We start from the raw sequence: 52230 nt of genomic DNA, 5'->3' as shown, positions 1-52230 counted from the left end.
CTTTGTACCTCGGCTAAGTGTAGTATAGTAACACATCGCAACACGTGAAATAAATTCTGCATTTGACGGAACTCAATGAATTGAACATTTCCATGATGTGCACAAAACAGGCCCAACACTTTATAAACTAAATGCTCTGACGGCAAAAAGTTAAACTGCTCTACTGTGGGAAGATTTTTTTTTTAAATATATATATACATCCTTTCCCTCAGAAACCAAGGGCTCCATTTTCGTCACCGCTAAACCTCTTATCCCTAAACCTCTCTGCCATTTTTTTACTATTTTGCCAAACATTTTTGAATAGTTAAAATGGCCAGTCTACAAGCTCACAACGTGTCAAAGTAGATTGGCTAGTTGAACTATTCAAAAATGTTTTTCAAAATAGTAAAAAAAAAAAAAGGCAAAGAAGTTCAGGGATAAGGGGTTTAGCGGTGACGAAAATGGAGCCCTAAGCGTTTACATTAAAGGTGGTGTATAAGCAATCTTTTCCAAGAGTTTACATTTATAACAGTAATCATTGCTATGTTTCTAAAGTATCCCTTTTAAGTACAGAACCAATATTGCAACATGCACTCTAAATGAATCAGAGTGCACAATTTCAACCCAGCCTTTATTTCTATGACTTTTAACACAAAAAACACTTCCTATGAAAACAAACACAATGCCAGCCGTTGAAACGGGACACATTTATGGACAATATGGAACTTTTGCTAGGCCAGGTGGTCTTCAACAGGGGGTCCGGGACAGTGTTGTTTCCGTCGACTAAAACTATGGCGAAAAATGTTCGTCAACTACCTTTTTTTCCACTGACAAAAACGACCAAAAAACTAAGCCATGATGACTAAAACTAAGACTAAATATGCTGTCGATTTTGTCAACAAATAAAAACTAGACTAAAATGTTAGGCAGGTACTAGTGGACAAGAGATCCACTATAAGTCATTTTACTCTTGGTTGCATGCTGAAACTAGCCGATCTACAAGCTCACAACGTGTCGCTGTAGATCGGCTATTTTCAGAATGTGTAAAATCATTCAGTCATTACGACGGCATCGAGTCCCTCCAAAAAACATTTTAGTCGACTAAATCAACTGCAGATGTAGTCGACTAAAATCGTATATTTAGTCGAGTAAAACGACTAAAGTCACATTCCAGGTGACTAAAATGTGACTGAAACTAAAATGAAAACTATTCAAGAGACTATGACTAAAACAGAAATTTGCTGCCAAAAACAACACTTGTCTGGGACCCCCTAGGAGGTCCTCGGGAGATACTACAGGGCGGGGTTAAACAACCACTTATAAAACTTAGTAGAAATAGTAGCTACTAAAAATGAATGAATGAGTATTGTGAGATGTATGCTAAGTCCAGGTTTCGCCACCAGGTGGGGTACTTTCCTCACTGCATGGTACTTCCACTCTGAACACATACCGTTTTAGTAGGTTATGCTATTTTGGACACAAGCCCATGTTTAGCAAGTATGGACAGGTGGGATATTTGTGTCTGCAAAGACATATTAACACCGATCCAACATATTAACAGCAAAGATCACGTGTAAACAAACTAACAAATCAACAACATTAACTGACACAATTAACACTGATGCTAATTGAGTCAAACAAAGTCTATGAGATCTGAAATCTATGAAAAAAAGGTTTAAAACCCATTTTGGGCGGGAACCGCTTTTGGTGTTTTAACTAAGCATTATGTTATACTTTGGCTATTGAAAAATAGCAGACCTACAAGCTCATAGCAGGCGCTACGAGCTTGTAGGTCTGCTATTTTTGAAAAATCGTGAAAATGCGGCACAGATCTTTGAACATTATATTCTTTCAGAATATTTTTTATTTTATTTTTCGACGTCGGGCCTAAATGGGTTTTAATCTGCAAACACAGTTTTCATGTAGCGGGGGGCCCCCTGCTTCATCTCTCTCATCCTAGCTAAGGGGTCCTTCCCTTGGGACTGAAATAAAAACACAAAACGTCGAAGACCCGTCTGTTAATTCTAAAGCTAACTCTAGGGAAAGGAAAACATTTCAAACAACAAGACAATTCAAAGTGCTTTTGACCGCTCTACTCGACTGTACAGAAAAGCACAAAACATATCATTTAAGCATAATTTACCATTAAAATCCAACCATTAACCCTCTTATCTATGACAATAACGGCCATGTTAGCCTCGCCGTCCATCCACCACATCCATACGGTACATACATACATTATTTACATTCAATTGGAAACGTTTAAAATGCATACCGTCTCTCCGTATTAATCCGGTTATCCAAAAACTAACAAAACGTACACAATATTTCACATGCATTCTATGATAAGAGAGAGAGAGGAGAAGGCACTGTTTAGAAACATGTTGTCCTAACAGTCCCACAGGCGTGGCCGGTTGAGACACATGTGTGGCCGGTTTAGACCGATGTGTGGCCAGTTAAGACTGATGCGTGGCCGGTTAAGACACATGTGTGGCCCGTTAAGACTGATGTGTGGCCCGTTAAGACATGCGTGGCCGGTTAAGACACATGAGTGGCCGGTTAAGACACATATGTGGCCGGTTGAGACACATGCGTGGCCGGTTAAGACACATGCATGGCCGGTTAAGACATGTGTGGCCGGTTAAGACTGATGTGTGGCCGGTTAAGACTCATGTGTGTCCAGTTAAGACACACCCGTGGCTTCTGACATACGTGGCTGGTTAAGACACATACGTGGCCGGTTAAGATTCACCCCTGGTTTCCGCCATGCGTGGCTGGTTAAGACTCATATGAGGCCGGTTAAGATTCACCCCTGGTTTCCGACATGCATGGCTGGTTAAGACTCATACGTGGCCGGTTAAGATTCACCCCTGGTTTCCGCCATGCGTGGCTGGTTAAGACTCATACGTGGCTGGTTAAGACTCATACGTGGCTTCCGTGTGCGGTTAGGGCTATGTTTAGGATTTGTTTGGGGTTAGGGTGTTCGAATACCGCGTGTGGGGCCGTTAGTGCGTCGGACCGCGCTGGCATTATACCCGGGACAATATTCAAAGCATTTTCTTTTTTTCTTTTTGCTACTTTTGTGTGACACTGTATAGTATGAGTGAGGAGGGCATTAGCTTACGAGAGAAAAACAAAAAGTTAAAACATGGAGAATAATAGATTAGAAGGATTATAACAACAGGGGCAGAACCAGCAGAAATGGAGAGGTAATACATTCAGCAGTAACTGCATCTGCAGACGCTAGCATTTAGCTTAGCTAGCATAACCGGCACTTTACCCAGGGTGCTTTGAGAGAAAGAGAGAGAGATCCCTGAATCCACTCACAGTGTTTAAACTAGATCAGTTAAAAACAGTTAAGGTGCACACACATCTGTTTCCTACCAGAGTCCATCGCTATACATTAATCAAATCTATATATTTATTTCATAGACCAGTGGTGCTCAAAACTGTAGCCAGTATCATATGTTCTCCTATTATTCTGACCACAATCTTCTAAATCATATTCTATGACATTCCAGGCCAGCAGGGGGCAGCATTGCACAATGCACACGGTCAGATGTTTGTAGTTTTTTTTCACCAGTCCTCCATGTTTGTAGTCTCCCCCCCCCCCCCCCCCGCAATTCTTCTCCATAGACAGGAAGTAAACCATTTAGATGGTTATGTCTGCAAAGTCTGGTCTCGTGAAGCCTTTCTGTAAAAGACAAAAAAAAAGAAAGAAAGACTTAATATCAACCGTAAAGAGTTTCTACATTGTGTATCGATACTTTTTTAAGTACAACATGTGAGTATAAATGTTTCCACCCCTGACATGGAGGAGGTGTGTGGTCTGTCGGGACTTGTTCTCTGGGGGTGAAGAGATGTGAGCCGAGAGAGAGAGAGAGAGAGAGAGAGTGTGTGTGTGTGTGTGTGTGTGTGTGTGTTCGTGTGTGTGTGTGTGTGTGTGTGTGTGTGTGTGTGTGTGTACACGTGTGTGTGTGTGTGTGTGCCGAGAGGAGCCACGCCTTGACATGACTCTACCTGGCCGTGCCCACCCAGCCCATGGCCCCGCCCGATAGGTGGGCGAGGCAGAGAATCCACCAATGAGAACGCACCCGATTCGGCACGGACACACACACACACACACACACACACACACACACACACACACACACACACACAGTATGTGGAATGTAAACTGCCCTGCCTAGCACCTCCCATCTTGCTTTCTCCTAGGGCGTGTGCACACACACACACACACACACACATACACACAGCACACACACACACACACACACACACACACACACACACACACACACACACACACACACACACACAAAGGAGTGGCACAGAATTCACAGAGAAGAGAAAGTTTTAACACTTGGCTTTAAAAGTGCGTGTGTGTGTGTTTGTGTGTGTGCGCATGTTTTACGTGCGTGTGTGTGTGCTTGCATGTACTCAGTCAGTTGTTTTGTGTGCACTGTAGTGTAGTGCACGTCAGTTGTTCTGTGTGCACTGTAGTGTAGTGCACGTCAGTTGTTCTGTGTGCACTGTAGTGTAGTGCACGTCAGTTGTTATGTGTGCACTGTAGTGTAGTGCACGTCAGTTGTTCTGTGTGCACTGTAGTGTAGTGCACGTCAGTTGTTGCTGGATCCCTCTAGTCTCGCGTAGCCAGGCGACTAGTCCACATTCTCTGAATGCTATACAGAGTCTGGAACTAGAGTATTTCTTTTCACGAAAATATATATTTAACCCATTTAGACTTGAGAACGATTCTACTAATGCCTTCTAAATCCTGACAGTTTTCTGACGGTTTCTATGTCAGTGGTTCTCAAACATTTTCATGTCAAGGATCCCAAAAACGTAAATGTAATTGGCCGCCGACCCCCTATCCGAAAATATGTTGTTCCAGGGACCTCCTCCCCAGAAGCAAAGATTTGAGTTAAAAAGGCTCGTTCTGAAAGAATATATTCAAAGATTAGCGCCACAATTTTCACGATAAAAAAAAACAGATCTACAAGCTCATAGCGCGGCACAGAGTGCTGCGCTATGGGCTTGTAGAGCTGCTATTTTTCAATAGCTAAAGTACAACATAATGCTTAAAACACCAAAAGGGGTTCCCGCCCAGAATGAATATCATTACATTTTATTTACATTTCTGCTAAGCAACAAGCTATATATGCTTGACTGTATGACGGAAGCATTTATATTTTGCTCATGATCAGAGCTTCCGTCTCTCTAGACTGTATGATGAAGCATTCATATTTTGCTCATGATCAGAGCTTCCGTCTCTCCAGACTGTATGATGAAGCATTTATATTTTACTCATGATGAGAGTTTCCGTTGCTCCAGACTGTATGACGGAAGCATTTATATTTGACTCATGATCAGAGCTTCCGTCTCTCCAGACTGTATGATGAAGCATTTATATTTTACTCATGATCAGAGCTTCCGTCTCTCCAGACTGTATGATGAAGCATTTATATTTTACTCATGATCAGAGCTTCCGTCTCTCCAGACTGTATGATGAAGCATTTATATTTTGCTCATGATCAGAGCTTCCGTCGCTCCAGACTGTATGATGAAGCATTCATATTTTGCTCATGATCAGAGCTTCCGTTGCTCCAGACTGTATGATGAAGCATTCATATTTTGCCCCCCCCAGAAGCAAAGATTTGAGATAAAAACGTGGCACGTTCTGAAAGAATATATATTCAAAGATTTGCGCCACATTTTCACGATTTTTCAAAAATAGCAGATCTACAAGTTTTGTAGAGCTTGTAGATCAACGGCTAAAGTAAAACATGATGCTTAAAACACCAAGAGGGTTATGTGTGCAAATGGAACCAAATGGAAGGGGTTCTCACCTGTTTGTAGCTCTTGTGTAGTTTCTTGTACTGGAACATGTTGCAGAGCACTGTCGCGGCCGCTTTGGCTGCTTTCACCCTCCCAGCACTGATAGAAGAAATAGATAATAATAATATACAGTGTTAAACAAAGCACATGTACAGTTGTATGGCAAAGGTTCAAATGCCATTTCGGTAGCATGTTACTACGAAAAGACAACCTCCCGCCTACTGGCAGCTTAGCGAAAGGGCCTTTCTGAGTTTGCATGTTCTCCCCGTGTCCCCTAAGGTAGGTATACCCTCACATGTTCTCCCCGTGTCCCCTAGGGTAGGTACCCTCACATGTTCTCCCTGTGTCCCCTAGGGTAGGTACCCTCACATGTTCTCCCCGTGTCCCCTAGGGTAGGTATCCTCACATGTTCTCCCCGTGTCCCCTAGGGTAGGTACCCTCACAAAAAACATGCAGTAATCCTGGTCTCTAAAACTGCCTGGGAGTTCTATTTGTCCGTGCCCACTGTCCAGGCAGTGGCACTGAAAGGGGGGTCTATTCACTACTTCATAAACATTTGTTTTCTAATCTCATGGATTGGTTTTTGAGTACTTTTTCTGTTTTGTATGTGTCTATGGAGTTAACATTACTCTAATAGACCCCCAGGTGTTTTGTATGTGTCTATATGGAGTTAACATTACTCTAATAGACCCCCAGGTGTTTTGTATGTGTCTATGGAGTTAACATTACTCTAATAGACCCCCAGGTGTGGTTAGAATATTGAAATATGTCTTCCCTGTGTATTTCGATTTCTCAAAAGGCCCAATCGAAATAACAGTGATATAGTGACATCACAATATCACCCCCTCCCATAACCCCTCCCCCTTTACCATACAACAGCAGCTGTGGGTGCTGCTTCAGTTCAGGTGGATCACCACCCACCAGGGCAAATCACGCATACTTAATGACCTGGTGGGTGTGGCCACATTAAAACATAATTTTAACACTTTATGTACACTTTACTCAGATATGGGAGAAGACCTTAGGAGGCGGCATGTTCTGGGGGGGGGGGGGGCGGACAAAATCACGGCACTCCATCTTTAATAATGTGAATTATTAACAGCACACTGTGGAACCAGCGTCCACTCCTGACCCACCTGTTGTCGTGGGAGTTCTTGATGCCCACCAGCTTGGCCAGGCCGTCGAAGAAGGTGACGTCGCGGGCTGCCAGGGCGCTGGCGGTGACCAGGTTGTTGAGGATGCCGCAGATGTTGACCACGACGTCGCTGGACGGGTCCTTCTGCTGGCCGTCGCTGGGCAGCAGCGTGACCAGGTTGTTGACCACCTTGGTGGCTAGACAAACAAACAAACAAACAGCAGAGTCACCAGGTTGTTGACCACCTTGGTGGCTAAACCATAGACTGTAAACAATATGGACAAAGCGTTCTCCGGGTCTAACATGAACGTAAAATGAAGCCTGTCAGTCCTTGTATTGTAAGTCGCCATCTTTCTAGATCCGTTTTGGCCCAGCTGGCCATTGGCTGGCCCAGACAACGAGGCGGGACTTCCCCCCTTCTTCTCCGTTGGTTTTTATTTTGACTCGAGTGGGAGGGGAATCCCGATCATAGACTGTAACGGTAGCCACGCCCCTCAGAACATACGCGACTTCATGGTAATTCTTTTAATAAATGGGACCATAATTTTCCAAAAAGAATATTATGACATTAGAAATGAGACTTTAAACTAGTGACTGGAAGCAGAAAGTATTCATGACCATGTTTATTAAGGTAATACAGTCTAGGTGAAGTTGGGCCCAAATACATGGACTTCTATGGGGCTATGGATTTTGCTGGGTCCAATGACAGCGCGACAACAGGCCATTATATGAACTTTCAGGAAATCCCGATTTCCTTAGTGGCTTCACAAAATATCTGTCTGACTGCCCCCCTGGGCTAGACCAACAACAAAATGGATAATAGGTAAGACACTTCTTAACCCATATTTAGGCCTAACGTCGAAATGAAAAAAAATAAAGTCTTCTAAATCCTGACAGTTTTCTGAAATACCTCATGTTTCTAAATCAGTGGTGCTCAATATTTCATGTCGAGGACCCCAAAAATACATGTAATTGGCCGCCGACCCCCGTCTGAAAATATGTAGTTCCAGGGACCCATCGTGCTGCACTCGGTGCAGCACGATGGTAATACAACATGTATTACAACACATGGTAATACATCAAATACATAGAAATAGTCATCAAGAATCATACGGAAGCTAAGAACCTAACCTCTGTCTAACAGTATAATAGCTATGCCAGTAAAACGCAAGCGACAGAGGTCGCGTGCACGCATCTGCCTGGGTGACGGCAGAATGCTGGGCGAGGGCTGGCCATATATGGAGCGTGTCTTGAGCGTACAGGGTTTGATGAGGCCTAGCCATATATGGAGTCGTGTCTTGAGTGTACGGGGGTTTGATGAGGTCAGATCGACATGAATTCTGTATTGGCCATATATAGAGCATGTCACGAGGCGTGACTGTCAGACTGAGTGACAGGTGAGGCGTGACAGGTTTTGCAGGTCCCGAAACACGTACCCATGTTGTTCTATAGTTTAACCCATTTAGACCCGAGGACGATTCTACAAATGTCCTCTAAATCATGACGGTGTTCTGAAAAACCTCATGTTTCTATGTCAGTGGTGCTCAACCTTTTTCATGTCAAGGACCCCCAGAATTATCTGTATTTGGCCGAGGACCCCCCCCCCCCCCATCTGAAAATATGTTGTTCCAGGAACCCCCCAGAAGCAAAGATTTGAGTTGAAAACGTTCACTCTGAAAGATTATACATTCAAAGATTCGCGCCACAATTTTTTTCAAAAAATAGCAGACCTTACAAGCTCATAGCGCAGCAGTCGGTGCCGCGCTACGAGCTCGTAGCTATTGAAAAATGTAGCTATTTTTCAATAGCTAAATTATAAAGCAATGCTTAGAAAACACCAAAAAGGGGGCGGGTTAAAAAAACGGGTTAAAAAACAACCTACCCATGTCGTTCTTGTCGGCGGCGTGGCGGGACAGGTTGCGCAGGAAGCCGGTCAGCGAGCGCAGCTCCAGGTCGGAGGTCGTGCGCAGGTTGTCCAGCAACACGGGCAGCATGCGCTCCTGGTCCAGGGCCACGCGGCTCAGCACCGACGCCCACTACAGGGGGCACAGGGGAACTGCAGGTCAGTACAGGTCAACACTTTAACATGGAAGGGGACATTTTCATTTCATCGCTGGACGAAACTGCAATGTTAATAGTATTTGTAGTAGATAACAGTAGCACAGTTTGACATTTGCACCCTGTGGTCTGAAAAATAATGAAGTATGTGTGTTTGACTCTTAAGAGTATATATTAATAGAGACGGCACCGGGTTTCTCCTCCCATCCACTTGCATTAAGTTGCTCAAAAGCGCATGAGGCGATTTCACTCCTCCTTCCGGGTAGGAACAGAGTGCATTCTGGGATGGATTTCCCCAATAACATGAATGTGCTGTGCCGTTGACTATCATTGCGCCGTTTGCGCGTGTCATGGGCCCAATAACATGAACGTGGGCAATGATAGTCAACGGACCAGTGCTGGCTCGAGCTGCAATGACAAATTCGGCCACTATGTCCATTTCGCCTCCAAGGGTTTCCTCCGGGTGCCGTCTCTATTAATATATACTCTATGGTTTGACTGGATTGCTGAATTGACCATGATGCTTTGGTTCATGTGCCCCTCCTTGTGGAGAGGGGGGAGGCTGTGTGGATGTGCAGCTTGTAGATTGGCTGTGTACATCACAACACACAGCAATGTATGTATATGGTGGTCAATCTCTAATCATCTCACCCTCTTGCAATGGCCCATCTCTAATCATCTCACCCTCTTGCAGTGGCACATCTTTAATCATCTCACCCTCTTGCAGTGGCCCATCTCTAATCATCTCACCCTCTTGCAGTGGCCCATCTCTAATCATCTCACCCTCTTGCAGTGGCACATCTCTAATCATCTCACCCTCTTGCAGTGGCCCATCTCTAATCATCTCACCCTCTTGCAGTGGCCCATCTCTAATCATCTCACCCTCTTGCAGTGGCACATCTCTAATCATCTCACCCTCTTGCAGTGGCCCATCTCTAATCATCTCACCCTCTTGCAGTGGCCCATCTCTAATCATCTCACCCTCTTGCAGTGGCCCATCTCTAATCATCTCACCCTCTTGCAGTGGCACATCTCTAATCATCTCACCCTCTTGCAGTGGCCCATCTCTAATCATCTCACCCTCTTGCAGTGGCACATCTCTAATCATCTCACCCTCTTGCAGTGGCCCATCTCTAATCATCTCACCCTCTTGCAGTGGCCCATCTCTAATCATCTCAGCCTCTTGCAGTGGCCCATCTCTAATCATCTCACCCTCTTGCAGTGGCCCATCTCTAATCATCTCACCCTCTTGCAGTGGCCCATCTCTAATCATCTCACCCTCTTGCAGTGGCCCATCTCTAATCATCTCACCCTCTTGCAGTGGCCCATCTCTAATCATCTCACCCTCTTGCAGTGGCCCATCTCTAATCATCTCACCCTCTTGCAGTGGCCCATATCTAATGCTACTCACCCTCTTGCAGTGGCCCATCTCTAATCATCTCACCCTCTTGCAGTGGCACATCTCTAATCATCTCACCCTCTTGCAGTGGCCCATCTCTAATCATCTCACCCTCTTGCAGTGGCACATCTCTAATGCTACTCACCCTCTTGTCCCCGGCGGTGATGTTCTGCAGAGCTCCGGACGCCGCCTCTCTGGTGGTGGCGTTGATCTCGCACTGCTTCAGCACGCGGTTATACAGCCCCACCACCTGGGGGTGCCAGAGCCACTCCACGCCCTTGGGCACGCGGGCCACCTCCGTGAACGTGGACACGTCCTGGTTCTTCCTCTGAAAACGCAGCAAGGCCCAACAGCGTTCATTTCACCCACTAAATCTACAATTTCACTAAAACTACAATTTCACTAAAACCAGATTAGTTGGTTTTCTCGTCGACTACAATTTACAATTTAGGATTTAGCAGACGCTCTTAATCTAGGGCGAATTACATTTTCACTAAAACTACCAGATTAGTTGGTTTTCTCGTCGACTACAATTTACAATTTAGGATTTAGCAGACGCTCTTAATCCAGAGCGAATTACATTAAGTCAGAACAAAAAGCATGGCAATACATTACATATAAAGTAGTTATCAAGAAACATGCATAAGATAAGAATGTAACAGTGGAGTATCTATATAATGAAACTATATACATATGTACTATAAAGTGCTATGACTGCATAAAATGCAATTCTACGTAACATGCTGTAAGTCTGTATAAAATGCTATCCAAGTCTACATCAAGTGCTATCTAAGGGGCTAGGGGCCATGATGGAGCGTGAACAGGTGTGTTTTCAGACTACGGCGGAAGATTGGGAGTGAGGCTGCAGTTCTGATTGTAATGTGAAGTGCATTCCATAGTTTTGGAGCCAGAAGGGAGAATAGTTTGGGACGTGTGGAGCGTTGTCCCAGCGTTTTTAGCGATACGTATATGCTATGTCTACATAAAATGCTATCTACAGTAAATTGAGCATAATTATGCCTGTAAGGTCGTCGAGGCTATGGCTCTGGTACGGGGATCGGGCTAAGATGAAGTCTGAAGATTAAGCTAAATTAACTACTACAGTGACTAAAACTATGGCTAAAACATATTGACAATTTCGTCAACAAATACAAACTAGACGAGATCCAGTCGAACTAAAAGACAAGTCATGTTGTGTTCGGTTTTCCGCTCGGGTGGCGCTCTGAAAATAGCAGATCTGCAAGCTCACAACGTGTCACGCCACGACGTGTTGTGAGCTTGTAGATTGGCTATTTCCAGCATGCAACCAAGTGTAAAACCAGTCATTACGACGAAATCAAGGCACCGCCAAAATTAATGTTTGGTTGACACAACTAAAACTAGAGGAATTGATTCAAAAGACTGTGGTCGCAAATTTCTATTTTAGTTGTCTCTTGAAACGTTTTCATTTAGTTTTAGTCACATTTTAGTCACCTGGAATGTTTTAGTGTTTAGTCTAGTTTTAGTTGACTAAATATCGTAAGATTTTGGTCGACTAAATCTACAGTTGACTTAGTCGACTAGAATGTATACTGGATCTCTTGTCCACTAGTCCCTTCCTAACATTTTAGTCTAGTTTTTTTATTTGTTGACAAAATCGACAGTATATTTAGTCATAGTGTCACCCATAGCTTCGTTTTCATCTAGTTCCCATTTAGTTTTCATCAGTGAAAAAAGGTAGTCTACGAACACTCTGGATTCAATTCCTGCTAAATTCCTAAATTGTAAATTGTAGTTCCTTTCACCTCCATCAAGCGCTCCGGCTGGCCAGGGGGAGGTAGTATAGAGACAAGGATTAAATCCTACTATAAATGCGCCACATCTCTGTCTGTCTGCGTGTGTGTGTGTGTGTGTGTGTGTGTGTGTGTGTGTGTGTGTGTGTGTGTGTACGTGTGTGTGTGTGCGGTTGTAATGCACGTAACTCGAGAACCGTTCGCCCCACCGACTTCACATTCGACACACGCGTTCCCACACCCCCCCCACGGGGAGTGCAGTGCCCGGTTATCGAGTCGGTCGGACCCACGGTTCTCCAGAACCACCCCCGAAAGGCTCTGGTCAGGCTCTGCCAGTGGGCCTATAAATCAGCCTAAATCCCCTCACCTGTGCAATTCCCAGCCTCTGGGCCTCAGCCAATTGATTGCCATGGCAACCCCACACCTGCAAACTGATTTCTTAACCACTCCACGTTGTTTTCACAGTCAGTTTTGCACTCTTCACACACACAGGCAGACAGACAAATACAGAGATCTCCATGTGGGACACAGACAGACAGTTTTAAACGGGTGCTATGACAAGCTGACCATGGGTTCCCCATTAAGGTTCCCCCAAGTTGCATCGCTCTCATGTGGTGATAAAATGGGAGGTGTACACATACATTCTTGGCCTTGCGGCTCTTGGGGGTGAAGCATCCGATGGCGTCGGACTTGACTCCGGTGTCCTGGGCCCGGGTGGGACCCTCCAGGCGTAGGAGGGCCGAGGGGGGCATCTCGCTGTACAGCTGGTAGGACAGGTTCCTCAGCACACACACTGCATTCTCTACGCCCTGTGCACACACACGTGCACACACACACACACACACACACACACACACACACGTTTTTAACTTTAATTTGGTCGTTACATGATTCCAAGATTTTGCACGTTTCAGACTAAATATCAGTTAAAAACATCAGTACGCGTAACGGGACACTAAACTGTGTGACGGATCTGGATCTGGATCGTATATACCTTGTCCTCTGCCTTGTTGGCCTCCAGAGCTCCTTTGATGTAGGTGACCAGAGCATCCACCAGGCCGTGAGTCTCCCTCATCTGCTGCCGGGTCTTCTCATTCACCGAGCTCAGGTTCCTACAAGAACAGAACCACTCAATCACGCCAGTCGACTGGTTCGTCGACTAAAACTCCGGCTACCTTTTTCCACTGACGAAAACTACATGGAAACAAAATGAAAAAAACTGAGCTATGATGACTAAAACTAAGACTAAATATATTGACAATATCGTCAACAAATAAAAAACTAGACTAAAATGTTAGGAAAGGACTAGTGGACAAGAGATCCAGTATAAGTCATTTTACACTTGCGGTTGCATGCTGAAAATAGCAGATCTATAAGCTCACAAGGCGTCACGCTTATAGATCGTGTAAAATCAGTCATTGCGACGGCATCAAGGCCCGCCAAAATACATTGTATACTCGACTAAATCAACTGTAGATTTAGACGACTAAAATCGTATGACATTTCGTTGACGAAAACTAGACACACATTCCGTGTGACTAAAACAACACTGTCATTCACCGAGCTCGGGTTCCTAGAACAGTGGTTCCCAAAGTGGGGCCCGGGGACCCCCAGGGGTCCTTGAGGGAGTTCCAGGGGGTCTGGGTTTGGAACCAAATAGACCCTTATAATGGGTCCGTATAACTCTGAGAGTGTACAAATGTGTACACTCTCAGAGTTAAATTAACATAGATTTTACAATATAAATCGGAGGTATAGAAATGCCATTAAATGGGGGGGTCCCGTAGCCTAATTCAGGTCAAACTGAGAGTCCTTGAAATTAAAAAGGTATTAATAATCCATAATCCATCCGACAGATTCAACATGATGTCTCCTAAACCATGACGGTTCGTCTGAAAACCCCATGTCGTTCTCAAACATTTTCATGTCAAGGACCCCCAAACATATATGGAATTTCCCCCCCCCCCCCCTCCCCCATCTGAAAATATGTTGTTCCTGCAGGGAGAGTATTAGAGGTACTGTAACACTATGTGTCAGTACAGTAAAAGGTATCAAGCGGAGGCGTTTTGGGTATACCTCAGACATCCAGTGGTGTTGTAGAAGATGTCGGCCTCGGAGGCGCTGTGCTGAATGGGCTCGTCGTCCTCGCCCGCCAGAGGAACCAGGATCTTCTCCGTCAGCTCGGGCAGAGTTTCCCTCGCCAGCTTCTCCTTCAGGTTGTCTTTGGAGGACAGGTTCCACAGAATGCCTGCAACGCACGCACGCACGCACACACACACACACACGTACACACATCAGAGGAAGGTCAGGTATAAATCACTTAACCCCCGGCGCCTGCGCTCAAGTAGGATCAGTCATTAGGCTAGCGATCAGCTGAGTGAAGCTGAAACGAAAGAGAGAGTTTCCCCTCACGACGTCAACTAGGTTTTAATCATTATCATGCAACGGGTCGTTTCGAGGAAGCAATCCGATTGGTTGAAACAGCCTTCCAGCCGTGGTTCAAACGAGCACCACTCCGCACCTAATCAAAACAAATAATTCACCTGCTCTGTTTTCCCAGAGCGCTAGCAAACTCGGTGGCTAGGCTAGCTAGTTTCTTGGGACATTTGTGGTCGTATTGACTACATCTGTCTGTTTTTCAGTGATTTTCTTAGTTTTAAGGGCAACTGTTAATAATTGCAATATTACACTCGAGGGTGTGGTTTAACGTGATTATTGACACTTCAGTGATGCTTGCGGAACTCGACTACGTCTCGTTCCTGACCGCATCACTACATTGCTGTTGTAGAACTGTTTGTGCAGTAAACTAATCACAGTAAACTAGTGACAGTAAACTAGTGACAGTAAACTAGTGACAGTAAACTGATGCCAGAGGGACAGACGGGGTTGATCAACGCTCTCACTCTCTGACTCACTATTCTCCCACGTTTGGCTGAAGGGAGGAGTCGTTAGTTTTGGTATGAGATACCGTAACGGCTTAATGAGTCATTTATGACTCAGTGAGTCATGGCGCACGTGTGTGTCTGCGTTTTGTGTGTGCGCGCGTGTGTGTGTAAGTGTGTGCGTCGACTCAGCGCCTCACAGTTGCATGAAAACCGAGGCCGAGGATCGTCAATAAATAAAAAGGTCCAATAGTCTGGAGTGCAAATAATATGGCCGTCTGCTGGGACTATGCGGCCAATAGGAACGCACCGTATTTCAAAAAAGCCAGGCTGTGTATAAGCAACACAGCTGCACAGCCAATCGGAGGGTGTGTCAGCCAGTCAGTCAGCGAGAGCACACTAGAGGGTGTGTCAGTCAATTCAATTCAATGCAAAGGAGCTTTATTGGCAAGAGAAAACATACGTTTACGCTGCCAAAGCAAGTGTCACTGTTAGGCCTGTCGATATACTAACGGCTCCTAGCATCGATGACGTCTTGTATAGTATTGCATGTCTTTGTAAGTCTTGATTAATTTAATTGAATACTCAGGACCAGAAAGGATACCAGCCCTCAGTGCTGTTTGTGTGGCATCATTGTATAACTTTGCCTCTGTACCTTTTTGTAAGCCGTTAATAAAGTATTCAATTAAGCAATAAGCCACGAGGAGGTCTCAGGTTAACCTTCACACCTTCGAGCTTGTAGGTCTGCTATTTTTGAAAAATCGAAGAACGACTGACATAGAAACACAGCTTTGTCAGAAAACTCGTCAGGATGTAGAACAGACATCTTTAGAATCTGATCTCAGGTCAGAATGGGTCAGTAACATGACCTACCGGTGATGTTCTTGCGCAGCTCGTCGTCGTTCTCCCTCAGCGCCTCGACGAGCTGCGGGATCCCGCCCTCCTCGATCAGGGACACCTTGTTGTCCATGCTCTCGTAGATCAGGTTGCGCGTGGCGCCCGTGGCGTAGCGCTGCACTTCCTGGTTGTCGCAGTTGAACAGCTTCACCAGCTCCCCGATGCCCTTGTAGCGACGCACCTGGACCAATCAGGGAGGGGGGGGGGGGGGGGGGGGGGAAGAGTTTAGTTAACTTGTTGTAGCAACAGGTGTAATAGTAAGAGACTGGCGACACTATAGCGTTGCTATTCTATTGTAACAATGGAATCTCGATGGGATAGTTCCAATGTTTGGAAATATAGCCCCATGGCACCCTGCTTTGTCTCAATGGGATAGTTCCAATGTTTGGAACTATAGCCCATAGCACCCCCGCTTTGTCTCGATGGGATAGTTCCAATGTGTGGAACTATAGCCCATAGGCACCCTGCTTTGTCTCAATGGGATAGTTCCAATGTTTGGAACTATAGCCCATAGCACCCCCGCTTTGTCTCGATGGGATAGTTCCAATGTTTGGAACTATAGCCCCATGGCACCCTGCTTTGTCTCAGTGGGATAGTTCCAATGTTTGGAACTATAGCCCATAGCACCCCCGCTTTGTCTCAGTGGGATAGTTCCAATGTTTGGAACTATAGCCCATAGCACCCACCCTTTGTCTCGATGGGATAGTTCCAATGTTTGGCCACAGCCCACAGCACCCTCAATCACAATCACAGCACAGTTTAGAGACGCACCTCAACCAATCACAAGACCTTAGTCACCTTGCAGCGACGCATCTGAACCAATGACGGGCACCGAGTGCCGCGCTACGAGCTTGTAGGTTCTTTTTTAAATCGTGGAACTACATATTTTCAGATGGGGGTCGACGGCAAATTGCGTATATTTTTGGGGGTCCTTGACCTTTTTCCAGACCCACAGGAACGCCCCCAGGGTGCCGGCCCGATTCCGGCGAGCCGCCCCGCGTCCGAAACGGTTGAGAAATGACAGAGTTACAACCATGCTGTTTTCGTGCTCCCACATACCCAGCCAGGCAGGGACCCACACACATACTCACTTAAGGAAGTGGTTTGCACCACTTGAAAATGGGTTAACCTCCTACTCCACCAAACAAAAAAAAAGGCTTCCGATTCTCTCTCTCTCTCTCTCTCTCTCTCTCTCTCTCTCTCTCTCTCTCTCTCTCTCCCCCCATCACACAGAAGCATCAAAAGTATCAGATCTACAAGCTTGAAACGTGGCACGAAAGCGACCCGCTTTGAGCTTGTAGATCTGCCCTTTCTGATGCTTTTGAATTTGAATCCTGAAAAGTAGCACGTGCGGATTCGAGCCAACTAATCAAAAATAGCCAATCTACAAGCTCATTTTTGAGCTATTTTTGAACAGCTTAAGTATAGACTAGGGTTAAACTGGGTTTGATGCCAGAGAGTGAGTTATCTAATGCCTTTGTTAAACGAATTGGAACGCGGCCAACGCTGTGTCAAATGTTGATCGCAACACAAAAGGGACAGAAATCTTTAAAACATAACATTGTAGACTGTCGAATCTAGTAACGATTAACGGATGGAGCGACGCGAGAAAGAATGCCAACATAACTATTGAGCAACGTCTGTGACTGACAGCTACATGCGAGTCCCGAGGGGTTTGCTCTCAACTGGGATTATCTGACTTTCGATGTTTTTCCTGTGCATCATTCAGAAGACCTCTAATGGAGATCGACACGTTCACTAACCCCCGGACAATTCAACACAACGAAGGAATACTTTATTTAACCATTAACTCCCGTCTTTTTAACTAATCGACGTCGCACTGCAAACGAGGGAAACCCTCCGGGACCGCCGAGGCTTATAAGTTACATGCTTTGAGTTTGTCAAGAAACGCCACACACAAAGGAATGAACCCATTTAGACCTTCTAAATCCTGACAGGTTTCTGAAAAACCCCATGTTTTCTATGTCAGTGATGCTCAACTTCTTTTCATGTCAAGGACCCCCAGAACTATCTGTATATGGCCGCCGAACCCCTTATCTGAAAATATGTTGTTCCAGGGACGCGGCAAGAATCGTGAAAATGTGCCTCAAATCTTTGAATATATATTATTACATATATATATAAACACAAAGAAGGAGTTCCTGGCCAGACTGGGTTAATAATTAGTCATAGAGGCTTATTTATCGTCAAAGTCTATCCCGGTTCCAAAGACACACCTGGCAGTTGGATTTGGATAGGATTGCTGAGGTGGAGCGCCACACCTACTGTACCACCAGCTCCCAGTACTTAGTATACATCCACCTACTGTACCACCAGCTCCCAGTACTTAGTATACATCCACCTACTGTACCACCAGCTCCCAGTACTTAGTATACATCCACCTACTGTACCACCAGCTCCCAGTACTTAGTATACATCCACCTACTGTACCACCAGCTCCCAGTACTTAGTATACATCCACCTACTGTACCACCAGCTCCCAGTACTTAGTATACATCCTACTGTACCACCAGCTCCCAGTACTTAGTATACATGCAGCCACATCCAAGCCGTGCTACTCATACACTGAGCTGGTGCCCAGGGGTTCATCCGGCTTTAAGTGCCTTAAAAATATATGGTGAGGCAGCTTTCTGCTTCTAAGGGCCAACGGCCTGGAATAAACTACCATTCCAGCTCAGACACGCACCCTCTGTAGACATTCTTTTCAAATCAAGACTCACCTCTTCACTCTTGCTTTTAGTTGAGTTTTAATATCTGCGTTCCTACTCTGACTCCAGAGTGATTTGCTGCATGTTGTGTTTTATTTCCGTCTGTTTTCACACTGTTGTTTTGTTCTTTGCACCATTGTTCTATCATTTTAACTATGTGCTTGTCTTTTATTGCTATTTTGCCCTGTGAAGCACTTTGAGCTGCATTTATGTATGAAAGGTGCTATATAGATCCACTGAGTTGGCAGTGTCCACGGGTTCGAACTCACAACCAAGGTTGAGTCCGTTGACTAAACTATCACGAAATAATGTTTTTTTGTCACTGACAAAAATGAAATAAAACTAAGCTATGATGAGTTGACTATGACTAAATATATTGAAATTTTTTTGTACAAACAACAAATAAAAAACTAGACTAAAATGTTAGGGAGGGAGTCGAGGACTAATGGAGAAGAGATCCAATAGAACTAAAAGACAAGTCATTTTATGATTCGTTGCGTCACACTAGATCTAAAAGCTCGCAACGTGTCGCGCTGGGAGGCATTGTGAGCTTGGAGATCTGCTATCTTCGGGCATGCAGCCAAGTATACATCAGGCATTACAACTCCATCACGCCCAGCTAAGATACATTTCAGTCGACTAAATCAACTGTAGATTTAGCCGACTAAAATCTTATGATATCTAGTCAACTAAAACTACACTACACTACGACACTCCAAACATTCCAGACGCCTAAAAACATAAATCCAGCACAGCGATAGTTCACGGAGCCACGGAAGTCACTTCTAATGATCTCTCCCCGGACCCCCCAATCAATTCGTTGTTATGTTGTGTTATGTCCATGTAATGTCTTTATCTTATCCAATTCTGGACGGGAACCCCTTTTGGAGTTTTAAGCAGCATGTTATACTTTAGCTATTTAAAAATAGCGGACCTACAAGCGCTACGAGCTTGTAGATCTGCTATTTTTCTTGAAAAATCGCAAAATTCTTTCAATATATATTCAGCGCAAACGTTTTTTAACTCACGTCTTTGCTTCTGGGGGGGGGGGGGGGGGGGGTCCCTGGAACAACATATTTTCAGATGGGGGTCGGCGGCCAATTACATAATATTTTGGGGGTCCTTGACATGAAAATGTTTGAGGAATCGTCCTCAGGTCTAAATGGGTTTGTGATGTCAGATTGTGTGCGTGTTGCACTCTGTAACATCACATGAGCAGAGCCACCAACCTCCAAAGTAAACGCTAACAGCATTGCAATAAATGACACGTGCCGCATAATCCTGAGCTGAAGCGTCTCAATGGCCCAAAACGAAAAGTTATCCAGACTGTGACAAAAAACACTACATTTTTCGCTGTCAAAACCAACACGGTTCGGGAACGTCGCGGTCCAAAAGGTGCAGTGAATAAAGGAGCCGCCCCGATACGTATACAAAGGTTATCTCTTTCCGTCCCTAAACCCACAGGAAGTGCTTTGTGAGCGCGGAGGAGCTCTTTGAGACAATCATGCATCTCTGTTAAAACGCTTTCAGACCATACGACGACGGTGTGGAAACGTCATAAGCAACCCAATCGACGGGTTGCAATGGCGTGTGCACACGTCCTGGCACATCTTCAAAGATACCAGACGAGAGAAGAGAATATCCTGAATTTTATTTTTTTTAATTTTAATTCTTTAGTTGGACTCCAAGGCCACCATACGCTTCGCTCTTCGTTCATGCGCGGTCCCGTTCACTTCCCGTTTACCGCTGCAGAAAAAAATGCCTCGTCTCTCCTAATCTAGGGCGCTCTCTCTTTTTTTATGTTTTTTCGTGGCTTTCGCCTTTATTTTATATTTTTTTTATGGAGGGACAGACAGTAGGCCGACAGGAAATGGGGTATGTCACAACATACTTAACACGAGTGTGTCAAGTATGTCGTGAAAAGCGCTATACAAATACAGACGCATTCATTCATGTACACAGCTCGTAGATCGGCTATTTTCAGCATATGTATATAAAAATCAGTCATTATGACGGCATCAAGGCCCGCCAAAAACACATTTTGTTCGATCGTGTGTGGTACTGGTTTGTGTGTGATATCCGTTATTAGCATCGTTACCCACCCTCGAAATGTTCAAAAGCACACTCAAAACCCACCTTTTCAAACTGGCTTTCCCTACATAACCCCCCCCCCCCACACACACACACACACACACCCCCTTCTTGTTTGTCCCTCTTTTGATTTTGATTTCTAGTTTTTTAACCTTTTAAAGCTTTTTAAATAGTTTTCTAATAAATGTCTGTATACCTCTCTCTGTAAAGCGACTTTGTGGGTACCCAGAAAAGCAGCTATATATAAATCGTATATTATTATTATTATTATAATTACCTCCTGCTTGGCCTCGGCGTTGTTGTAGCACTCGTGCTGGATGTAAGCCGCGCCCAGGACCTGCAGCGCCGGGTCGGAGTCCTTCAGGTGCTCCACAGCCGACGACATGTCCAGACTGGCAATGCTGTTCACACACACACACACACACACACATAGAGAACACTGTTACTGTACTGTACTGTACTGAATGTGAATCTGTTCACACACACACACACACATACACACCGCTGTTACTGTACTGTACTGAATGTGAATCTGTTCACACACACACACACACACACACACACACACACCGCTGTTACTGTACTGTACTGAATGTGAATCTGTTCACACACACACACACAGAACACTGTTACTGTACTGTACTGTACTGAATGGGAATCTGTTCACACACACACAACACTGTTACTGTACTGTACTGTACTGAACGGGAATCTGTTCACACACACACACAACACTGTTACTGTACTGTACTGTACTGAATGGGAATCTGTTCACACACACACACACACACACACACACACACACCGCTGTTACTGTACTGTACTGAATGTGAATCTGTTCACACACACAACACTGTGTTACTGTACTGTACTGTACTGAATGTGAATCTGTTTGTACTGTACTGTAGCACACTGTTACTGTAACTGGATCATGGCCATGGCAGCAATGTGGCACAAAAACTGGTAAAAAGATATATAAAAATGATACAAAATGTTAATAATATTCGGGTGTTCGGTTTTCAGCCAACTGTTTCCTATATTCGGTATTGGCCGAGAATGTCCCATTCGGTGCATCCCTATACTCTGTTCCAACACAACACCAAACAACGGTATGTAAACTACCAGACTTCCCAAAACAAACCGCATGGTCAAAGGCTACTATACATTGGCCTTACCCCCTGGAACCCACCTCACCCCCGCTCATTGTGATTCAATCCTGTTCAACACAACACCAAGCCACACCACTAATGCGTCCACTGTGATAGGAGACACTCTGGCCCCTTTCCCACTGGTTGGTTCCCAGTGGGAACCGGTTCAGTTCTTTTTGGTTCTTAGTCCATGAGCCAGAGCTCCAACATTGGAACGTTGAGTGTGCAAAACCATACCTATATTAGATTGTTATCACCATTACACTTCCCCAATTGAGTACTTGCACGCAGACAACGATTTATTGTATTACAAATGTTACATTTTTAAATATGCAAATGAGGCATTATGTAGGGAAATATGCTAAATAATAAAAAATATGAAAAAGCTACTACTGTGGACGAGTTATGTATTAATTTGCTTGTATTGATCCTATAAACAATTTAATATAGGGTATAGTTTGCCCACCAATTTTGGAGCTCTGGCTCATGGACTAAAAACCAAAAAGAACCGGTTCCCACTGGGAACCAACCGGTGGAAAAGGGGTCATACAGTATGCATGGATCAAAGAGAACTATAGACAATCTAAATCTGACTGAAAATGTTGGTAAAAGAAAAGTAAGTCCTAAAGTAAGCCCTGCCTGCCTGCCTGCGTGCCTGCGTGCCTGCCTGCCTGCGTGCCTGCCTGCGTGCCTGCATGCCTGCCTGCCTGCCTGCCTGCGTGCCTGCCTGCGTGCCTGTCTGCCTGCCTGCCTGCGTGCCTGCCTGCCTGCCTGCGTGCCTGCCTGCCTGCCTGCCTATGGTGCCTGCCTGCCTGCCTGCCTGCGTGCCTGCGTGCCTGCCTGCCTGCGTGCCTGCCTGCCTGCGTGCCTGCCTGCCTGTCTGCCTGCCTGCTCTACTTTGACACGACACGGTTATCCACAAGTATGTTAGCTTGTTGACACGTTCAACAGTCCTTTCACAACACTGTTGCTTTCCGTACGTAGTAACAGCATGCTGGTAGGAGATGGAATGTGTTGTTGTGCCCTTTAACACACATTTAGACGCGAGGACGATTCTACAAATGCCTTCTAAATGCTGGCAGTTTTCTGAGAAAAAAAACCTCTTGTTTCTATGTCAGTGGTTCTCAAACATTTTCATGTCAAGGACTCCCAAAATCACATGTAATTGGCCCGCCGACCCTCCATCTGAAAAGCAACGATTTGAGTTAAAAACGTTCTGAAAGAATATATATTCAAAGATTTGCACCACATTTTCAAGATAGCAGACCTACAAGCTCGTAGCGCGGCACTCGGTGCATAATAACATAATAACATAATGCTTTAAAACACCAAAAGGGGTTCCCGTTCAGAATGGGTTAAACAGCTGGTGGATGGAAAATGAAGCTGCAACCTGCAGCGAGGGCAAAGCGTTTCTGGTGGTTCATGTCAAGGACCCGCAAATTGACACTAATTAGCCCCGTGGACCCTCCCATTTGGAAAGATATTCCAGGCACTTGTAGACTTGCGCTTGTAGATCTGCTATTTTCCGTTTTAATAACCTGGTAACTGGGTTTAAAACAACATTTAGGAAACTAGCTCAAATAAGCAAAACTATTACACTTTAGAAACGAGCCCAAATAATCAACTACACTAGAAACAATGCCAAATAATCAACTACACTAGAAACAATGCCAAATAAACAACTACACTTTAGAAACAAGCCCAAATAAACAACTACACTTTAGAAACAAGCCCAAATAATCAACTACACTTTAGAAACAAGCCCAAATAAACAACTACACTTTAGAAAAAAGCCCAAATAAGCAACCACACTTTTAGAAACAATACCAAATAAACAACTACACTTTAGAAACCAGCCCAAATAATCAACTACACTTTAGAAACAAGCCCAAATAATCAACTACACTTTAGAAACAAGCCCAAATAAACAACTACACTTTAGAGACAAGCCCAAATAAACAACTGCCGTACACTTCCGAAACAAGCCCAAATAAACAACTACACTTTAGAAACAAGCCCCCAAAACCTGTCAACATCGCAAAAAAACCACCAATGATATTTTACAAAAAGAAAAAAAAAGGGCTAAAAGAGTCGCTTGTAATCAGCACACATGGCAACCGCTGGGTGTTGGTTGGCGGTGGTGTGAAAAGAGCCACGCTGACACGCCCAAAACCAGTCCAACCAGAGTCACCCCCCAGTCCCTCCCGCCCCTCCCCCCCTATGACATCACCGCCTCAACGTGTTATTAAGTTTCTAAAACGACACAGTATCAATTGTCGCCGAGGATGGGATCTCCTGTGGTTTCCTCCGTCACTCAGTCCTCCTCGCATATAGCCTACAGTGACGCCTTTTTTTATTGTCTCATGATAGTTACCGACTTGGACGCATCGTCATACAAAAATCCACGTTTATGTTCTGTGACATAGTCGGTGTAGCACTTTAACCCAGGGTTATGCAACCTCAGGCACGGGTACACAAATCGCTGACACACTACTGGCATACATACGTGTGAGAGAGAGGCTTGGGAGAGAGAGTTTGGTTTAAAACCCATTTAGGCCCGACGTCGAAATCTTCTGGAAGAATTTATATTCAAAGATTTGTGCCGCATTTTCACGATTTTTGAAAAATAGCAGACCTACAAGCTTGTAGTGCGCCACTTGGTGGCGCGCTATGAGCTTGTAGATCTGCTATTTTTCAATAGCTAAAGTATTAAAAAAAGCTAAAAAATAGCAAAAAAAATCATATCACTAACCTCACCACCAAGTTAAGGCAGAAAATCGGTTTTCTTTACAGAAATAAAGCTAACTTCCCAATGATCTGTAGAAAAAGGGTTGTTGATGCTGTTTTTATGTCAGTTCTGGACTACGGTGATGTCATATATAGAAATGCTACCCTTACCACTCTTTTACCCCTAGATACAGTTTATCACTCAGCATTAAGGTTCATCACAGGTGAAAATTATAGCACTCACCATTGCACCCTTTATAATAAAGTAGGTTGGTCTTCCCTCTCTGAAAGGAGAAACATGCACTGGCAACAATTCATCTTTAAAGCCATTGATGAAAAGCTACCATCATACATCACACTACTATTAAAATGGAAAATAAATACTCGCCAGACCCGTTCAAGTGAATGGCTTAAACTAGAGGTTCCATCCATACAATCCGAACTAGGAAAGTCAGCCTTTTGCTTCGATGCCCCAACCACATGGAACACTTTACAGCAAACATTGAAAATTAATACCCCAATATCATATGGTCAATTTAACAACCTGCTTCTGAACCTCCCTACCTCAATATGTAACTGTTTCTAATTTATGTCTGTCTCATCATCTATATATATGTCTTTGCCTTACATGAAGATTTGTCTGTGTATATAAACTGCATGTCTTTAAATTGTTTTATATAATGTATGAAATGTAATCTCGTCAGCATTGAAAATGAGGGAGAACCTCAATTGCTCTTTCGAGAATAAATAAAGGTTTCAATCAATTACATAATGTTTGGGGTTCCCGCCCCTCTGTATCTCAGAGGAGGGCTGTGGACAGTTCAGAAACCTGTCAACTCACTCTGTGTCTCAGAGGAGGGCTGTGGACGGTTCAGAAACCTGTCTACTCACTCTGTGTCTCAGAGGAGGGCTGTGGACGGTTCAGAAATCTGTCAACTCACTCACTGTGTCTCAGAGGAGGGCTGTGGACGGTTCAGAAACCTGTCTACTCACTCTGTGTCTCAGAGGAGGGCTGTGGACGGTTCAGAAACCTGTCAACTCACTCACTGTGTCTCAGAGGAGGGCTGTGGACAGTTCAGAAACCGGTGACATCAATTTGCTATGTTTGAAACCATATCCCTGCTTTTTTTGTCTTTGCCTATGAATGACACATTCTTGCATAGCCAGGTGATCAGATACTGTGCCCATAGTAGTACGTCTGCTGATGTGATCTACATTAGAATGATTTGGGGCGGGAAGCACTTTGGGAGATGGCAAAAATAACAGCATTCCAGAAACATTTCAAAAGGTGTTGTTTTGTTAGGTCGGTTCTCCAACTGTCACCGGGAGCGGTTTTCAAAAGCAGTCGGAGCCGGATTCCTGAACAGGCCAAAGGTCTGGGGACCAACAGGGTATACAACTGCACAACTCTTGTACACTATCAGAGTTACAGACCCGTGCGGGGCCATTTGAAACACACTCAAGGACACTTTTGAGACCAATTTTTCCAATTTTCTAGGTATGCCCATAATGATGACCACAGATATGGTCTAAAAGTGTTTCTATGTCAGTGGTTCTCAAACATTTTCATGTCAAGGACCCCCAAAATATATATGTATTTGGCCGCCGACCCCCATCTGAAAACATGTTGTTCCAGGGACCCCCCCCCCCCCCCCAGAAGCAAAGATTCTAGTTAAAAAAACGTTCGCTCTGAAAGAATATCCTCAAACATTTGGGCCACATTTTCACGATTTTTCAAAAATAGCAGACCTACAAAGCTTGTAGATCTGCTATTTTCCAATAGCTAAAAAAGTACACCATAATGCTTAAAACCCCCAAAAGGGAGTTCCCCGCCCGCCAAAATGGCTTAACAAACACGACATGTCCAGTCAGTTTCCACCCCTTCTTCTTCTTCTCACCCGCTGAGGTTGCCCATGCTTCCCGCGCTGCCCACCATGCCTCCGTCGAAGATGTCGTGGCCCTTGCCCACGCTGTGGAAGCTCTTGACCGACATGGCGCGGGACAGCCTGCCCGGCTGCATCATGGCGAGGTTGCCCTGCGACCCCATGTTGTCCATGATGAACCCGCCGCCGCCGCCTGCGCTCTGGTGCATCTGGGAGGACTGCGTGGTCATCGCCGAGCTCATGCGCGTGTTGCGGTTGTTGATGCGGCTGATGGTGCGGTAGGCGGGCCCCTTGAACGAGTGAAACTGAGACGGGAGCACCTGGAAATAATTGCAATGCAGGCATTGAGTGAGACGCGCTTCGTGCAAAGTGACTTCACCGTATACGCAAGGTGAACGCATACATAGAGCGAATCACATAAAAACCTGCATATTTCATCGCAAAATCAAGGACTTTAGCTCAAGGATTTTAGCCTACGAGCTTTAGCCAACATAATCAAGGATTTTAGCCTACGTATTTTAGCCAACATAATCAAGGATTTTAGCCTACGTATTTTAGCCAACATAATCAAGGATTTTAGCCTACGTATTTTAGCCAACATAATCAAGGATTTTAGCCTACGTATTTTAGCCAACATAATCAAGGACCAAATGGGTCCTTTTGGTTCCATTTTGTACACTCTCAAGAGTTAAATTAACATTGATTATATATTGATTATATATTTATATAAATTGTGGTCCTGGGGGGGCTGTGAGGCGACGGCACTACCGACCGTGCCACCATGCCCCCCCCCCCCATAAATAAAGCTTTGAACTAAATAATAATCACTATTATGGGTCTAATTAAACATTTATTCAGCTCTTTTGAATGCATTAATTGTATTTACACTATTCGGCGATATATTTTTCTGCCTATTCGGGCCGAAAAAACCGAATGTGCCGAAAATGCATTTTCAGCCATTTTCTGCCGAATATTTTCTCGCTAGTTTGAACGAACGAACGAACGAACGAACGAACGAACATACGAACGGATGACCGACCTCCATGTCTCCTCCTCCTCCTCCTCCCCCTCCGTCCACCATCATCATGCCTCCTCTGGAGGACAACGTGCCGCTCAGACTGCGTCTCATGGGGAAGGCCGAGTTGACGCTCCGCTGCTGCTGCAGCCGGACCTGAGCGCCGCCGTAGCCGTTCATCCCCCCTCCTCCTCCTCCTCCGCCCTGGGCGCCGCCGTAGTCGCGGTCCGACACCATGCTGCCCGCGTCGCTGGGTTCTATACAGTTCTGCACACACGGAGGGGGTTTAAAGGTCAGAGGTTAATATCACTAGTACCCATTGCCACCCAGGGGGGGGGGGTTATTTAATCCATTAAAAACCCATTTTGGACTGAAAGAAAGGCTTCTGAATCCTAATAGTTTCCTGGAAAAAAAACATGTTTCTTTTTTTTTTGGAGTGGTGCAACCACTCCAAGGAACAACAATGTCCGTGTTCACCTATGCCTGTGTTCACCTGTGTGTGTCTGTGTTGGTTAATGAGCACCAGTATATTATGACTATGAGTACCAGTAGGGGCGCTGTTGTGCCAGAAACAGAGAGAGGGATAGTGCTGCACTGTTTCCTGCTAATGAGAGAGAGAGAGAGAGAGAGAGAGAGAGGTGGGGGGAGTTGCACCACTCATTTCACACGGGTGTGATTTCTTATAAATAAATTTCACCCCTGTGTCAATTATCTAATGTGATCCTGGGCTCAGTACACACCCTCCGCCAACCTAGTCCCCATGTATGGGGGACATGGGGAGAGCAACGGACTTGAACTCATGCTTCCTTCATGCCCGAGTGTCCAAGTTGATCCTTTACACCTGACAGGGGGGAGTTTCCCTGGTTGGACGTAGCGCGTGGAAGGAACACGTTATTCCAACCAGTTCCTTTCCCCTCCATCAGGCTGGCCAGGGGGAGGCAGTTTAGAGACCAGGATTACTGCACGTTTTTTGTGAGGGTACCTACCCTAGGGGACGCGGGGAAACAATGCAAACTCCACCCATGTTGTCAGTTGTGCTCAAGGACCCCCAGAATTATCTCTATTGACCCCCATCTGAAAATATGTTGTTCCAGGCAACCCCTCCAGAAGCAAATATTTTAGTTAAAATGTTTATACATATTCAATGATTTGCACACATTCACGACTTTTCAAAAATAGCAGACCTTCAAGCTCGTAGCGCACCACTCTGTGGCACGCTACGAGCTTGTAGATCGGGTTCATATCAACAAACTTCGTCTTTTGGATGAAACTTCGTCCTGATCGCTGGGTGTTGCTAATAGAAAGGACGGTGAACTTCGTCCTGGGCGATTGGGATGTTAACAGGTTGACTGTGCGGAGGCAGTGTAGATTCCAAAGAAAATCGGGCCGTAAACAAGGTACGCGCGACACGCAAACAGGTCGGGAGGGGCGCTGCCCAACAGCGGCCGTTTAAGACGTCCCAAAACACGTCCCAGACACCCCACGTCTCATTGAATGTGTGTGGACATCCTGGGCATCAGAAGTATTGTTTAGACGCGAGGACGATTCTTAACCCATTTAGACCCCGAGGTCGATTCTACAAAATGTCTTCTAAATCCTGACAGTTTTCGGAAGAACCCTATATGTTTCTATATCAGTGGTGTTCAACCTATTCCATGTCAAGGACCCCTAGAAGTATATAATGTATTTGGCCGCCGACCCCCGCATCTGAAAATATGCAGTTCCAGGGACGCTCCCCGAAAAGCAAAGATTTGAGTTTAAAAAAAGAATATATATTCAAAGATCTGCGCCCGACATTATCACGATTTTTCAAAAAAAACAGCAGACTTACAAACTGATCATTGACCTGGAACTGTGGCTGCTGTCTCATGGAGTGCAGGGACAGGGTGTCAGCGTTGAGACGGGTGGTGTAGCCTCCTCCACCTCCACCCTGCTGTCTGATGGAGGTGTGGTAGCCGCCACCTCCTCCTCCTCCCACAGTACTCATCCTCAGCTGGTTTAAGTCCACCGCCGAGCGAGACGTGTAGCCTCCGGACATACCCGAGGAGTACTGGGACATGGGCCGGGCCTGGGGGGGGGACGGGGGGGGGGACGGACAAGAGGACAATAATGAATTGCATTCTTATAGCGCTTAAAGTGCTCAAAGCGCTTTACGATGGGGCCATTCATTCATACATTGGGAGGTGAAGCGGCGAACAGCTGAATGAAGCTGTGGCTATACAACATGGACACAATGCTGACGACGGCATCTTCACATTTTAGGGCCAGTCACCGTTATTACATAATCGTCTAATCGCAAATTATTTGAGATAAATCACAAACGTTGCCACGTTGAAAAATGTTTGTACGTTAGGAAAAAAATCAGCGGATCTACAAGCTTACAACGTGCCACTTTGTGACACGCCGGTAAGCTTGTAGATCAGCTATTTTTACGCAATGTTTTATACTATGATGACTGAGATGAATGAATAGAGCGCCGAAGTCCCGACGTCACTCGCTCATCCCCCTGGTTCACGAAGTCATTTCTCTATGGAGAATAACATGGGGTGATCTTAGGGATGGGTCCGATTCATCGATTATCGTTAATAGGACCCGAAATCGATTATGAAAATTAATAATCGAAAAAAGAAAATCTCGTTTTTTTTTTTAATGAGTGTGAGTGACTGAGTGTGAGTGGAGATTGAATCCAATCAAGATACAGGTTTGGAGGATTTAGCAGGTGTTGGGAATTTACCTAATCAGGCTGGGGTTGCTATGGTGATCAATTGGCTCAACAGTGGTCCAGGGACCACCAGTAGTGGTCCTCATTTAAAAGATGGAGTCAGTAACCAAATGGACCCTTATTAACTCTCAAGAGTTAGAATTATTGTTAATCATCTACATCAGGGGTTCCCAAACTTTTTTGACTTGGGTACCCCTTGGGGGGGAAGAATTAATCGTTAATATTGAATTATACAAATCGATTTTCATTTTGGACACATTTACACATCCCTACTTGAAATCGTCTCATATAAGCATTGTGGCCCAAAAATAAACAAGCTGCCTCGGCGTTATTGTCAGGGAGGTGTGTCTCTGTATCGTTTACGACAGTCAGTCACTCATATATGATACAGTACAGTCTGTGTCTAGCGAAAATGTAACTAATCAGTAGCAGTAACAATAGTGTTTTCTCTCAGGCAGGTGATTCTTCATATCATATCCATGAAACGGCCTGGATGACATGTTTATTTTTCAAACACAGTTCTTATATGAGGCGATCTAAAACTCCCCTATGGGGATAATTACAATGCAAATAAAAAGTGCATGAACCCGTGGATTTGCGCCCTCTACCGATATTGACGTCAGACTTCGGTGCTCTATATGTCAGTCATTTATTGAACGTCAGTGATTTTTTTCATATCATGCCCTGTATCTGATTACGAGGCAAACAGACATTGTTTTATTCATATATTTCAATATTCAAAACACAATTACAATCATGGATCGCAATTATTAGTATGACAATTAAAGGACCACTTCAACCACTTTTCAACCTATCTCCATATAATTGGTCCTCACTAATAATCATGATAAAATGCCACATTTCCCACTCAGTCTGTGTCTCATAGGAGGGCTGCGGGGCGGTTCAGAAACCCGTCCACCAGTGACATCATCGATGGGTCTGTGACGTCTCATAGGAGGGCTGCGGGCGGTTCAGACACGCGTCCACCAGTGACATCATCGGGCTGTGGGCCGTTCAGAAACCCGTCCACCAGTGACATCATCGATGGGGAATCCAAGCTAATAGAAACTGCAGGCTTTTCCAGCCCTGAAAAGTCGCAATGCGCAGCCATGCTTTCACAGAAGACACACTGGCTTCTAATATGGAATCTAAATGAGAACTTCAATCCATGAGTAAAACAACATGTGTTTATAGGTCTGACTCTGTACTGAGCTGACAAAATGACACTGGAGAGAAGGAATCTGGAGCCTGGGCTGAGGTTGTCACAGCGTTGTACGACATATCACATCACGGATGCGCGCGCGCACGCACACACGCGCGCACGCACACACGCACACACACACACACACACACACCATGACGGGCCCGTGTCGGGAGGCTGGGTACATGTAGGAGAACTTGGAGGTGTGTGTGTGTGTGTGTGTGTGTGTGTGTGTGTGTGTGTGTGTGTGTGTGTGTGTGTGTACTGACCATGGCGGGGCGGGAGCCTGTGTACATGTAGGAGGACTTGGAGGTGAACCCTGGGTTGTAGGTCTGGAACTTTGTGGTAGAAGAACCTCCATATTCTGGAGGGGGGAGAGAGAGAGAGAGAGCGAGAGAGAGTTTTAGACATGGTGGAAGATATTTGTCCCAAAGCGACTGCAAAAAATAGCTTTATTGTTTATACCCTGTATAACATATATATATATATATATAAATATATAAACGACACAATGTGACATAGCTCGGTTTACAATTTTTTTATTGCATTTTCACACTCGCTTTGGCAATGTAAAGTAAACGTATGTTCTCTCATGCCAATGAAGCTCATTTGTTTTTACAGGTTAATACAGACCGGCAGTTCAGTTAAAACAGTCGTCGTCGTCGTCCCCTCCCCTCAATATTTCATGTCAAGGACGCCCAAAAATATATGTAATTAGCCGCCGACCCCCGTCTGAAAATATGTTGTTCCAGGAAACCCCCCCCTCCCCAGAAGCAAAGATTTAAAAAAACGCTGAAAGAATATTCAAAGATTTCTTTGCCACATTTTCACGATTTTTCAAAAATAGCTATTTTTCAATAGCTAAAGTATAACATAATGCTTAGAACACAAACAGGGGTTCCCGCACAGAATGGGTTAATACATCGTCAGGCCGAAACTTTGTTCCCCGGTCCCCTTTGTTCATCTTTTCTGGATTTCAACTCTGGATTAACGCTAATTCATCAAATCTCGGGATCTCGTCCCTGGCTACCTGTGCAAAGGTAAATTAATCTCGTTCATCTCGGGCACGGCTGCAGAGGAGTTAAGGTTTAATAAAAATAGCAACGTAGGACGCGAGTGTACATTGAATCACATCACACCAGAGCCGCTTGAAGCTGCAGTTGCTCTGCACGTGATACCTTACTTCCAAATGCTAAAACACCTCAGAGATTCCAGCAGACCAGTTGGGTCTAGTCTAGTCTCAGCACAGAGACACTCACAGGTCACTCAGCACTGAGGCGAAACGGAGACACTACACTGTCTCTCCGCATTCTGTGATCCTATAGTTTACTGAGACGCTACACTGTCTCTCTGCATTCTATGATCCTATAGTTTACTGAGACGCTACACTGTCTCTCTGCATTCTATGATCCTATAGTTTACTGAGACACTACACTGTCTCTCCGCATTCTGTGATCCTATAGTTTACTGAGACACTACACTGTCTCTCCGCATTCTGTGATCCTATAGTTTACTGAGACGCTACACTGTCTCTCCGCATTCTGTGATCCTATAGTTTACTGAGACGCTAAACTGTCTCTCTGCATTCTATGATCCTATAGTTTACTGAGACACTGCACTGTCTCTCTGCATTCTATGATCCTATAGTTTACTGAGACACTGCACTGTCTCTCTGCATTCTGTGATCCTATAGTTTACTGAGACACTGCACTGTCTCTCTGCATTCTATGATCCTATAGTTTACTGAGACACTACACTGTCTCTCTGCATGCTATGATCCTATAGTTTACTGAGACACTACACTGTCTCTCTGCATGCTATGATCCTATAGTTTACTGAGACACTGCACTGTCTCTCTGCATTCTATGATCCTATAGTTTACTGAGACGCTACACTGTCTCTCTGCATGCTATGATCCTATAGTTTACTGAGACGCTACACTGTCTCTCTGCATTCTATGATCCTATAGTTTACTGAGACGCTACACTGTCTCTCTGCATTCTATGATCCTATAGTTTACTGAGACACTGCACTGTCTCTCCGCATTCTATGATCCTATAGTTTACTGAGACGCTACACTGTCTCTCTGCATTCTAGTGATCCTATAGTTTACTGAGACACTACACTGTCTCTCTGCATTCTATGATCCTATAGTTTACTGAGACACTACACTGTCTCTCTGCATTCTATGTGATCCTATAGTTTACTGAGACACTACACTGTCTCTCTGCATTCTAGTGATCCTATAGTTTACTGAGACACTACACTGTCTCTCTGCATTCTATGATCCTATAGTTTACTGAGACACTACACTGTCTCTCTGCATTCTATGTGATCCTATAGTTTACTGAGACGCTACACTGTCTCTCTGCATTCTATGATCCTATAGTTTACTGAGACGCTACACTGTCTCTCTGCATTCTGTGATCCTATAGTTTACTGAGACGCTGCACTGTCTCTCTGCATTCTATGATCCTATAGTTTACTGAGACACTGCACTGTCTCTCTGCATACTATGATCCTATAGTTTACTGAGACACTGCACTGTCTCTCCGCATTCTATGATCCTATAGTTTACTGAGACGCTACACTGTCTCTCTGCATTCTGTGATCCTATAGTTTACTGAGACACTACACTGTCTCTCTGCATTCTATGATCCTATAGTTTACTGAGACGCTACACTGTCTCTCTGCATTCTAGTGATCCTATAGTTTACTGAGACACTACACTGTCTCTCTGCATTCTATGATCCTATAGTTTACTGAGACGCTACACTGTCTCTCTGCATTCTGTGATCCTATAGTTTACTGAGACGCTACACTGTCTCTCTGCATTCTATGTGATCCTATAGTTTACTGAGACACTACACTGTCTCTCTGCATTCTATGATCCTATAGTTTACTGAGACACTACACTGTCTCTCTGCATTCTGTGATCCTATAGTTTACTGAGACGCTACACTGTCTCTCCGCATTCTGTGATCCTATAGTTTACTGAGACACTGCACTGTCTCTCTGCATTCTATGATCCTATAGTTTACTGAGACACTACACTGTCTCTCTGCATTCTATGATCCTATAGTTTACTGAGACGCTACACTGTCTCTCTGCATTCTATGTGATCCTATAGTTTACTGAGACACTACACTGTCTCTCTGCATTCTATGATCCTATAGTTTACTGAGACGCTACACTGTCTCTCTGCATTCTATGATCCTATAGTTTACTGAGACGCTACACTGTCTCTCTGCATTCTATGATCCTATAGTTTACTGAGACACTACACTGTCTCTCTGCATTCTATGATCCTATAGTTTACTGAGACGCTACACTGTCTCTCTGCATTCTATGATCCTATAGTTTACTGAGACGCTACACTGTCTCTCTGCATTCTATGATCCTATAGTTTACTGAGACACTACACTGTCTCTCTGCATTCTATGATCCTATAGTTTACTGAGACACTACACTGTCTCTCTGCATTCTATGATCCTATAGTTTACTGAGACACTACTGTACACTGTCTCTCTGCATTATATGATCCTATTCCTATAGTTTATATAGCTATAGGATCATAGAATGCAGAGACAGTGTAGTGTCTCGGTAAACTTCATAATTTAAACCAAGAATCTAGCATCAATCTAAACCATTGTACTATTGAAATAACATGCTGTAAATTGAAACTACCGCTACCTACATTTTAAAAAACAACAAAAGCCCAAGGAAGAAAGACAAATGGCCAGGGAATGTCTGCATGTTTGTCAAAACTAGGTCAAGGTATGCATGTGCAGTAAATCTATGTCTATATGCGCGTGTGTACGTGTGCGTGTGTGTGTGTGTGTGTGTGTGTGTGTGTGTGTGTGTGTGTGTGTGTGTGTGTGTGTGTGTGACAGAGAGGCTCACATTCACAGCCTCAGCCTGATGACCTAAAAAAATATCTCCCCCGAGTCATAGAGAATTCCCTTTGGCTTAGTGGTTAAGAAGATGTTTGTTTATCCCACGCAGGAGACCCACGTTCGAATCCCGGGCATTGCGTGCGTGCGTGCCTGCGTGCGTGCGTGCGTGACCCATCCCATAATCTCCACCCCGATAGGCGTATCACAATGATTACAAAACCGTCACTTTGTGACACGCTGTAAGCTTGTAATTTGGCTGTAGATAAGCCATTTACAAAATATAAAATCAGACCCGTCTGAAGTGAACGTTCAACCACCAAGATCACATCACAGTTATCTTAGTGTAATGCCAATTAATTTGTCACCTTAAAATGTCGTAGTCATTCATGACAGCCCTTCATGACAGACACAGAGTGTGAGCGTTTATACTCTGTGACACACACACACACACACACACACACACACACACACACACACACACACACACACACACACACACACACACACACACACACAGATCTACGTGCCACGCTACGAGCTTGTACAGGTCTGCCATTTTTGAAAAATCTTGAAAATGTGGCGCAAATCTTTTAATATATTCTTTCAGACAGCGAACGTTTTCAACTCAACTCTTTTCTTCTGGGTATAGGTTCCCTGCCTGGAACTACAATATGTTCAGATGGGGGGTCGGAGGGGCCGGTCCTTGACATGAAATAGTTTGAGCACCACTGACATAGAAACATGTGTTTTTTTTCCCAGAAAACTCGATGATTTAGAAGACATTTTGTAGAATCGAGCTCAGGTCTAAATGGGTTAAAATGCCTCATTTTTTCAATTCATCAATGTGTACAGTATGGCTTCACATGGCTTATTATTTATTATTAACCCCTTTTGGGGCGGAAACCCCTTTTGGTGTTTTAAGCATCGTCATACTTTAGCCATTGAAAGCAGATCTACAAGCTCATAGTAGCACTCGGTGGTAGGTCTGCTATTTTTGAAAAATCGTGAAAATGTGGCGCAAATCTTTCAATATATATATGAAAGGTATCTTTTCAGAGACAAAGTTTTTAACTCAAATATTTGCTTCTGGGCGGGGGGGGGGGGGGGTCCCTGGAACATCATATTTTCAAATGGGGGTTGCAGGCGGCGAATTATAATTCTGGGGCTCCTTGACATGAAAATGTTTGAGAACCACTGACATAGAAACATGGGTTTTTTTCCAGAAAACTGGCAGGCATTTGTAGAATCGTTTTCAGGTCAAAATGGGTTAATAGTATCACTGCTGGCATCAATATGAAAATAACGTTGTGTACTACTAGTAGGGCTGTCAGTTCACCTCTATAATCCAATTCGAATTTCATTGCTTAATTATTTGTAATTTTCGAAAATATTCGAATATTTACATTGTTTATTTTAGCTCATATTTAGCCTATAATAATACACGTGGCTGGCATGTCTTGTGAGTTTTGGGAAGTGCATAGTTTTGACAGGTCTGCCTGCTGTGGACAGTGAAATCCTGACCATTAAACACGGGCAGAGGCAACGATAAAATCTATCATTCATTGTGAAGCCAGCAACATGTTGATGCAAACAGACGTGTACAGTAGCTGCTCGGCCTGCTCCAAATTATATTAGCATTCGTCTGTGTCTGCCCGTGTAAACGCAGCATCGAGTGTGTTATTAAGGAGGACTCCTTGGCTTCTAACGATATGGACCAGAGTTAAACTAATGTTAGCTCCCATGCTAACTAGTTGCTACCCTCGTCAGAAACAACACCACAGATCGGGTGGAAGATGCTGATATCACTTTGCTTGTGCCCGTGGATGGGAAATGAGATTTAAAAGGCTATAGAAGCGTGGATGAAAGGCAAGCACAGATGTGCAATAAAGTTGCGTCGTGAGACTGTATTATGATTTTCGTTCTACCGGCGATTTCTGTCTGCGTAGTATACTAGTATCTATGTATGTGTTACAAGGGTTTGTGTGTCTGTGATTAAATGTGCTACTGTTTACAACAGCCAGTAAGCCCGCCCACCCTGTAGACTGTCTCTGATTGGCTTACCCTGAAATCTGGCCCTACTTTAGCCAATCAATGACCTCTTCTGCGACGTGACCGGCGTGCACCTTTTCACATGCAGTGGAAGCGGCCGGGGAGATTTCACAGCGGTAGATGCGTTACTCAATACATTTAGTGAGCGGATAAAATAACATAAAACAAAATAAAAATATTAAATATAATTAATAAATTATAAAAGCTCCATTCGAATGGCAATTTTAGCTTTCGAATATATATATATTTTTTAATATTCGAATTTCTTTCATATTATGAAATTCGTTCTGACAGCCCTAACTACTAGTATGTGCAATATGTGTAATAATGCAATTGTAATTAGCGGTCGGGATTAGAATGTGCTGCTTGCTTCGGCCTGGTGGAGACAATATAGTAATTCAAGAAATAAATAATCAATAAAGAGACATTCAAGTCTCTCTAGAGCCATTCAACGAAACGTTTGCGTTCGTTTTCCGACGTTCTGGTTCGTGGGTTCAATCACTGTATTGTGTTGTTGTGGCTTATTTCCTGCCCATGTGGTTAGCTCGTAGCATTGGCGGCCTAGCTACTTGTTGTCGCTTCGAGCTGCCGTCTAGAGTGCGGCGACGTTGCCAGACTTACACAGTGCGGAGGGCAGGGCTTAAAGGACGCAGCCAATCTTGACTAGGTCACCACTACGTGATTGGGTATACACGAGTGGTGCAGACTCCCCCATTGGCTTAGGCGGCGTTTCAGCCCATACCATGGGCTTAGGGGGCAGCCAATCATGACTTAGCCTCGGAAACCCAGACGTTTTTATTTCCAGGGAGAAAAGAAAAAGTCTGGGACCGAGTCCACTTCAATGATCGTCTGCACCTTTGTTAAATTGACGCACACACGTACACACACACACACACACACACACACACACACAGACAGACAATCCTCTCTCTCCCTCTCTGTCGCTCAAAATAATTAGTCTCATGTTGCGCAGCTGCGTCTGTTTTAAAAGTGTGAGCTGGCCAAGAGATAGGCAAAATAAGGAACACGGCTCTGCCCAGTAACAACAAATACAAGACCATAACAGGACAGACATGTAGCATTCATAAACCCAGTACCCACTAAGGCCTCACCCACACCATTAAGACACACTTGTGTCCCGTGTCTTCTGTGTGTCATGGTCTTCTGGTTAATAAAGTTGTGTCGGACCCCTCCCATGTACTATACCCCGAGTATCGGCTACGGCCAATGCCATCAGGTACGAGGTACGAGGTCCATGCGTGCAAGTATAATAGGTACAAGCGTTCCTTTGTCCTTCTGTCAATCACACTCCTTAACAGAGTCCTTGCAGAGGGCAGACAGGGTAGGGGTTTTAAGGTTTTGAGGTGATGTTGTTCTCCTCTTTTGCACTATAGGTGTGTGGTATTTTAATGTTGTACGTGTCACTGTGTGCCTTTGTTGTCTTGTATTGTATCTGTATGCTGCAGGGCGGGTCCTTGGGGTCCAAGACAAATGTCTCCTTCGGGAGACAAAATAAGGAAACCTTGAACCGATGGCCGCCTCAATGCATTTCCAATGGGAGTCACATGGCTTCCTCGACACAACCATTCAAACTCAAACTTAAACTTGTTGCATGGCTGTCTTCATGGCTGTCTTCTGCCCTCACCCCCATGCAACAAGGTCTTCAAACCATACACGACTCCCATTGGAAATGCATTGAGGCGGCCATGACACATAGAGAAGACACCGGACTCGAGTGTGTCTTGCGTGTGTCTTGAGTGAGTGAGGCCTAAGTTCAGCTGGAACTAAGTCTTCAAACTGTTGGACAGTCTTTAGGTGTGAGTGAGGCCTTACTGGGAAGTTCGAAGCAAGAACAGGAAGGTCTAAATAATGTGACCAATAAAAGGCTAATATATAAAAAAACGAAGCAACAAAATGTTGCTAATATATACTAAAAAAAGCAAGAGAGCAAATGTCTGGGAAGTGGGTCTGCAAGGGAAGTGTGCCCATGGCAATTCCTTTAAAAAGTCACTAAATGATGTGCAGCTGTCATACAGAATATATTATGACACTGATTTACTGTGACACTGACTATAAGGCACATTATGAGTCCAACTACCGCTAGTGGTTCTGAAGTGTTTTATTTGCAAAGACCTCCTTAATTCATTCAGGACGGAAAACACCTTTTGGTGTTTTAAGGATTATGTTATACTTTGGCTATTGAAAAATTGCAGATCTGCAAGCTCGTAGTGCGGCACTCGGTGCTTGTAGATCTGCTTATTTTTTTATCGTTAAAATGTGAGCAAATCGTTGTGAGCAAATTCTTTCACAGTAACCGTTTTGAATTCAAATCGTTGATTCTGGTGGGGTGGTCGGTGGCCGGGGTCCTTGACGTGAAATATTGAGCACCACTGATATAGAAACATGAGGTTTTTCATTTTTCATGATTTAGAAGACTTTTTTTTTTTAAATCTCAGGCCTATAATATCTATCTATATAATCTATAATCTGAGATTTAAAATTGACCCATATTATGGGTTAATTCTGAGCCAAATTGGCCCTTAATAGGCATCCCATTTGGTTCCACTTGCTCACTCTCAGAGAGAGAGACAGTTACAGACCCATAAGGAACCATTTGGTTCCACTTTTTCACTCTCAGAGAGAGACAATTACAGACCCAAAAGGGTCCATTTGGTTCCACTTGCTCACTCTCAGAGAGAGAGTTATACAGCACAGCGCGGGGGGGAGGGGGGAGGGGGGGGGGGGGGTTTGGGCGCAAATCTTTGAATATATATTCTTTCAGAGCGGACGTTTTTTTTTAACTCAAATCTTTGGTTCTGGGGAGGAGGAGGTCCCTGGCTGGAACAACATGTTTTCGGGGGGCCCTCCTTGACATGAAAATGTTTGAGAACCACTGATATAGAAACATTTTTCAGAAAACCCATTTTCGTCCTCAGGTCTAAATGGGTTAAATATGTGGTTGTTGACAATGAGCTACAATACAAACAACCTGGCCCTAACGGTATACCGCCTTGCCTTGCAGCGTTGGGGAGTGAAAGACAAGCTTCCTCAAATGCACTGGTGGAACTTAGCTAAGTACAATTCATTTAATAATACAAATCTACTGCGTCAGTAACTATAAACCAAACCACAGAGAGTTTACGGAGACAAACAGCCTCTAATCTGCCCTGCTCTGCTGTGAACAAATCCAGGAAGAAAATAACTGTACATAACTGTACATACTCCTACTAAACTGTTAGAAGACTTCAACACACTTCAAAGATAAAAACGAGTGAATAATTGATGGAAACTTTGCCAGATCAAAAGGGAGCGTCTCACCAGGTGTGCGTGTGTTCTGTGTGTGTGTGTGTGTGTGTGTGTGTGTGTGTGTGTGTGTGTGTGTGTGTGTGTGCTGTAGGGGATAGGTATCAAACCGGTCGGTGCAGTCAGAGAGCTCGCCAGCAACAGAAATAAAAAAACACTTCCCTGCCACACCCTGACTCTCTCTCTCGCACACACACACACACACACACACACACACACACCTGAACAGACGCTGGAGTCTGTTTTGTTAACCCATTAAAGACCTTTGGCAGATTCTACAAATGTCTTCAAAATCAAATCCTAACAGTTTTCTGGAAAAAAAAATGTTGTAGTATACTATTTTCATATCCGCCGAAATTATTATATATATATATATATATATATATATATATATATATATATATATATATATACACACTTTTGAATATACACACATATTCAAAAGATTTGCACAAATATTTTTTTCTAATCTTCATCCCCGGGTCTCAGTGTGTTAAGGCAGTGGTTCCCAACGTTTTAGCCCGGGACCCGAAATTAAGCAGATCTACAAGCTCACAATGTGGCGCTGTGAGCTTGTAGATCTGCTATGTTCACCATCGCTTAAATATTTTCGTTCTATGGAATTATACTTTTATTTACTGGGGTGGGGGAATCCTTGAATTTAGTTTGTAATTCATGAAAAGATTAGCTTTTTTTTTTTTGTACTGTTTTTTGAAAATGTTTTGAAATAATAATAATTATAGAAAACAAATGTAGGAAATAAAAAACTAAGGGGCATAACAATGCGTCCACACAACCCACACATGGTTCCCAACCCAGAAGTGTCTGTAAACCCATTCACAGAGTGCCGCTCTGTACGAGCTTGAAGATCGTCTAGTTTTGAAAAATCGTGAAAATGTGTGCAAATCTTTCACAGTCTTTCAACGTTTTAAACTCAAATATTAATTCTGGTCTCTAATATGCCTCCCCCCTGGCCAGCCGGGGCGCCTGATGGAGGGGAAAGGAACTGGATGGACGTATAGCGCGTGGAAGGAACACGTTATTATTCCAACCAGTTCCTTTCCCCTCCATCAGGCGCAAGGAAACTCCTTTCAGGTGTCAAGGAGCAACTTGGACTCCTCATGCAAAGAAGCAAGCATGAGTTAAAGTCCGTTGCTCTCCCCAGGTTGGCGGAGGGAGTGTAGAGCCCAGGATCACATTAGGTAATTGACACAGGGGTGAAAAATGGGTAAATAATTATTAAAAAAACTAAAAAAACTAAAATATTTGTTTCTGGAACAACATATTATTAGATGGGGGTCCGTCCGCGGTCCGCCAGTGGCCAAATGCAGGTCATTCTGTGGGTCCTTGACATGAAAAGGTGTGATGAGCAGCATTGCCACCACTGAGACGTTTTTCTTTTCTCCAGAAAACCGTCGGGGATTCGGAAAAGACATTTTGTATAGAATCTCGTCTGGTCTTTAATGGGTTAAGGTGACAAGATGCTCGGGGGTCAGGGAGTGTGAAGAAAGCACTTCCAACACCGTGAGTGTAAACGTCTTTCTCTCCAGCTCTGTTATGACTTGTTCTGCACGCTGTGTTGTTATCCACTCCTCACTCACAGCCACACGCCAGAGGGCAATCTGGACCGCTGTAGCGTGTGCACATGTGTGTGTGTGTGTGTGTGTGTGTGTGCGCGCGTGTGTGTGTGTGTGTGTGCACGCATTTGGGTGCAGGTTTGTTTGCGTGCGTGCATGCGCGTGTGCTGTATGTGTACACAATGTATCACAATGCTTTCGAGGGATAAATGTCACCGCAAAGAATTTGAGAAATTGTCCTTCCATTTCTCACGAGAGAAGTGTGTGTGTGTGTGTGTGTGTGTGTGTGTGTGTGTGTGTGTGTGTGTGTGTGTGTGTGTGTGTGTGTGTGTGTGTGTGTGTGTGTGTGCGTGCGTGCGTGCGTGCGTGCCCTAGGCTGCTAGTATATGGGTGTGTATGGGTGTGTCCTGGGCGTGGTGGATGGGATGGGTAGAGTGTTTTTGGGAATGCTGTGTTGGTGCTTCCGCTAAAAAAAAAAAGCCACAAGCCACAGTCATGTTATTGTGACATTGCGTCAGTATGGCCCATGGGTTTGTGTTGGCGGCACACACTAGTCAAGTCAGACACAGTCACACAGCGTGCAGGCCTATACTGTAGGCTACAGTCGCAGACAACACATCTGCCAGGTCTTCTTTAACCGTTCTCGTTCGCTACAGCTTAAAAAAAAGAAAAAAGAAAAAAGGAAAGCCCGGTGGGAACGTGAGACATGTCCTGGTCTAGGACTATTGAAAGAGGTGGACTCCATGTTTGCTCCCTGGAAGGAAAGAAACATGCGCGGTTGAGACCAATTAAGGAAGCCGAACGCGAACAGCTGTTGGCTGCATAGTAGCCCTCAACATTGCGCATGTTTCTTTCCTTCCAGGGAGCAACATGGAGTCCACCGTATATATACGGTCTTCGCTTCCTAACCACTTTTAATAGTCTTTGGTCTAGGAGTGGGAGTGAACCACAGTGCAGACTAGAGAGGCATCGCTCTCAATATGGTGACGTCAGTTTTCTCTGCTGTTTTCTACCAGGGAGGAGAGGGGCGTTCACTGGGAAAGCATATATACTCAAAGATTGGCGCCACATTTTCACAAAAAAGGGGTTCTCGCCCCGAGTGGGTTAAAGAATGCTATTGGGATAGCTATAGCAAGCTTCACAACGTTCTGACAGATGGTATCCTCGGGTTTGTTTGAGGTGCGAATCTTTTGCTCTCCTCTAAAAGAGCACGTACAGGCGGAACTTGGCCCCTGTAAAAAGAATCCAAGCCCATCACCTATACTGTGTCTTTGGATGAATTGAATACGAAGGACCCCACTTGAAACAAGCCATAGGCTTTCTTGGGTGTAACCCATTCTGGGCGGGAACCCCTTTTGGTGTTTTAAAACTTCTATCTATTGAAAAACAGCAGATCTACAAGCTCCTAGCGTGAGCCCTATTTTTGAGAAATCGTTAAAATGTGGCGCAAATCTTGGGTTGTTTATTATATTTAGTATATTTATTATCAGGAACCATGTGTTGGTGCACTGCCACGTCCATTATGTTTTGGAGGGGTGACCAATGACCATGCCATGTTGTCTTGTCTTATGTTTGTGAAATCTTGAATAATAAACAAAACTGTGAAAGAAAGAAAAATGTGGCACAAATCTTTGACTATTATATTCTTTCAGAGTGAGTGTTTTTATGTCATGTCTTTGCTTCTGTGAGGTCCCTGGAACAACATATTTCCAGCTGGGGGTCGGTCGGTAGCCAATTACATTTTTGGGGTCCTTGACATGAAAAGTTTTGAGAACCACTGACGTAGAAACATGAGGTTTTTCAGAAAACTCTCAGGATTCAGAAGATATTTCTAGAACCGATGGTAGGTCTAAATGTGTTAAATCCTCTTAATGAATTAAATCAGTGTACATGTTGATGTTACACAAGAGCTGCTGAGCTGAAGAAAAAACTAGAACAAACTGGGAAGAAAAGCAATAAAAACATCCACCATGTCCTTGTGCAACCTGGAATTATGGCTCGTAAACTACACAGACAGACAAATGTACCAAAAACACAACACAACAACTGTGTCACACGGCAAATTCCAAAAGTCCAGAGGTGACTCAGAATATATCAAGATGGAATGCCGTGATTTTTGTATTTTCTTTTTTGTATGTGTGTCTATAGAGTTAACATTACTCTAATAGAGCCCAATGTGTTTTGTAAACATGTATCAATGGAGATAACATTACTCTAATAGACCCCCAGGTGTTTTGTATGCGTCTATGGAGTTAACATTACTCTAATAGACCCCCAGGTGTTTTGTAAACATGTGTCAATGGAGATAACATTACTCTAATAGACCCCCAGGTGTTTTGTAAACATGTATCAATGGAGATAACATTACTCTAATAGACCCCCAGGTGTTTTGTAAACATGTATCAATGGAGATAACATTACTCTAATAGACCCCCAGGTGTTTTGTATGTGTCTATGGAGTTAACATTCTTCTAATAGACCCCCAGGTGTATTGTATACATGTCTATAGAGTTAACATTACTCTAATAGACCCCCAGGTGTTTTGTATGTGTCTATGGAGTTAACGTTACTCTAATAGACCCCCAGGTGTATTGTATGTGTCTATGGAGTTAACATGACGCTAATAGAAACCCAGGTGTGGTTAGAATATTGAAATATGCCTTCTCTGTGTATTGTTGGTTTCTCAAAAGGCCCAATCGAGGCCCAGGTCAAAAGGCCCAATCCAAATGACAGTGATATAGTGACATCACAATATCATCCCCTCCCCTAACCGATTATCATACAACAACCGCTGTGTTCAGTTCAGGTGGATCACCATCCATCACCACCCACTAGGCAAACCAGGCATACATAATTAACTGGTGGGTGTGGCCAGATTCAAAACATAATAAATTTATTTTTCCATATTTTAGATAATTGAACTGTTACTTCAGTTTAACCACGTACGAACCCGAGTTAAACTGTACTTAGTGCGTTCTTTTTCAACCTACAGTACACCAAGGGTACATCCCTTACCTCTTACCCCTAAACTTATTTGCCATTTTTTCACGCAAATCTTTGATTATATATTCCTTCCATAGACTGTAAAAAATATGGACAAAGCGTTCCGCGGGTCTAACATGAAGGTAAAATGAAGCCTGTCAGTCCTTGCAATGGAAGTCGCCATCTTTCTAGATCCGTTTTGGCCCAGCTCAGGCCAGCTGGCCCATTGGCTGGCCCAGACAACGAGGCGGGACTTCCCCCTTCTTCTTCGTTGGTTTTTATTTTGACTCGAGTGGGTGGGGGATCCCGTTCATAGACTGTAACGGTAGCCACGCCCCTCAGAACATGCGCGGCTTTATGGTATTTTTTTTTATAAATGGGACCATAATTTTCCAAAAAGAATATTATGACATTAGAAATGAGACTTTAAACTAGTGACTGGAAGAAAAAAGTATTCATGACCATGTTTATTAAGGTAATACAGTCTAGGTGAAGTTGGGCCAAAATACATGGACTTCTATGGGGCTATGGGTTTTTCTGGGTCCAGTGACCCAGCGCCACAACAGGCCATTATATGAACTTTCATTTCCTTAGTGGCTTCACAAAATATCTCTCTGACTGCCCCCCTGATTCCTTCACAGCGAACATTTTTAACTCATATCTTTGCTTCTGGGGGGGGGTCCCTGGAACTACATATTTTCAGATGGGGGGTCCACAGCCAAATGCAGATAATTCTGGGGGTCCTTGACATGAAAAAGTTTGAGCACCACTTCAGAAAACTGATTTAGAAGACATTTGTAGAATCTAGTCTCAGGTCTAAATGGGTTAAAATGTTTTTTTCAAAATAGCAGGCTATATCATGGCAAACACGTTTAGGGCATATATGCCAAGTAGTTGTTTGCGGGCTGCCGGGCGCGGCTGCACAAATAACTTTGGGGCGGGCCCGTCTAGAGTTTAAAAGGACAGGTATCAGTCAAAAGGCCCGTCTAGAGTTTAAAAGGACAGGTATCAGTCAAAAGGGAGACGTCGAAGAGGAAGGATGGATGGGGAAGGATCACATTCCCCTGATGATGTCATAGTGATGTCACGAGACCTGGGCAAGGTTTCACAGTTATCTGGGACCTTTGGTCGCAATAAATCAATTGTCATATAAATCAGACTCGACACTGCACAGCTTACACACAGAAAGGCCCTTTTGCCAACCAAACCAAGGGAGGAGAGGAGAGGACACCGTTTACAACGGCCTCAAATCTATTGCTGCACCTCGTGTTTCTGCTAGTACTATACATGCTGCTGGTTTAAAGGGCCTCATACCACTGCCTTGTTTTGGATATCCGACCTACAGTACTACTGTGATGCGTGTGGATTATTTCACAGCGCTCTCTTATCAGAAACATTTGAATATCTGACCCGTTTGTCTTGTTCTACATTTCCTAAAAGAAACAACACATAATGGAAGCTCGTACTGAAAAAGTAATTTCACCCACACTGTGTTAACGGCAAACACAATGGTTTTACCCCCCCCCCATCATCCAATTATTTTGTTTTTGTTTTATTTAGTTTTGGGTTTTATGTATTCGTACAGTAAAAAAACTGTACAAACAGGTAACGTTATTAAAAAAAAACAGAAATAAGTGCAGGCGATAAAGGAAACCCATACAGGGCTTAAACATGGTTCTCACATCAATTAGCTTAACAAGTAGTGAGTTAAACAAAGGCGTGATTTATACTCCTATTTTAGAGCTGAATAAAAGTCGGTTCGGCTCTGTAGAGCCTACAAAGTGACGTCATTTGAGGTCCGGGGGGGGGCGGCTACCATCCTAAAGTCGACTCTTCGGTGCTACTGAAAATTTCTGACGAGCCGAAATCATTTCGGCACAACAGCGGTAAAATAGGAGTATGAATCGGCCCAAAGAGAGACCAGCTTAGTGGCCTTGTGGTTAGAGTGTCCGCCCTGCAACTGGGAGGGTTCTGGGTTCGATTCCCGACCGGGGTCAAACCAAAGACTGAGAAATGGGACCCAATGCCTCCCTGCTTTGCACTCATAGCATCAAGCTATACCTCACACTGCAGAAACAGTGTGTATAGGCCCCTGCCCCTATGGAGGCCTCGTGGCTAAGGTAAGGCGCACTGCACACTATTAAAACGAATTTCACAGTGTTTCACAGGCTGTGTTCCCCAATGGAGCAGAGCTGCTCTGTTGAAACCCAGTGACTCCCTTTCTGCAGCCCCCCCCCCCCCCTCCCCCTCCCCCCGGAACACAGAGAGAGCGATTTCGTTTCAATAGTGTGTACGGCGGCCCCTAAGGCTTACTAAGTTGAACAAAGTCATCAAACATAAGGTATGACAAACGCCACGTGTGTGTGTGTGTGTGTGTGTGTGTGTGTGTGTGTGTGTGCGTGTGTGTGCGTGTGCATGTGTGTGCGTGTGCTACATTGTATACTAGAAGCAAGTGGAGAGGCTTGATTCATCAGGCTGGCCCTCAATCCGTGTTCCTGCCGCGGGAAAACCTCTTCTCTTGAGCTAAAAAAGGCTCCCAAACGAAGCGAGCTGTACCACCTGTGTAAACCTGAGCTCACTGCTGCTTATGTGTACAGACTAGTAGAGCTGCAGTACAAAACACCTGAGCTCTAAATGACAGAGCACTCTTTCATTTAGACTCTCCTGCACGACAATCACACTTAGACAATTAGTCTGGCACTCTGCCAAGCCGGACAAAGAGCCATTCGACCACAGAGTACACTACAACCCTGTCACTGTCACTCTCTCTCTCTCTCTCTCTCTCTCTCTCTCTCTCTCCCCCCCTCTCACACGCACGCGCGCACACACACACACGCACACACACAGACTAAAGAGAGTGAAACCCAACCCTTTGCTCTCTGATGAAAGGCCTGCCTGTCTAAGCCTGTAACTGATTAACCCTTCGTCTCACAGGCAGCAGGTATAGGAAGTACAAAACAGAATGCTGTGGGAGAGAACATGGCTTTAGTGTTTGTGTTGCTGTTCTGTCTGTCAAACACAAGCCTCTGTCTGTCTGTCTGTCTGTCTTGCATGGTTTCCCTCTGCCATCGGTGTGTGAATGTAATGCACAATCACAGTCGGTCTGTGAGCAGTAGAGCTGATCGCGCACGCACACACACACATTTAGCAGATGCTCTTAATCCAGAGCGATTTACAGTAAGCAAGACACACAAGCACAAGGAAATACATCACTTACATAAAAATAGTCTTCACGAATCATGAGTAAGCTAAGATCCTAACATCCGACTAACAGTAGAATATCTGTATATGAAACTATGATTATACTATAGAATTATACATAAAACGTTGAGCCTTTGCATACATACGCCTGTAAGATTGTCGAGGCTAGCGCTACGGGCCAAGATGCATCTGAAGAGGTGGGTTTTCAGACTACGGCGGAAGATTGGGAGTGAGTCTGCCGTTCTGATCGCAATGGGAAGTTCATTCCATAGTCTTGGAGCCAGAAGGGAGAAGAGTCTGGGACGTGTGGAGCGTTGTCCAGGATGTTTTAATTAATGTTCTAAAAAGCCTCTACACTCCCAGCAGGCCAAGGAAGAACGCTACTTCATGTTTAGGCCTGTCACAATGATTACATAATGGCAATTATTTGAGATAATCACGATTATTTTTTGCATAATCGTCAATCGTTTCCATGTTAAAAAAGTTCCATACATTTTAAAACTTGTCGTTGATCTACAAGCTTACAACATACATTTTTTGGAAAGAAAGAATGATTAAATGTGTCATTCATTTCTTTTAAGTTCTGTGCAATTTGACAGCCCTATTGGCTGTCAAATTGTGACAGCCTGTAGGCCTACTATAGAGCGCCGAAGTTCTGACGTCACTCGCTCGTCCCCTCGATCCCCCTGGTTCACGGAAGTAATTTCTCTATATGGAGAATAACTTGGGCTCATCTTGAAATGGTCCCATATAAGCGTTGTGGTGTGTCTCTGTGTCGTTTGCGACCGTCAGTCACTCATATTATGATACAGTCTGCTTCTAGCAAAAATGTAACTAATTCAGCAGCAGTAACATTAGCGTTTTATCTCAGTCAGTTGATTCTTCATCATATCCATATGAGTAAAACGGCCTGGATGACATGTTTATTTTTCAATAAAGGAGCGTCGCAGTCCCGCCCCCTTTCATGACGACGCCAGGCCCAGGAAATGAATCCCAGTGGATTTTTCCCATAGGCATTTCAAAACGTATTTATTTAAAGACCTTTTAACCGTCGTACGAAGCCAACTCTTGTCGTGACAAATCATGACAACACACACACAATATTTTGGACCAAACAAATAATTACAAAGAAGAAAAACAAAAACAAAAAAGTGCCGTTTTTTTCTACTTTCTAATTCTTTGTTTGGCCCGAAAAATTGTGTTTGTTGTCATGATTTGTCACGACAAGAGTTGGCTTTGTCCGCGGCGTAAACGTCTTTAAATAAATACTTTCTGAAAAGTCTATGAGTAAAATGAACGGGGATTTATTTTCCGGGTCTCTCGAGGGGGCGGGACTGTGACGCTCCATAGCTCTTGAACCTTAGGCCCTCCATATAGGACGCACACACAATATTTCCACCAGACAAGATTTTCCAGCATTTAGCGCCCTTTTCTTCAAAACAAACCTACACGTTCTCGCTGGAGTCGTGGGATCAAGATGTTATCAATCACTTTTGGCTTCCAAAGCCAGGTGAAAAAAAGAAGAAAAAAACATGCCAATAAAACTTTTTGATTTGATTTATCGTTTTCAGAGAATCAAAGGTTTTATGGCCATCAATCATGCAGGATCCTGGATGGCTTGATTCTAGGCTTAAAATAATTGATTTGTAAATCTCTATGGGAAAAATGTATGGCCGATTTTTTCGGTGGAACCAGAATAACATGCCCCCCAACCACACACACGCACGCGGGCACACACACACACAACCCCCAACAGCTGCCTTGCTTGCATACTGAGAATATAGGCTACCGCACCCCCCTGCGACCGACACAGCCCTGGCTAGGCGACCAGACCTGGCGAAGAAGACCTGTGCTCTCTTCTCCATTTCTGAAACACTGTTTAGTGTCGGAACTTTGTAAACTGTTCTGGGATCTGCTCAGTGCTCCAATAAATCCTCATCCACCCAGCATGGGAACACACACACACACACACACACACACGCTGACTGCTGTGGAATCTCACACGCACACTCCAAGAAGCGCTCAGGAATCACACACACACACACACACACACACACACACACACACACAGTTCCTCAAAATGTGACCGTGCAGTACATGTTTATAGGCTACAAACCTGCATATGCTGTGTTTCAGCACAACTTTCTCACGGCCAGTGGTGGAAATAGAACTCAAAATTTTTTAATTCAGTAAAAGTATCAATGAATAATGCGGAAACACCCTGTATAGCTTGTAGATCGGCTATTTTCAAAATGGCCCGAGATGTATATATATAGGGATATATATAGGGTTGAAGTGGTTAGTGTATGTTTTGTTAAAAAAACAATTCAAATCTACAAAGTAACTATAGTAACTAAAGTTTTCAAATACATTTTGTGCAGTAAAAGTTCAACATCTGGAGCCGAGATGTAGTGGAGTATACAAGTAAAAGCATTGGAAATTCGTACAAATACTGTAAGTACAAAGTTGTGCATAAGTACTATAGTTACTTCACAATGCTTTGTCTTAATGGCGGTGTTGAGTGAAAATAGCCGACCGACAAGCTCGCAAGGTGTCACGTGATGACGACATACATTGTTGTTGTGAGCTTGTAGATCGGGTATTTCCGGCATTTCTCAAATTGGTTCACTTTTGTTTTCCTAAAGATTTCCGAAACAGCCTAAGGGGGGAAAAAAAGCTGTTACATTCCCAAACTATTACCTCTGGATAGATCCATCTACGGCAATCCAACCATGATGGCCCCCAAAACACAATTAAGACTCATTTTAACCACATGAACCACCACAACCGCATCCATGTTATTATTACAGGGGAGGGGATAAAATAGCAGATAAAATAGCAGACTAAATACAGAGACCGGCCCCCTGCACCACAACCACCTCAGTGGTGTAAAGAAAGTAACTAAGTACATTTACTCAAGTACTGCATACTCAAGTATAGTTTTACGTCTACTCCGCTACATCTTAGAGGAAAACGTACTTTTCCCTCCACTTCTGCAATTATGTGAAATCTTTAGTTTCTAGTTACTAGATTTGGATTGTTGTCACAAAGCATATTAGCCTATACATTTAACCACTCCAGCCCTATATACATTTCTGCCATTTAAAATATAATAGCCGATCACAATGCAACGTGTGAAAACGTGTGGAATATATGGGGCATTCTCCATAACAACTTATGGTACTTTGAAGTAGCCTACATTGTGAACCTGTTAACCTGTTAGTGTTATACCAACAGTACATTTGAGTTCCAGGACCCTTTGTAAATAAAGTGTTTCTACATTTCTACAAGTGTTTCTATATTGATACTTATTTACTTCAAATAAAGCATTCAAGTATACTTTTGTTCTCCCCACCACCACTGTCCACTGCACACTGCCCCTGCCCTCCTCAGAGTTTGATTGATTGATTGATTGATTGATTGATTGATTGATTGATTGATTGATTGATTGATTGAAAATGACAAACAGATTGTCGAATGAATGAATGGGTATACGACTATACTAGCCTATACAGACAGCACAATTAAGTCAATACAAAAACTGCTACGAGGATTAAAACCAGGAAAAGACTTGTTTACATCCTCCATTTTCAATTCATCATGACATTTAAAGACAAACAAATATACGCTTCTATGTAAAGAGAAAAAAATAGTTTAAGAAAGTTTTGAATGTCCGTAATGTCGTCCCAGAGGACACAGGACAGCTAGGACATGACAGGACACTGAAGACAGGACAGGACACTGAA

General features: G+C 44.1%; 1 protein-coding gene across 1 annotated transcript; it reads right to left on the bottom strand.

The window, feature by feature from the left end:
* Nucleotides 1-1141: 1141 nt before the first annotated feature.
* Nucleotides 1142-50349, bottom strand: pkp3a (plakophilin 3a; the record flags this gene model as incomplete). Its single annotated transcript, XM_080761187.1, has 15 exons — nucleotides 1142-3673; nucleotides 5829-5916; nucleotides 6954-7149; nucleotides 8835-8988; nucleotides 10555-10737; nucleotides 12823-12990; nucleotides 13176-13293; nucleotides 14258-14429; nucleotides 15937-16141; nucleotides 21058-21181; nucleotides 26554-26858; nucleotides 27578-27820; nucleotides 29400-29621; nucleotides 31746-31840; nucleotides 50274-50349. 15 exons carry the CDS (start codon nucleotides 50347-50349, stop codon nucleotides 3632-3634), a joined length of 2391 nt encoding a protein of 796 aa, XP_080617313.1. The 3' UTR covers nucleotides 1142-3631.
* Between the last annotated feature and the right edge of the window lie 1881 nt (nucleotides 50350-52230).

The sequence above is a fragment of the Protomyctophum bolini genome, assembly GCF_963924005.1.
Source record: "Protomyctophum bolini genome assembly, chromosome: 4".
NCBI lineage: Eukaryota > Metazoa > Chordata > Actinopteri > Myctophiformes > Myctophidae > Protomyctophum > Protomyctophum bolini.
The sequence above is the reverse complement of the archived record's forward strand: the minus strand, read 5'-3'. Positions and strand labels throughout refer to the sequence as shown.